The sequence below is a fragment of the Lissotriton helveticus genome, chromosome 4_1 (assembly GCF_964261635.1).
Source record: "Lissotriton helveticus chromosome 4_1, aLisHel1.1, whole genome shotgun sequence".
Lineage (NCBI taxonomy): Eukaryota > Metazoa > Chordata > Amphibia > Caudata > Salamandridae > Lissotriton > Lissotriton helveticus.
In genome coordinates this window covers 668,087,837-668,159,925 of record NC_136063.1, presented here as the reverse complement: position 1 = coordinate 668,159,925, position 72,089 = coordinate 668,087,837, and positions in this window count along the sequence as shown.

The window sequence follows — 72,089 nt, the reverse complement described above, 5'->3', positions numbered from 1 at the left end:
CGGTATTTAAGAGTCTGTAAATGGGAATTACCTACATCTAGCCCCAGATGTACATTATTGTTTAGTGTATGTGGCCATGTGATGGTCATGTGGGTATAGTGCGTTTAGCATGTGGAGATTAAACAACAACATTGATATATGCCTCGCATTCTTGCGCCAAGGAAAGTTAGCAGTTATTACACATAGATATTTCGGACAAATGTGTGTGTTGTGTTGACTTACATTTATTGGGAATTGCAGAGTTTTTCTCCTCGTTCACGCTCATCAAAGTCATGATGGCGAGTACAAGTAAGGAAAATACACCTCCCAGCGAGATTTTTCCTTGCTCTCGCTCGTAAACGTCTAGTTGCCGAGCGCGAGCAAGGAAAATCAACCACCCAGCTGAGTTTTTTGCCACTTTGCAGAGCTCCGCGTAGCGCAACCCATCCAGGCTTAATTTATTGTTGGAAATGGGTGTCAAGTATTCATTACTGTATGCTCAGGGAACAATCTGTGGCTTCGTTAGATCAATTCTTGTTTACACTAAGCAATTGTTTTACCTGACAGAACACATTGTAGCTTATACTGTATAGCATGGGCTCTAATGGACATAGGGTAACTTCATTATCTTTAATGGCATCCACATGTTCCAGGTTGATCAGTGTGTATTACCCAATGTCAAAGATGTACAGAGGGCTCTCCCAGTAGACATGCAGATCTGTAGATGTGTCACAGGAACATGTGTTGGCATCAATGCACCTAGTGAGACTAGATGGGTATAGTGTTGATAAGAGCACAACACCAGAGACTTCTGTTGATGGGACCATTTTGTTAGTGTTTGCCATTGTCTTAGCCCAGGCCCTTTACTACCACATGCCAAGTGCGTGTGACCATAGCATGATTGTACCATTATACGGGAACACTGTTCATTACAAATATATTAACGTCTGATAGTTTAGCAAATCTGTAGTGCTGATCCAAAGTGCATCACCAGCTGTATCAGAATGTGCAAATGTTCAGTATGTAAAATGCTATGTAGATCTTGTGCCATACAAACACTGCCATATATGGCATATGGTGTCTTCTGTGATCCCAGGACTCAGGGCACATGCAAATGTAGTCTGAGGGTCACATCAGAGAACTACATGTCCATTGATCCACAGACATGAATTCATCATTTACATGCATGGCAGCCCTTTTGTGTTTTTGGGAGCAAATAATTAGCATCTACTAAGAGCAATGGTTACAGTCATGTTTTAAGCTAGTAGGATTCTATGCATTGCTGCTGATTGTACAAGAGTCTGTCAATGGCGGAAATACAAGTTTAGCCTTCTGAAGGGCACATTAGTGTAGGGGTTCATGTTGTAACACCTTTCACAGCACATCTGGTGAGGGCCATGGGTATGTGATGTCAGGGATGTTGTGTAGTGGATACAGACATGATCAGGATGGAGGGTAGTACTCATGAAATTCTAAAGTGAGCAGTAATGTCATATCTTTAGGTCAGCAGGTGCACTTCAAACATGTCATGTATGCAATGTAGGGACATGTCTATTCTAGCAGTGTAGGAGCTCAGTGTCACCCTAGTTGTTGACTTATATCATAGCATGCCCACTCTTTCTCTTCATCTATTGCATCCATATAGGCCAAGGTCCATCCTAAAACGGCAATGTGGAAAGCCATCACCCAGAGGGTGCCGACCCTAGGGGTTGTTCATCAGTGCGGTGCTCACTGCAAGAAAAGGTGGGAGGACCCCCCTAATGGCCCGCAGACTGGCGGTGGCATACCCTGACCTTGATGGACGTTGGAGAGCCCAACAGCAATTAGGAAGTGGTGAGTATTCCCGCCAGTGTAACATCATACATGTTTAATCTCACAAATAGAAGAGGGATAATAACACTGTGAAAAAGTGGATGAGTGTGTGGAAATGCACCAGATTTATAAAACTGCCCTCCAATACAGCAAGCTGTGTCATGCTTCATCATAGGGCTGCTAACACACCTCCGCATCAGCCCAACGCTGGAGGTGGAGCAATAGGGGGGGAAGACAATACAACACAAAGTGTACAGTGTGCGATCACAGGTGAGAAAATAGTGCAGAAAAAGTTATATAAAACTGGTATCAGGGAGTCCTTATCGTAATTTTAAAATTAGGTACCCTGTCCAAATTTAAAACAAAAAATGTGGATGCTGGCTTGGGGAGCCTATAATGAGACGCCAACCCCTCCACTATGCATAAGTGTCGAAATGTTTCAGCCAGCAAAAATAATACCCCGGCTTTTCCCAGGACTCTCACTACTGTGATCCCTGGCTGCTCACCCTCCCTTATATATACTTACTACTATTTTGGTAATCACAGAAGGCACTTACTCATTTTGGTATTCACAGAAGGCACTTACTCATTTTGGTATTCACAGGAGGCACTTATGAGTAAGTTACTCATCAATGAGTAAGTGCCTTCTGTGAGTACCATAATTAGTAAGTGCACTTACTCATCAATGAGTAAGTTCCTCATCAATGAGTAAGTGCCATCTGTGAATACCAAAATGAGTAAGTGCATTTACTCATCAATGAGTAAGTTACTCACCAATGAGTAAGTGCCCTCTGTGAATACCAAAATGGTAGTAAGTTTAGGATTTTGTCATAAGTTAGTTCTGTGAATCGGGCCATGAGCACTAAATCCCCTTGGCAAGAGGGCAATCTTGAGTAACATGAGTTAGCAAACATCACTGATGACCTATATTGTACTGCCTACGTGCTTGCATGTGTACATTTATGTGTTCTGCTGCCATATGTACAACTGCTCCACACATGATGAAGAGGGTCTACAATATGTTCTGTCAATATCCCACATTATAATAAATGTTGTTGAATGTGTACACGACAATGTGAGTAAATGAAGGGTATGCAGAGTATGTGTTACCATGTACTGTACAATGTACTGTAGTGTATAGACATAGGTTCGTGAGTCACACTTAACCATTGACTGACATCATTACACAGGTCAAATATGGAGGCAACAACACACTTGCTTGTAAAGGCTTCAAAGACTTTCGGGAAATGTTCAATTCCATGACATTGTGAAGTGTTTTTGCAGCCAGGAGGTATGCATATGTGTATCAGTGTATGTACATTCTGTGGCTGATGATGCACCTCAGGGAGTGGTATGCTGACATGGGCTCATATGTGTGCCTCATCACTCAGTGCTACATTGATAAGTGTGTTAGAAAATCAAGACATATAGAGTAAATCCACTTCCCTATTGGACACGAGTAATACCTCTTGGTGGACACATAATTACCAAAACATCATGTACTACAAATGTTCTGATGTCATTGAGATGTTTACATTCTTTGTAAAGATTGTGGGCTCGCAGCAGACAATCTAGACAAGGTATGTTCCTATGCAGACGCATGTATAATTGACATTTGCCCTGCCAACTGAAACCAAATGGAACTACTATATCTACATGTGACTCTTCTGTAGTACCTGTGACACCTACCTAGGCTACCCCGAGGAATCTGTCAACTCTGTCACCTGGTTGTGGGGAGAAGTATAAGTGGCACATGTGAAGTGTGAACATTGTGGATTGTGTAACTTCTCTGTATCAGGGGCCCAACTGTCCTACATGTAGTGTTTCTGGGAAACATATGCTATAGCAGATTGAAGGGCCTTGTGTCAATGCGTAGAATTGAATTCAATTTCTACATCCAATGTGATGATATCTGTTACCTTTGGTATGAACTAAGGTCCTAGATAGACAGGGTGATGAAATCATTGTATACACACATGTGGGTGGATTAGGGATATGGTCACACATGCAATTGGAGCAGACTGTGGTGATGTCGTGCTCGGTTTCAATTGTCGCAGGAGTGCCACGGAGCTCGATGCCAAGCCCCCAACTTCGCCCCTTATCACCTCCCTGTGCCAGGTATAATCACTAACACATAAGCGGTGACGCGGGGGAAAACGGGGGTACACAACAAGGAAAGGAGGGGAAGACACTGCAACCAGCAATCGTCTAACGGGACAGGTGTAGGCTTCACCAGGTTTGTATCTACAAGATAAAGCAGATGATTATTACAGTTCTGTTCCGGCTTTCCTGAAGGTGTGTTCTATTAGCCCAGAATATATATATATATATACCTATGGAATGTTGTGTGCTTAGCTTTTTCCCCCGTATAAAGTCTTGATTCTTATGTATGTATATGTTATCCTATAAACAAGAAAACATGAGATTAGGCTCTGACTCAAGGTTTCTAGACTTCTATACTGTTTCTCTGTACAGGCACTTTACCTCTTGACATCAGAGGATACACCTATAAGTGCTCCAAGCATCCAATCCCCTTGTTAACCGGCACAAGGTACAATAAAACAAAGTCCCAACAAAACTAGGGACTCGACTTGCAACACAACACAGTGACAACACTTAGTAATCTGACTACCCTCGAGTCAGAACAATAATAATGACCCGCTGTTCCCACAGCGGAGTGAATTCCTTGAAAGCCAGCCGGCTCTAAACCAAAGGTAATAATAAGCAACAAACAATAAATCAAGGAGAGACGCTATCTCAGGAATCTTCCTGAACTCACGAATACCGCCGTAAACGCCGATGGTGGAGAGACGCCAACCGCTGACTCCTCGGACGGCTTCCCCCAGTGACCCGGAACGAACCAATGACACTAGCTAGACGCGAAGCGCTTCCGGAATGGAAAGGAGGTCCTAAATGCACCAGGAACTACCATGCGCATGCACAATGCGCACGCAATCTTATGGTGAGCATTTGCCAACCACTTCTTCTTTGCCAATCACGTCTCCAGTTACAAGCGCTGCGCCCGCTCCCTGCAAGCAGGCATGACAGGTGATGACACCATTATTTGGGTCTGTGCACAGCTCATTTACCATTCATGCATGTTCTCATGACACTGTGGGGGGCCAATTCAATTTTCCATCCCAAATTGATTTCCCTACTATTGTGTAATGTGTTGTATTATTATATGTTTGTGTAGTGTGTTCAGTCTATTGCAACTTACATTTTTTTCTTCTTGTTTCAGCATCTACCCAGGGCAGACAAGTAGACATGGTTGAGACAGGTGGGGATGCAGCTGGCCACAGTGGTTCCATTCAACCGACATTACAGCCGGAAAATATACCTGGGACTAAACATGCCAATACAGATGACCTTTCTAGGTTTTTCCACTTAGACGATGAAGACTCTATAGGGAAAGGTTTGTTTTATCCTATTTCGTTTGGGGTTCATGTAGGAAAGTGTTTCTTTTGACATGGCTAGCACCCACTTTTTGCTTGGTGCCTGATGTGATTTTGAACTGTAAGTGCACTGGGTCCCTGCTATCCAGGTTCCCCGTGCCAGGCCTCTTCCCAAAACTGGACCACAATTGGCAGAACTTCAGAAGCCCCCATAATTACCTAGTAAATGGTACCTGTAGGAAAGTGCCCCTTTTTGCATGGTTCCCCCCACTTTTTGCCAAACTGTTGATGTACTTTGACTAAGTGTGCCCTGGGTTCCTTCCAACCACGTACCCAGGGCCTATGTTCTTTCCCTAAACTGTACTGTTCAAAACCAATTGGCAACTCTCTGGCCACATGTGAGTTCCTTGTAAAAGGTACCATAGGTACCAAGGGCACCAGGCTAGCTGGGTGCACTATACCAGTGGTGAGGGTACAGATGCATGAGCCATGAACTCCTACAGTGTCTAAGCTAATTCTTAGATATTGTAAGTACAGTAATGCCATAAAGAGTATATGGTGCTTGGAGTTTATAATTACGAACTTCACAGCACCAAAATGGCTTTACTTAAAAGTGGAAAGTTGGGTATCAAACATCTCAGACTGTTAAACCCAAACTGATGCCAGTGTGGGATTTAATGGAAAATTCACTCAGAGGGCATCTTGGAGATGCCCCCTGAAAAATGACTTAAGTCTAGTGTCCTGGCTGAGTGGCTGCTTGCCAGCTGCCATCACCAGACATGCTTCTGGAAGCCTGGGTTGAGAGCCTGACGCTCTTGGGCCCTGAAACAAAGCACATCCTAGGACGAGGAGCCAAGCCTCCTCCCCCACGATGGGCAGGTCTATGTAGGTAAGCTTCAAAGGTTTGCCGCCTTTGTGAGAAACCCCAGCCATTTGCTTATTCCAGCAACTGACCCCACCAGTTCTGACCCCCACTTAGGGTGGGAGACTCTGCATGAAAACCAAGTTAGGAGGAGAGGTGTGCCAACCTTTGCCAACCCCAGCTCTCAGGTCAGGAACGCAAGATGAAGCCCGACTCTCAATACCCGCCATCCTGCATATGGTGGGACCCAGCCAACCAGAGTGAGGCTTATGCCCCCTCCCACTGGAGGGTGGCATAACAGGGGGTGTACCCACCCCAAGGAAGGGACCTATTGGTCCTGACCTGTACCTACCTGTAACACCCCTACATTTATTATTAGGGGCAACCCGGAACCTTGCCTCCTCAGACAAGAAGAGAGAAGAAGAAGGACAGAAGAAGCTGTGCTGAAAGATGAAGAGGAGAACACGAACTAACTTGGCCCCAGTCCTATTGGTCTAGTCCAACCTCAAACCTGTCCAGTGAAATCTCAGTGTGTCCTGCAGCCAGCAGCCCCCAAGAACCCGGAGGACCTACCCTGCCTTAACAAACCAGACTTTTTCTCCAGTGAGCACCAAATTTGCTCACCAACAGACTCTGGCTCATGCCAGATCAGTGAGTATGCACCACTCTGCATCCAATGCCCACGGCCCCAGTTTGAGTGGCCCAACACCACAAAGAGGTCTCCTGCGTGATCCTGATCTGGGATCTGGTTATCCTTGACCTGCCTCAAGTCTCCACCCGACACCTGCCACCTCTTTTTGGAGAATCCTCCCAACCACGTCCGGGGCCGGTAAGAAAAACCCAAAGGCTAAAGACACCTTTGTACCCGATGTCCCACAGCCTTGGGTGGCCCATCCGACAGTGTCCCGGCATCACCAAGCATCCCAACTTACCTCTCTAACTGTTATTTGCCTCCAGAAGATCCTCGTCCCTGAGCCTGCAGTGTTTGTCGCAACCGGAGAATCCCCATTGATATCAACTGGGCACCCAACACCAAACCAGCACACTGCACCTGGCTGCCCCAGTGCCGGTGTGGGTGCACTTTGTGTGCTAAATCAGGTTCCCCGTTGCTCTGAGCCTAACACCAGGAGCATTGCTCCCACAACCTTGTGGCCTGCTCGTAAGCAGCCACCAACCAGAGGCCCTCTATCATTGGATAACATTGGGCCTCACCAGGCTGTCCTAGTACTGCTGAGGGTGCTTTGAGAGTGCATACTTGACCCTGGGGGAACCATCGTTCGAACCCCAAAAACCCAACTCCAACAACCAAGTACTGACCTGTAAACCAATAACTTAAATTCCTCCCATAGGACTGCATTGGATGCTTTTCTTTGAAAATTCTTCTAAGTGTGGAGTTGGTTTGTATGATACCTTGAAAAACTGCAAATGTACAAAAACTAAAATACTTACTTTTTCTCTGGGAAATGTCTCAGTGTGATATCTAGGCATCCAGGCCTTGTTTGGTTCTAGAAATGAAACAACTAAATCATATTTTTATACAAACACATTTTTCTGAGTTCAGTCTTTGAGTGTGTGACATCATTTCTTGCCTTAGGTGTACAATAAGTGCTTAATGCTACCCTCTGATAAAAGGATGTATGACATTACAACGCATGCTTTTACATCGCATGCCTTTACAACGCGGTTTTTACATCGCAAACCTTTACAACGCATAGCGCTTTGGATTGCTGGATAGTGAAAAGTTTAATTTACTATTCCAACTCCAGTCCCCGTGGACACTAGGGAAGGTGTTGGATAGTAAATTAAACTTATTCCCTATCCTAGAGCACCCCCCAGCGCAATGCGTTGTAATGGTGTGCGTTGTAAAAGTTGCGTCGTAAAGGCACTGAGTGGTAAAAGTTGCGTTGTAAAGGATGTTTCCTTTACAAAGGATGTAAAGGATGCTTTATCAGCCTTACTGGTCATCCATGCTACCACAAATAGAGAGTAATGTGTTATCTACTTTTACCTCTGACTACCTTTGGTGTTCCACTTGACTCTGTTGTACACTATACCTTACTTTTTTTTTGACCATCTTCAAACAGTACCCCTGGTACATAAGACATGAGTACTGAAGAAGGTCCACTGGGCAGCAGCATAGACCAACTGGGAGACGCTCACACCCACTGACTAACCCACTCAAACACTTACTCACTATCTCTCAGACCTACTCAGAGACTCACACTCACTCACAGACCTATTCAGAGACTAATGTACCCACTCATAGATCCACTGTGGCATTTGTGCACCCATTTACAGACCCACTCAGAGATTTACACACCCACTTACAGACCTACTCATATACCACAGCACCTACTGACAGACTTGCACAGACACTCATACACCCACTCACAGACCCATTCAGAGACTCATGCACCTACCCTGGACATACACAGATACTTACGTATCCTCTCACAGACCCATTCATAGACTCATGCACCCATTAAAAAAAAAACAGAGACCCACTAAGAGACTCATGTACTCACTCACAAAACTCCTCGGACACTCCCCCTCTCCGACCCACTCAGAGTCTTGTGCACACACTCCCAGACCCACTCACACACCCAATCACAAACCCACTCAGACTCTCTTATACCCACTCACAGGCCCATTCAGATACTAACACACCCAGTCAGATGTACAGAGTCACTTATATGGTTGTGAATTTTAAATGTGCTGGTTTCTAATAAATATCTGATTTTGTTTTGTGTATTCACAAAGTACTCACAAAATTGAGCAAAAAAAGAGGTATTTAAAAAGAAAAAGAATCAGTGCTTGGGAAATAGTGTGCCTCTGAGAAGAGCCCTCTTGTTTATTTTGTGTAGATGATAACTACACGCTACACATTAAGCAGTGCAGTGTTTCAGGTTGTTGAGGAACACTCTACTGCCTTTCTCTGTGAAGTGAAATCAATCACTTCTATATGTGCAGTAGCATTTTTTATTGACATGCTTCTTGACTTTGTTATCTGCTGACAGAACTTATTTGACCTCTTCAATTTCTGCCATTGGCATATGTAGGACTATACCAAGGCAGTTTGAGGGAAAAGTACCATTAATTAAGCAAAGGCATATTTCATTGCAATTTCCAGTACCTCAGTAAATGTGCCTAGGTCATTGCCCCCACCAGTTTACAATTATGAGGTTAGGATGTTGGCAATCCACAATGCTTTTAAACCAAAGGTAACAATTGATACCAATTTAACTCTCTCTGGCCAATCCAAGTAACGTCCACACTATCTGAAACCCAAGTCCCTGTCAATGTCACTCTTTCTAGCACACTCTCTTGCCCAAAACACAAGGCTAAGACCCACAATCCTCACACTAACCATTTTGAAGGCAAGGAAGATTAGGACACAGGAGAAGCCAAGAGCTGAATGAGGCAGTTTGCAACATAAAAGGCAGTTAAAATGTAGGATAGGACCTGGTTTAAAAAAACTGACTTGATTGGCTAGTGTAAATATGCAGGTTGATGATATCAGGTAGTGCCTTTAAAGGATAAGTAAGTAGATCTGTGAATGGCTATGGCAAAAATAAAAACAAATGTAAAGAAAACTTGGATATGCTTTTAATTCTGATTAGTCAACCACAACTGCTGCTGTGGATTTTGAACCTAGTATGTTGCTTCTATAATGTATTGGGAACTTGTCGCTTACTGATTCAAGAGAGTGTTCCAAAGGTGGTTGCTATGGAACCTCAGCTAAGTGACTGTGAGGGGAGGGTATTAAACAGACTTTAGTATATTAGTTAAAGTTAGAGAGGTTTAGAACCATTATTTATGAATGAGGGTTTATGTTCCTAATCAGGAGTTTCTTATGAAGTGTAGTTTAGTTGTATTAAGAGCACAAAGCTAAACAGGGTTTTTGGATTCTCGTACTTATTAGAGAATTTGTTGCAAAGTTACACGGGACAACAGTGAGAGTCACAACAGATTTGTGAATATGCCTCAAAACATTAGCAGATTGTTCTTTCTTTAATGAAGTTCAAGAGAGGATTAAGAAATGCTAACCATTGAGAAGTACAAGAAGAAAAGATGCGACTAACCGGAGGAGAATCTGCGCCATCCCCCCCCCTCCCCCACACACCACACACCTTACGCTGCAAAGGAAGGAACGCACGAGCAATTGTCCCGGGACTCACACAGACACAACACCTGGCCCACAAACCCGAAAGATTGGATCAAGTAAAGCAGAGCTTTTTTTTTTTATTTTTTTTAGTTTATAGTTTAGTTTATTCCCTTTTCATACTGTGAATTCCCCCCTCATGTTCAACAGTTGAGTTTAGGCAACTGACCTTTCCCTAGTGGATAGGGCATCAGCCCAGAGACACATGAGCAGTCCCTCTAAGACACACCAGAAAAGGAGGCACATCGCCCCACACCGACGAAGCGGGGCGTTGAAAAGTGCACACCACTAGGTCGCAGGAGCATCGAAACACACCAGAGGGCTGACCTAGCCAACGGGAATTTGACAACATGCGCGCTCAGCTACACTGCGGAGCTCGGATAGAACATATAACTTGGGAGGAGGCCATTCGCTAGGCGCCCTGAGACTGAATGAGATCGGGGACTCTAGAGAGATGGGTAGCGACCCCAGCCAAGGTACACTGCAAGGAAATATTAAACAGTGTATATTACCAAGTACCCTGGGGAATCTAACAATGCAGTTAATTGTTGGCTGAAATGTATAATACAATTGGACTGATTATTTCTTGTCACAAGCTGAATGTGGGACAGATTTATGCTTCCTCGCAGTGAAATGTTCGAAATTGTGGACCTCTATGTTATATGACAAATGACGATACAAGTATTCAAACAAAAAAAAAAAGTTATGGTTTAGCAAAACAATAGATAAAAAATTGTTCTACCAAAGTGATCTGGTATATATCAAATTGCGCGAGTGTGATATAAATGCTATAGACATTCTAAACTTGCCACCTGGCCTCCGGGATGCCGGTAGAAAGGCTGTGTTACCATCCTTTTCTCTCTATTTCTTTTAACTTGCGAGTACCCAATGCAACTGATGGACGTGCTACCGGCCCCAGGGTTGTAGGTGTAAGGCTGTGTCACTTGTGTATACTTAAATAAAGACGGTTGAACTACAAAAAAAAAAAAAAGAATTGAGAAGTACAAGAACTTTAAAATAACTAGTTGATTTGATAACTTCAACTGTATCTCTGAGAACAAAGTTGAAAACGTTGCCATTAATGGTTGCTTTGCATCAGAGTGGTGTACCATTCTTCTGCTTAGCTTTCATCTTTTCTCTGAGAGTGCAGTCTAACTGACAATGTAAATAAAAAAATTCTGACCAGCCAATTAACAGGTATGTGAATTAGAGTGTAGTTAAAAAAATTGATTGACAAGGTTGATGAACATGTGTATGATACATATAAAATAATTGTGAGTGCATGAGGGATGTGTGAGTGGGTGTGTGAGTGTTTATGTGGGTTTAAGAATGTGTGTGTCTGTGGGTGTATGAGTATGTGACTGTCTGTGTGGTCTTAAAGTAGGAGTAAAAGTAGTCCATTAATCATGTGATGCCCTGGAAGTGTACAGTGTAATTTTACTGCATGGTCCAGTTGGCATTAAAAACTCCTTGCTAAGCTTTAAAGCTTTGAAGTTTTGTTTTTATATGTACTAGTTACCCCTTAGGTAGGGTGTAGGTAAGTCATAGGGAAGGGTGCTATATGTTTAGTAAGTAAGACATGCACTTTAAAGTCTCAGTCATTCATATATGTACTTTAAAGTTAAATATCCAGTCTCTCATCCATACTATATCGTCTATACATATTTAGAAAAGCAGAGTCGCTCGGCTACTCACAGAGAGACAGAGTCATGTAGATTTTCAGTGACATGTCCATGTAGTACTTATGTATCTAGCAGTTATAGAGCCAGTTGCACACACAGTTATAAAACCTAACACTCAATCACAGAAGCAGTAAGTAATATATACAGCTACTTATATACATATATAGAGCTCCATAGAGATAAAAAGACAGCTAGTCATGAAGCAACTTAGTTACGTACACATTTAATGAAACACCCCGACAGGTACTGATACACTTATTTAGATGTTTACACGAGTAGTGATACTTCTAGTCACTCATCCAGACAAGTAGTCCTTTAAACATGTGGACTGCCTGCTACTATAGGAGCTATGTGTGCAATTTCACTGTCATTTTGCGGTCAGATCGACTTGGCTTTTCAAACCCCATTACTAAGCCTTAATTTGCCCTTATACTAGGTATAGGTCACATACATACATAATAGGACAGGGTGGTATGTGCTTAAAAGGTAAGACATGTACTTTGAAGTTTCACTGAGTTACTTGCTCACATATAGACACATACACCCAGTTATACATTCAGTCTCCCACCCATACTGCAACTCATATACCTATTTACAAAAACATAAAACCACTTGCATACTCAGCCAGAGAGCGACATAGGCACTTTGACATTCACTCACTCAACCCCACAGGCACTTATATATCAAGCAGTAACAGAGCCAGTTCCGAACCCACTTACATAACTCAACACTCACTAACATAGCCAGTAACGTTTCTATACACCCACTTGTTTACAGATTTATACACCCATTGTGTTAGTAAGAGAGCCACTCATATACCGATATAGGTACTTACATACACAGTCACACACACAAAGAAGGGCTGAAACACTCTCTCAGATATGTGGTCAAGTACTGACACCTACATTCCCCAATCAAGACAAGTAGTCCTTTAAACATGTGTTGGGCCGGCTACTACAGAGTATGTGTATGCAGTTTTACTGCCAGGTTGACTTGGCATTTAAAACCCCTTGCCAAGCCTTAAATTTTCCATCTACCACACATAAGTCACACCCTAAGGTAGGCTGTAGGTAGGCCATGGGACAGGGTGGTAAGTACTTAGAGGAAAGATATGTGCTTTGTCAGGGAGTAGAGCTGTTATGTTTTATAGCTCTAGAATGGTATGAAACAATAATATAATAAATTATGTAGGAATTCTGGGCCAGATGTAGGTAATCCAATTTTACCGATTCTAAAATACCGAATTTTACCGATTCGGTATTTTAGAATCGGTAAATGGTATGTAGATAAAAAATCGGTAAAAAATACCGATTCGGTCAAATTCGGAATCGGACAATCGGACATTACCGAATCGGTATATACCAATTCTGTATTTACCGATTCGGTATTCCCCATTCATTCCTATGGGCCTTTTGGCCCATAGGAATGAATAGGAAATACCGATTCGGTAAATACTGAATCGGTAAATACCGAATCGGAAAGCAAACAAAAGTGAAACTTAAGTAGGCAGCCAATCAGGTGCTACCACCCTCCCCCTCCCTACCAGGATGTGGCTACACAGGCAGCTGCAACTAATTAGAAGCTTCTGGAAAGGCAGTTGGAGGTGAGCTGAGTCCCTGAGCAGCAGAAAGGGTTTTGAGCACTTTTAAAACTGCAAAATGTCAAGCAGCAAGGAAAAAGAGCAGCCAGAGAGGAGGAGGAAACTTAAATTCAGCAGCCTGGAGCTGCAGGTCCTTGTTGAGGAGGTGGTGAAGGTGCACTAAAAACTGTTTGGCAGGCAGTCCCTCACTGTGGCAGAATCTGCCAAAAGGAAACTCTGGCTGGACATACTAGACAAAGTTAATGCAGTTGGGGTGACTACCAGAGACACAGAGAAACTGAAAAAGCGATTCTACGACCTCAGGAGCCAAACCAAAAAGAAATTGGCTGAACACCACAAGCAGGCAACAAAAACTGGCGGAGGAAAGAACCCAGCATCCCCCCTTACTGACCTGAAGGAGGTGGTGGCCTCAACCATTGAACCAGACAGCGTCTGCAGAATGGGAGAAGTAGACAGCTCAGCCAGAGCTGCAAGCAAAAAAGGTAAGACAAATGCACAGCATTCCCCCCCATACCATCATCCTTACCTGTACCCTTTGTGGGCAAGTGAACCCCAGTCTAGTACTGCTAGCACTATACAGGAGCAATGCATCATGGTATATGTAGTCAGGAAATGTAAGAACATGTCATACAGCACACCAACCACCAAGTTAGGGAAATGATTGCATAGAGAATAAAGCTAATGTGAGAAATATTTAATTCAATTGACTGTGAGACAGTAGCGCTTAGCTAATGTACGCTCATATGTCCACAGGTGAAACGTCTCGCAGGCATTCGCAGGAGACTGAAGGCACCCCACCAGAGAGGGAGGAGAGTCAGGAGCCAGGTCCAACTAACCAGAATGTACCACAGGACACAGGTGCACCAAGTAGCCATCCTCCTGCACAAGACTCAGAAATGGCTCCGAAGTTGCAGGCGTCCCCTCGCAGATCTAAATCCCCTCTGTTGCTGTCATCCCCAGAAATGCCAGCATCACAGCATGACACAACACCTGCATCAGATCCAAGCAGGAGGCATGTTGTGGCCCCACTTCTTGAAATGGAGTCATCAGCAGCTGACATGGAGGGGGACGAAACACACAACTTGCCTGTGGATGTTAGCTCTGGCACAACGCACTCCAGTGCAGGGGTGGGCCATACTGGTGCAAGACGCCGCAGAGTCCTAGAAAGGCCAGCAGATGCACCTGTGGAGGGTCCAAGTGTGTTACTTGGCCTGGAGGGGAGCATGGTGAGAATCCAGAGGATGCAGGGAAGAGCCATCCAGTCATGCCAACGCCAAATGAGGTCCCTGAACAATAACACAGGAGACATAGGAAAGGGCCTCAGGGAGCTTGTAGAAGTGAACAAAGAGATGGCAGCAGGGATGCGCGAAATGAGCCAATCGGTGCAGCTGCTATGCACCAATCTAGACACTGATTTTGAGTCAATGCGCAAGGAAAGGCAGTGTGCTCATGGCCAAAATAAAGCGATCAACCGCCTGGCCACTGCCACATCCCTGCTATGCAGGAGAAGCAGTAACATGGAGGAGGCTATGACCCAAAACAGCAATGAGGTCACTAGGGTCATGGGCAGGATGACCAGTGCTCTTGAGGCGCTGTTAAATGCCCAAACTGCACAAACAGCTGCTCTGGATGTGCCTGTGAGTGAGTAGAGCACAAGCAGGAGCAGCATTGCAAGCTCCCTTGTCCCAGAGGCGAGGAGGAGCAGCAGGCGCCACGCTGAGGCCACAGGCCAGCAAGACAGTGAGCACAGTGAGCAACATACAAGTGCCACCTGGGAAGCGAGGACGGAAATGACTATTACAGTTCATGGTGAAGTGAACCAGGACTGACATCATTGAAATAAAATGCTGTTTGTTGCACATTTGTGCTTTAGAAACCTACGTCATTACACAATTAAACTACATTGGGTGCATACTCCACCTGTCTGTGTCTCTTTACTTACTCAAAAGAAGTAGCGTGTCATCTCTTCCCATCTGTGTCTGCCATCAGTTGGTGCTGCAACTCCAGATGTGTATGGTTCAGGCACTGCTTCCTCGTCATTATGGTCCTCATAATCAGAGATATCCACTTCGGTGCCCTTCTTGACCGCAGGTTGCGCAGCATTGCACAGGCTGCAATCATCTTGCAGCAGGTGATTGGTGTGTACTGGCGGGCCCCTCCACTCTTATGGAGGCAGCGAAACTTGCTCTTCCACATACCAAAGGTGCGCTCCACAATGTTTCGGGTTGTTTTGTGTGCCCTGTTGTATCTCCTCTGGCTTGGTGTTGTAGGTTTGAGGTAGGTTGTGAGGATGAAGGACCGGAGGGCATATGCACTGTCCCCTAATTGTAAGAAGAAAAAACATTACTCACATGCACACACACACATCCACCTGCAATACGTATCAAGGGAGTTTCACACAGTGTGTTACCTAGCAAGTATCCTTTGCCGAATTCCCCCGCTGTCAGGCGTGCTTAGATCCCACTGTTTTGGAAGATGTAGGAGTCGTGGGTACTCCCGGGGAATTTGGCTACTATGTCAGTGATCATGTACTTGGAATCACAGATCACCTGTACATTTATGGTGTGTGTGGACTTCCGGTTCCGATAAATGTACTCTGTGGCAGCAGGTGGGCATATTGGTATGTGGGTACCATCAATACAGCCAATGATGTTTGGGAAATGCGCCATCTGATAAAAGTCCGTCTTTGTCCTGAGCAGTTCTGCATGCGTTGCAGGGAAGCTGATGTAGTGATGCATTCTCTGCAACATGGCATCAAGGAATTTTTTAAAGAAACGGGACAGACAGCTCTGGGACACCCCACCTACCGCAGCAACCACACTCTGGTAACTCCCAGATGCAAGCAGGTGTAGGCTGCACAGCACCTGCACATGGGGTGGGATGGCATGTGCCCTTGTGGTTGGATGGTCCAACAGTGGGTGGAGGTCCCTGATAAGGTCCAGGATAGTTTGGGGAGCCAGCCTGTACCTTTGTAGGATCTCTGGCTCAGTTAGCTGGAATAGAGTGATCCTCTGCCTGTAGACCTGCTCCTCCCTCCTCCAGACCCTCTCTCTTTCTGCCTGTAGCCCTAGCCGCCTCACAATGACATAGAATGCCGCCATTCTGGTGAAACTGTTGCATTCTGGGGTCTTTTTTATAGCCTGCACCTGGTTACCACCTGATTTCAATCCATGGTAAATACTGACTCCTAAATACCGAATTTCATGCACATTCGGTATTTAAGAGGTTACCTACATCTCAAAATTCATTTTTACCATTTCTTATTTTCCGAATCGGTAAATTTACCGAATTGGTAAAGTTTCCGATTCGGCAAATTTACCGATTCGGTATATTTTCCGAATCGGTAAAGTTTCCGAATCGGAAACTTTAACGAATCGGTAAATTTACAGATTCGGTATATTTTCCGATTCGGTAAGGTTTCCGATTCGGTAACTTTACCGATTCGGATGTTTTTGGGTCCCCTACATCCCAAATGCCCAATACCGGTCGGTAACGGCTGAAAATCGGTAAATTCGGCCGTTACCGACCGGTATTGGGCTACCTACATCTGGCCCATAGCTGCTTGAAGGATAGAAAGTAAAATGTATGCATTATTTTGTTTTCGGATATCTACGTGTGTTCAAAGAGAATAATTTAAGATGACAAAAACCGATCAGAGGAGAAAAGCACAAAAGAAACAGTACTACATGCAAAAAACTGAGAACAAAAAAGGCGACAATGGACAGTACATAGTGGGGTAAAAAAATCTTCTGGTAGGACTCCAAGAAGTTTCTTATAACAGTATCAAGAAAAATGAAAAATGTGCTTCACTATGTAAAAAGTATGGCCTTGTGTTTAGGAGAAATTAATAGTGTTCTACTACATGGTACAGCAGCAGAGGTAGAAAAAGTTTGTGAAAATGTTCAGTTTTGTTTCTTTGGTACTAGAAAGCACTCTAGGGAAAATGAAAAGTTAGTTACCGAGGGTGCAGGACACAGACATTAGTATTGATCACTTTACAGAAGGGTTTGCAAGGTTTAACCCAGTTTCTTCTAAGAAACCAAATTGTGGTTGCATGTGTTGTTGACTCACTCACTACAAATGCCAAACTTGCAATGTTGTTCTCTAGTTAAAAACTGAAAGTGAGAACAGAGATAAGTGGCAAGAATTTGCTGTATATTTATTTATAAAGGAATGCTTTGATTTTTTCATACAGCAAATTATATGTCGGCATTGCTATGATAAGTTGTAAGATAATAAAATGCCAGCCAGCCATAGCCATAAATACCAAGTTAGAATATATTTTAATTCCAGAAGGACTATGAGAATTACAAATTTATGAATCAATTCTCATAAAATATATCCATTACAGGCAATAGTTCGTATGGAAACAAAGACAAGGAATCTGACACCAACTGAGTTACAGAAAGTCCTTAAAGGAAGAGCTGTCTACTTACCTTTAGATTTTAAATGGAATATTGAAACTGTGGGGGTAGAGAGAGATATTGATGAACCACTAATCATTCTAGTAAATGGTGTGCTACCATGAACAAAAAAAATATCAAGAGTTAACGGATATTAGTAAAGTAAAAAGTGACATTATATCTTGTACAATATATTATTGGTTACAAACATGTTGATGTTCAGGATGTAACTTGTGTGGATGATGAAACATTACCATCAAGTGGACATATTGAAAATGTGGATCGATCCAAATTAGAAGAAACTTATGAACACTACAGCATCAATACACTGCATTACAAAGAAGTTATTGGTGATGCTATTGATCTCTTTCAAATGAAACAAGCAAAAGGAGCTCCCAGTAGTCTGTGGGAGAAAAGTTTAGAGGCTCCCTGTTTTCCACAACTGGAGCAATTGGCCACTATTAAGATTGGGCCTTACTGTTACCTGCAGCTGAATGCCGGTCAGCCAGATTATATTCAGAGGATCCTAGATTTTACCGCTGTATTCCATATACATTCTATCTTCTGCTTGAGAGTGAATTGTCTGGAATTTCATATGCTGTAAACCACATACTGAACGCAGAATTTCATCTTCAAAATCTCTCTGCAAGGGAATTTGTTGTCAAAGTTCACAGGACAGATGAAAAGTTAGAATACAACTTGATTACTTTGATGGCATGCCAACATGGCACCAATAAGTATTGATATTATTGTCATGGAGAACTGAAATATATGTTGAGAAACCTAAGTGCATCTAATTTGTTCCTGACACTCAGTTGTGTTGAGTATGCGTAGGAGGCACTGCTTGAATTTCCAAGAGATTCTAACTCAAGCATTGAGGGCAGCAATGTCAAGACAGCAGGAGACAGTTGCTCTTTGGATCCTGCTAATGTTTGTAGATAATATAACCACATATTCCAAGCCATGCTGTCTTTCCTCTGCAATAAAACAAACCCTCCTTTGGGTAAAGCAACTGATTTCTTTTGGCGTAAAGAGTACCAAGCAAGAGGTACTCCTCATGTTCACATACTGATATGGATATAAGATACACTGAAATTGAGAACAGACAGTGATGAGTCTGTACTCTCTTTCGTAGAAGAGTGTATGACGTGCCATTCAGAAAGAGAGTGCTGAAAAAGGTCTGAGACAACAAATTTTGCTTTTCAAACACATACATGTGGGAAGTACTGTCATCGAAAAATACAGATGCAAAGCAAAACTTTATACAAGATGTCAGTTTGGATTTCCACAACTTGTCATTTTCCCAGGAAGAGTGAACAGCTTCTTATCTGCAGTCAGACATACTCTGACACCAAATGTAAGTGAACAATACATACAACCTTAGAAGAACAAAGGCCTCCAAGAATATTAATGATTGTAATCCTTTGATTCTGAAAATGTGGAATGTAAATATGGATATACAGTTTGTTGCAGACAATGTCATCACTGTTGCTCAATTCGCCACTTCATACATTGCAAAACTAGAGAAGACAGAGATGAAAGAGATGTGGTAGGAGATTTCAGGACCAAAGACTCCAACCAAAAAATTGTACAACTTCAGCTTGAAAATGCTTTCCCATAGACAGATAAGCTCATATGAGTGCTGTGTTCAATTGAGCATGGCTGATTTCTCAAAGTTAAGGGGAACTAATTAGGTATGTCTAGGCCTAGCAAATACACAAAATAGAGTGTAGAAGTCTTTCCCGAAAATGTTCAACCAGGAAAGTACAGACATTGTGAAATCAAATATGTTGGACACATACAATCCAAGAAGGAGTCCACATCTAGAAAACGTACCTTTATGAAGTACTTCAACACTTCACTTCAAATATAGAAGCAATTTAACATAAAACATAGAAGAAGGGAAATATGCAGTGGTTGGATGTGACGGTTGTTTGGTCAGTTACGCAAAAAGAAATCTAATTAACCACAAAAAGCTTAGTTGCCAAACTCCAGACAAAAGAGAGTTTTCCTTTTTGGCACTTCTACAACTCTTCAAGCCTTGGTGTGCTGAATCGGAATTACTCGGAGACTATAAATACTACGAAGGTTTGTCATCATTGTGAAAGACAATATTCAGTTTTCAGCCTTTCAAAACTATTTGCAAATGTTAAATGATGACATTGAACAGAAAGAAACAATTGCTGGTGAGATAGCTATGGAAAGTTCACAAAGCAGCCAAAGTGCTGGACCACTGAGTCAATATCCTCTTGAACAACCAATTATTGAAGCAACAATAGCCATGAATGAGGTAAAAAGTGTACTTGAACAAGTAAGATAGGAATGTGTTGATTTGCAACAGTGAGTTGGACAAATGAATGACGAACACAAAGAAATATGGAGGTAAAAGAGAAAATAGAGCATGGATTCCTCCAAGGGAAGAAAGAATGTAAATAATACTCATCATTTAAACCAATAATATTATACATCAGTGGTCAAGCTAGCCCTGGGAAAAGCTTTTTAATTAAAATTTTCACTGCTTACCAAAAGAGGACTACAGAATCAAATGTATTGTGTGTAGTAATAGCACCAACTGGGTTAGCTACAAACAACATTAAAGGAATTACTTTGCATTGACAACTTATGCTGCCTTTTGAACATGACAATAAACTGGAATACCAGAAGTTATCTATTGAAGATTATCATGAAGTCTTCATAGTACTGAAGAAAATGAAGCTTTTAATCATTGATGAGTTGAGCATGGTCTCAAACTTAATGCTTGCCTTCACACATTGAGAACGCAACAGATTTGAAAAACAGATTATGATGTGCTGTTTGGAGTAAAGCATTTAATTGTCTTCAGTGACCTGCTTCAACTTACCCCCATCAAAGGACTGCCTGCTTTCAAGACACTTTTGCATGATGAAACTCTAAATTTTTTGGTATAGATAATGTAAACATTTGGCTGAACATCCAATACAAAGACCTACTTAAAAATATGCATTAAGTATCTAATGTGGAATACAGAAATATTCTGAAAGACGTTCAAGTAGGAGTTCTGACAAAGGGAGGGAAAGTCCCTTAGAAAGTCGTCTGATCAAGAAAATATTTTCCTCTAACAACGCAGCAGCATAGCTAATGTTCAATTTGATTGAAGAAGAGAAATGCATAGACTGTTGAATGACTAAACTTCGGGAGTGCTCCACGGTTAACCAAGAATTACTAGAACTTGAGAAAGATCCAATTTTGGGACATTTTAGCGAACAACAAAATGGAACACCAGGGAGTGACAATACTACTTACTGGAAAACTACAGGCAAAATTGGATTCTGTGGAGAAATCTGTATCAAGGACTGCATGATTGGAGAAGTGTTTATGCATATGCAAAGAGTGCAGAGTAATTTTGTTACTTAATTTAAATGCCAAGGAAGGATTAGTAAATGCTGAAAAGGGTAAAGTAATGGATTTCATTAATTTTCCAAATAGGGATAAGGTTGAATACCTAGCCATAAAATATATTCACATTGATGGCATATAGCATATTGGCTGATGTGTTGTACATTTTTTGTGAAGGAATTATGCATCCGGGAGCAGCTGTTCCCATTCTATTTAGCGTATGCCTCAACTATCCATAAATCACAAGGTTTAAGTGTAGACACAGCATTTCTGCTATGAATAGTACTGTATTTGAAGAAGGTATGTAGTGTTTTATATAGTTAGAAAATTATCCACTTTATTTTTGGTGGAATTTGATGGCAGGAAAGTTAGTGCCAATTCAAGTTGTGTCAGAGAGTACAATCGGTTAAGAAGTATATACACTCCTCATTTAGGACAGTATCCCATTTAGGAAAAATCTATAATCTTGCCAAAGCAGAAGCTTACAAAAGAATCAAGGGAAGTTGCTGAAAGAAGGAAAAGGTGGAGAACAAAGAAGGTGTTTGGAAGACAAAACGGAATATTGAGGGAAATAGTGTGGGCTGTCAAACACTTCTAGAGTCAACTTCTATGCAACTGTAGTTCTCAAAGCACTGCTTCATTTACCATATCTTATAAATGCAATTGAACAAAAAGCACATAATAGATTATGTTTTGCACTGTGTGGTTTGCTGCAATGTTTACTTAGTTATAGGACTTGTGCTTCAGCATTCAAGATCTAGTAGATATATTGATCAGTACTATGTACTCAGAAAACTCACCTACAAGATGCACAGGAATTTAGAATGGTCATCCTTGGTGTTTTAGAAGAAGACAAAATAAATGTAGATGACTTATTTGGACTATCATCTTTCATAAAAGACTTAATGTAACAGATGGACAGTTTAAACAGTGAAAGAGGATGGACGCAATACCATGATACCAACCTTAAATTCAAACAAAAACTGTCTTTTAAACTACAAAATTCTTACCTCTTGTTCCTTCAACCAAAGTTCTAAGAAGGATTTCTGTTTTCAAACATGCTGTACAGTATTTCTTTTATGTGGATTATCATTGTTTAAGACATCATTCGGCCTACCAGTGGTGATTTTTTTCAAAAGGATCTCCATTTAGTAGTATTGTACCAGTTATAATAATAAAATCGTTATTTTTAAGACATGTTTATTTAGATGAACTGTAGGTAAAACAAATTATTAAATAATTGTAGTGAGTGTAATGCATAGTCTCACTTACTTGTAGTGATATACTGGGCAGTTTTGGAATTATTTTCTACAATCTATTTGATTGTTTTTTTCCCACTGTTCGAGAATGAATCTTTATACCGCCTATCATTGATGGTGTACAGGTATGAAAGCATGAGAATTGTAAAAAGTGGGATTTTTTTGCTATCATGTAATATACTATTTCAGCATCAGCAATGTGTACTGCTTTGTTTCTGAACTTTATGTTCTTTTTCTTTTTCAACAGTGGTTCAAGTTATAAGCCTTTAGATGTGTCAACATACTTGCAGTGCCAAACAAGTATTTATTTTACATTCCCCTGGAGTGGGTTTTGATGCACGAAGAGCACTTGACATGCTTTGAAACAACTTTCTTTTGCCTGGAGGAGATGTTGAAAAGCTCCCATTAAATTTTTTGTTACTTTGGTAGGGGTTTCTCATCCAAAGAATTGTGCTCAACAGGGTGTGTCAATCGACCCTCACTACCACCAGATGCCATTTTATTTGGAAACGATGTAAAAAGCACCCAAACCGAATTTCCAAAAAGAAAAGATCAGGTGCTAAATTGAGAACAAGGGTTTATTTTTACAATCATTATGATTGTTGTTTCCTCACTGTTCACGAATTAATCTTTATACAGAACATTGATTGTGGTACACAAGTCCAAAAGGCTGGCAACAGCAAAAAAGGTAAATGGTTTTCTATAGTGTGAAATACTACTACAGGATAACAAAGTTGACTTTTTGTTTATACAATGAAGCTATGCATTGCAGAAACTAAAAGATTATTGCAGAATTTCGTAAGCAGTAATACCAGCTTATATCTATAATATTTTTGTTTTGAAACAGATAAATCACAACATCTATTGGAGTGAAACTGTACAACAAGACAGACTGTCATACAGCTACTCGTACACCCAGTCACTCATCCATACTGGTACTCACACACCCACTCACTCACCCACACAATCAGTAGCATACTGACTCACTTACCAATACAGGTTCTACAACATGTACTCACTTACCCATACTCACACACTCACTAACTCGCTCATACAGCTACCAACACACACATTCGCTCACCCATATATCCACTCATACACCCAATCGGTCATCCATACAATCACTAACACCCAGTCACTCTCCTATGTAGCCATTGACACACCCAATCACTCAACCATACAATTATAAACATATCCACTCACTCACCCAAACACTCACTAATACATCAAGATAGTCACCAATACAGTTAATAACACAGCCAGTTAGTCACCCATACCGCTAGTGTCACAGGCACTAAGTCACTCATCCAGTCACCAACACAGGTACTCGCATACCCACTGACTCACCCATGCAGACACTCATGCACCCATTCACTCACTCATACAGTCACTCATACATCCAGTCTGACACCCATACAATTAATAACAACCTAGTCACTCTACCATGTAACCACTGACACACCCAATCACTCACCCATACAGTTACAAACAAATCTACACACTTACTCAAATAGTCACTTGTATACCCACTCACTCGCCTATACAGCTACTAACACAGTTAGTCAGTAACCTATACAGCTACTAATACATATACTCAGTCTCTCATCTAGTCACAGACACAGTCAGTCACACAACCACTGACTCACCTATACCGACACTCACACACCTACTTACACACCCATACAGTCATTCATACACCCACTCAGTAATCCATACAATCACTAACATACCCAGTCACTCTCCCTTGTAATCATTGACACACCTAATTGCTCACCCACACAACTAAAATAACACTCACTCACTTATTCATACTCACACTCAGTCACCCATACAATCACTAACATACACAGTCATTATTTAATGTAAACACTGAAACACCCACTCACTCGCCAACTCAATCACCCATACAGTCATTGCATAGCTATTCACTCCCCTATATACCTACTAACACAGCCACTAATTCACACATACACCCACTAACATTCCTACCAACATACCCACACAGCCACTCACACAGTCACTCACTCATTCATACAACCACTCACATAGTCAGGCACTCACCCATACAGATACTTACACACTGAGACACCCACTCATACAGCCACTCAAACACCTAGTCACCCTTACAGCAACTTACATACCCAGTCACTTACCCATACAACCACTCACGCACTCATTCACAAACCCATAAAGTCACTCAGACAACCATCCAGATACCCATACACCCTCTCACACACTCACTCATTCACCAATACAGCCACTCAGGCACCCATTCACTTACCCATACAAACACTCACACACTCATTTGGAAACCCATACAGCCACTGACACATCCACTGACTCACACTTGCACTCACTCACTCAACCACTTAAACATCTAATTACTCAATCATGCATCCACTCATCCTCTAATACAGAAACTCATTCACTTATATCTTTCTTATACATACACATACATACAGTTTATCGTTTTTAAAAACAGGAAAGGTGCTTCTAACGAGAACATTTGTTATTTTTTCAGATTTTTTTTCTGTTTTGTAACATTTTGTATGTTTTTAGAAATACAATGGCAACTGGAAAAATAATTATCTTGAAAAAACTCAAAACTGGGATACAATTGTCATTGAACATTAAACAAAATAACACTTGTGGTGTTTTGTTGCCTCTAGAACTGCATCAACTGATTGTTCCCCCACAGTGAGGACCTTTTAACAGTCTAAACAAAATGTCTCATTTCTTAGGTGCTCCAGGGACTACATAGGAAGACGTTGCTCAACCTCAGTAGGTACAGTGTCCCCTGGCACAGATGATGTTGCACCTGATGTTGATGCGTCTGCTACACTGCCCTCCATTTGGGCTCTGGTCAAGTGGTTGTTGTGGTAGGTCTTCAGGTGGGACAGCATACTTGTTGTACCACAGGGGTATTTCTTGGATGTACCCATGGAGAATGTATTCTCACACAAAGAGCACTTCACAGGCTCTGCCCACCTTTCTTCCCCAGAAGGGATTGTAAAAAAATTCCCATGCGATGGACTAGCCCTTTGCCTGGGTTCCTTTTCAGAAGAATTTTCCTAATCAGGATATGGATCTTGTTCTTCCCTGCCACCAGTTGCCATTTTATTTCTAAATCAGAAATCTAAAAAACTGCTAAATTAATTTCTAGTATTGAAAAAGAGAGGTACTGCAATAAGAACCTTCGATCTGAGCACTGGAAGTGTGAAGAAAAGAAAACTGGCTTGGGACTGCCTTTCTAGAATAATAAATAATGACTTGTCCAGTGAAATCGCTTTTTTCCATATTGAGAAAAGCCCAAGATATTCATAAACGTCAACATATTTGCGATTATGAGAAAGAGCATAACACATTGTTGAACCATACAATTAGTTATGAAAATCTCACTTTATATATTAAATTAGTAAACTACTAATCACAAACATTAATTAAAATATGTGTATATATGGTTTTAGACTTTAAAAAAAATGCAGATTTTGTGGATATCCACAGTAGCAAAATATATGTATTGCAACTATTTGCGCCAAATTCTCAAAAATAAGAAAATTAAAAAGAAAACTCTTCAGGGGGCATCTGTTTTTTGATGCAGAAGGAAATGATGTCTTCTTCTTGATGACCAAGAAAATGAGGACATCTCCACCAAACAAAGAAGCCCTTGCTTCATATAGATAAGAGAAAGTACTCATGTTTGCTAGAGATTTACCTCTTATTAATGTCATTGTCTTCTTTATAGGAGGGTTCATGTTATCACAGATTTCTGGATGAAGGCACATGAAGAACAATCACATTATGAAAATGCACAGAAGAATGCTGAAGACATTTTCTTGTTATCCAGTATGCAGTTATATGGTACAACATATATCTGGCATTTACTAAATGAGTTATCACTTACTAATTAACCAGTACAAACTACTCCAGCTGCGTAGACGTTTTGTGCAGAAATGTGAACTCTTGTTGGATAAATGGGCTGGTGATATTACTTTCTGGCCCTGATGCTCATTTCCCAATATTTCGACCTCAATGGGAAGTACCTACTAATCTAAACTTATCAGATGCCCCAGTTGAAATCCCTATTTTGTAAAGGACAAAATATCTTATCTTCCTGGCCTTCGCGAAGGCGAAGTACGTGTTTTCTCCGCAATGCCATGTAGAAAGATTATCTGAAATCCTTGGTAAAGGTGAATGCATCATTGATCTATTAGAGCACAATCCGTAATGACTGTGACAAATGGGTTCTTTCTAGGACACTCCTGGTGAGAGAAGAACCCATTGTTCTCCCTTTCAATGACTACAAATATGCAACACTTATGAATGACCTATCCCTGTGGTTCCACCCCATCTACTTTAGTAGTATGCTACTAACATACCCATACAGCCACTCAAATACACAGTCACAGACACATACACTTACTCACACACCAACTAACATACCCATAGAGCCACTCACACCCACAAAACCACTCTCACTCACACACCCAAATATAACCACTCACACACCCACTTTATGACTTATACAGCCACTCACACACACTGTCAAAGTTTACAGGGTACAGTTAGGAAATAAAATTAGAAAAACCTTCAGTATTCACTGTAAAAAACAAGGGTTACGGGGACATTATAGTTAGGAAATAGCATTAAAAAATGTAGAAATTCACTAACAAATAAAGGTTACAGGTATACTAAAGTTTGGAAATAGAACTTAAAAAACAAGAACAATTCACTGAAAAAATTAAAGGTTACAGGGTCCGAATAGTTAGGCTCAGATATCATTCATACAAAACCAATGAAGTTCAGCAGTTACAGTTACTTCAGCTAACCATAACTTACTCCCCGGCAATGCACTGCTTATAACCTCACATATTACCTCAATAGTGACATGAGTACATCACTAATGACATCACTGATGACAATCCAACTGATGACAGCTGTGACGCACAACAACTTAAACTGCACAAACACTAGAAATTCTAACATTATAGTTATCTCTTTCATTTATCATGTATGCATTATCTTCAAATTAATATATCTCGCGCACCTCCATACATAGTCTTATCACCTCACTCGCTATTCTAAATGAGCTATAACTCCTGCTTGTACCATGCACTGCATTCTGGCAAATCATGTAATTTCAGAAGTCTTAAGTGTTGTTTTTAATGCAATGATTTCACATACTTCAACTTATGTGATATGAAAGGGGATAGCTAGTGCATGGGGAAGAAGTGAGTTAAAGTTAATCCTGCATGGTGAGTAAGGTAACACAACTGTGTATGGAGGTACATGAGTTATATTAATTCAAAGGCGGTGCTCAAGTATAAATATGAGTAATTAGTATAAACTATCTTAATTTGGAAGTGGTGCATAAATAATAAATGTGATAGATAACTATGACTTTTGAATTTCTATTATTTGTGTAGTTTAAGCTGGGTTTGCCACAAATAATAAATAAGTGAGTGCTTAAGTGGTGCATAACTCATTAATTTAAGAGATAACTATAAGTGTAGAATTTTAAATGTTTCTGTAGTTTAAGTTAGATTTGGAGCCCAAAAATACGTGGTGTTTTCCTGACTATAACTTAGCTTTAACCTTTGTTTTTTACTTGGAATTCAATGTTTTTTATAATTTAATTTCAATTTTTTAACAATCCGACAGATTACTGTTGTCAGGTGGAGTGTCATCAAATGGAGTGTCATACAATATAGTTGAGGACAATGTTCTAAAGTGTATTGTGGTACATGATGAGTAGAGTAAAATGAGGTTGACTAGACTGGCGTACACTGAAATGGCATTCAGTGGAGTGGCATAGAGTGGAGTGGCATATAGTGGACTGGTGTAGAGTCAAGTTGAATAAAGAAGATTGGCAAACAGTGGAGTGGCATACAGCGGAGTAATGTAAAAAGGAAGAGCTTATACAAGATGGACACAGAGTGGAGTGGTGTACAGTGCAGTGGTATACACTGGCGTGTTGTACAGTGTAGGGGCCTATATGGACTATTGTATACTGAAGTAGCATGGAGTGCAGTGGGATACAGTGCAGTGCGGTAAAGTGGTGTGGCATGAAGTGATATAGCATAGACAGGAGTGGGGTAAAGTAGAGTGACATACAGTGGAGCCACATACAGTTGAGTGGTGTACAGTGGACCTGCGAAGAGTAGAGTGTAGTACAGTGTAGTGCCAGAAAGTCAAATAGCGTAGAGCGGAGTGGCATATATTGGAGTGGCATACACTAGGGTGGCACAGGGCAGAATAGCAGATATTGTAGTGAGGTAGAGTATGATGGGGTTTAGTACAGTGGCATATAGTGGAGTACCATAGAGCAGAGTGCCATACAGTGGGTTAAGGTATAGCAGAGTAGTCTTGAATTAAATAACATTAACTGTAGTGGTGTTAAGTCTTGAGACATAGAGTTGAGTGACATATTGTGGAGTAGTAAAGAGTACAGTGTCATATAGTAGAATATGGTTAACTATAGAAATGTAGAGTGTTGTCACATACAGTGGAGTGGCATCTATTGGAGTGGGATAGAATGTAGTATTATGAATTATATTAGCCTACCATGGATTTTGGTACAGTGCAGTAGCATATACTGGTGTTCAGTACAATGGAGGGGCGTTGAGTGGAGTGGTGTAGAGTGGAATAGCAAAGAGTGGATTGTCAATGAGTGTACTGGCGTACAGTTGAGTGCTTTAGACTGGGGTGTTAATCAGTGCAGTTGTATCCATAGGGATTTTAGACACGATTACAGCCCAATCGGCTTAACGGTATTACAACAAATTTGGCAGAAAGCTAGATTTTGGTGTAAATATATTTAGTAGTTTTGGAGTTATGAAAAAAAAGATTTATGTATCTCTAGAGATGCCAATCCACCATAGATCCACTATGGTGGATCCACACGCTAACAACAATGCCGAGATTGGCTGCCGGTAATCTGAGATGAAAGTTTTAGCTGCTATTTTGTAAATCAGGACACAGTTCCAGGGAGTGGGAATAAAGTAGAAATTGGATATAGGGGGTCAGGATAGAGGTATCCTGATCCCAGGAGATGCATGGAGGGAACAGTGAGGGAATCTTCATGGGTAAGAAATTGTGGAATATTCTTTTGCACGCTCGAGGATCGCAGATCCACTGCGGTGCTCAGCATGGCCCCTGTGTGAATCTGCAGTGAATATGTGGCACTGACCCCATTTAAAAAAACACATACACAGACCCACTCACACATCCATACACCCACTAATTCACTCATACAGTCACTTATATACCTTCTCACATACCCGTACATTCACAGATACATCCACTCAGAGACCCAGAGACCCACTCACACACCCACTCATAGACCCACACAGACACTAACACAGCCACTCACACCACCACATACACTTCCATGTAGCCAATTACACACCCACTCACAGACCCATAGAGCCAATTGCACACTCACTCACACACCCATACAGCAAAATCACTCACACATCTATTCACATACCACTTAGAGACCTACACTCCACTTACACACCAACTCATATTCTCCCCATCACACACTCACATGCCCACTCACACACCCACTCAGAGACCCAGAAATCTACCCACACTCCATACAGATACTCACACACGTGTGAATCCACAGTTGATCTGTGGATCTGGACCACAATTAAAAAGCACATTTACATAGTCTCTCACAAACCTACACAGCCATTCACATGCCCCTAACACATTCATACACCCACTGACACACCCACTCAAAACCCATACAGTCACTTCCACATCCTCTAAGAAACCGAGAGACCCACTCACACACTCACTCACAAACCCACTCACACACTTACGCAGCCACCTACACATCCAGTCACAAACCTTTACAGCCATTTACACACCCACTCATACACCCATACAGCAAAACAACTGACACCCATTCACACACCCATGCAGCCACACACACACCACTCAGAGACACACACAGCCACTTACACATCCACACATACACGGATCTCCAAACACCCCATACACACCCACATAACTACTCACATTCTCACTCACATATCAATATAGCCACTCATGCATCACAACAGTCAGACACACACCCACTCACAGACTCACAGTACCACTTACACACCCACACAAACACTCACGCACATACTCACACACCCATACAGTCACACACCCATTCACAGATCCAGAAAATCACACCCACCACCACAGGCACTGGACAGTTACTCACACACCCACACAGTCACTCTCACACCCAGTTACACACCCACTCAGTCACTAACATGCCCACTGTGATACCAAAGGAGATGATGGACGGAGCGCTTGAGCAAATCAAACACTCACCCCCAGTCAACTGATCTGGGTTTAATCCATCATCATTCTTTAGCTCACTCCACAACCCCAGTTCAGACATGGCAATATGCAAATCAGTCTGACCCTGTGCCTCATGGGAACAGTCCAGCCCGAACTGCCAAGCCATGTCTTCCCTGGACTGGAAAAAAGCATCTTGGGACCGGTTTCGGGTTCATAACCCTCATCAGCCAGGCTATATTGAATCCTGTGGCAAAGTGAGCAAGGGACTCACGTTTGGGCATACCCTATCAACTTAGGGCAAACAAAGCGATACCAAAGGGAATGATGGACGGAGAGTTTGAGCAAATCAAACACTCACCCCCAGTCAACTGATCTGGGTTTTATCCATCATCATTCTTTAGCTCACTCCACCACCCCAGTTCAGGCATGGCCATATGCAAATCAGTCGGACCCTGTGCCTCATGGGAACAGTCCAGCCCGAATTGCCAAGTCATGTCTTCCCTGGACTGGAAACAAGCATCTTGGGACCGGTTTCGGGTTCATAATCCTCATCAGCCAGGCTAGCTTGAATCCAGTGGCAAAGTGAGCAAGGGACCCACGTTTGGGCATACACTGCCAACTTAGGGCGAACAAAGTGATACCAAAGGGGATGATGGAGAGAACGCTTGAGCAAATCAAACACTCGCCCCAAGTCAACTGATCTGGGTTTAATCCATCATCATTCTTTAGCTCATTCCACCACCCCAGTGCAGACATGGCCATATGCAAATCAGTCTGCCCCTGTGCCTCATGGGAAGAGTCCAGCCCGAACTGCCAAGCCATGTCTTCCCTGGACTGGAAACAAGCATCCTGGGACTGGTTTCGGATTCATAACCCTCATCAGGCAGGCTATCTTGAATCCAGTGGCAAAGTGAGCAAGGGACCCACGTCTGGGCATGCCATGCCAACTTAGGGTGAAAAAGCGATACCAAAGGGGATGATGGACGGAGCGCTTGAGCAAATCAAACACTCACCCCCAGTCAACTGATCTGGGTTTAATCCATCATCATTCTTTAGCTCACTCCACCACCCCAGTTCAGACATGGCCATATACAAATCAGTATGACCCTGTGCCTCATGGGAACAGTCTAGCCCGAACTGCCAAGCCTTGTCTTCCCTGGACCGGAAACAAGCATCATGGGACTGGTTTCCAGTTCATAACCCTTATCAGGCAGGCTATCTTGAATCCAGTGGCAAAGTGAGCAAGGGACCCACGTCTGGGCATGCCATGCCAACTTAGGGTGAAAAAGCGATACCAAAGGGGATGATGGACGGAGCGCTTGAGCAAATCAAACACTCACCCCCAGTCAACTGATCTGGGTTTAATCCATCATCATTCTTTAGCTCACTCCACCACCCCAGTTGGCCATATGCAAATCAGTATGACCCTGTGCCTCATGGGAACAGTCCAGCCCGAACTGCCAAGCCATGTCTTCCCTGGAATGGAAACAAGCATCCTGGGACCGGTTTAGGGTTTATAACCCTCATCAGCCAGGCTATCTTGAATCTAGTGGCAAAGTGAGCAAGGGACCCACGTCTGGGCATACCCTGCCAACATAGGGCGAACAAAGTGATACCAACTGGCACACCCATATACCTCCTTGCCACCCCAGTACACAATCATGAGGTCTTGATGATGGCAATCTGCAATGCTTTCAACCAAAGGCAGCAACTGATGCCACTTTAACCCTCTCTGGCCAACCCAAGTAATGTCTACTTTAGGTAAACCTAGGTCCCTGTCAATTCCACTCTTTCTAGCACTCTCTTGGGCCCAAAACACAAACCTATGGCCTCCATTCAGACTCTGACCATTTTGGAGACAAGCAGGAGTAGCACAGTGGAAAAGGCTGCAGCAGAATGAGGCAGCAGTTTTTAAGACAAAATGCAGTCACAATGGAGGACAACAAGTAAAATATAAAAGAACATTTGATTGGATCGTGAAGATGCACAGGGTACTAAAATGGGGTAGTGACTCTAGGAAAAAGTAAATTAAATAACTCTGTGATTGGCTTTGGAAAAATAAAAAAAGTTATTTGGTATGCTTGGAATTGCAAGCAGTCAACCTGCCACAGTTAATGCAAAGCTAGTATACTGTTGAGAGAAATACCTTAGAACATTTGAACTTATGGTAGGCAGGGACTATTGGAAACATGGTTACTATGAAAATTGAGCTAAAAGTGTGTGAGGGAGGGAACAAAAGAGACTACAGTGGGAAACTGAAAAGCAGACTAGTGCACACATTTTGCTCAGCAGGGAGTGTATGTCTTGAAATTGGCAATATTTCCAAAATAAAATATAAATGAAAAGCATTAACAGCAGCCTGTTTTATGCTTTTAAGGGCTTTCGTGTTGATCCAAGAATCCATTGAGGACCAAATGTGGAGGGTTATTGGCTGTATTTGAAGAAGTCATCTTAAATCAGATAGCCGGTGGCTGAGGTACCGCTGAAGCCATTGGTTTTGATTGGAAGCACTACGAATGGGAAAATTCTATTTCACACCCATGATAGCCCTTAAACCCACAGGTTCTTTTGGAAGCCTTCTCCTGTGAAGACTTCAATATGCGGGTGTCTCTTTTTTGGAGCTCCTAATCCTTCAGTGGGATAATGTTACAATGAGCTCCACAAGGCCATCTGTCCACTCACGGTGGGCCCACTGAAATTGAATTTCCGTTGCAGAGAAGCTATAAACGGGAGAAAACTCTTTCATCAGCTCAGCATAACTGTGCCTTGGGTGGATTGGCTGGAGTGGTTGGTCCCAGAAGTCATACATTTTCATAGTAGTTAGAAGTTAAGTTAAACAGCCAAGGGTACCAGGACTGCTGGAACAGTATTTGGGGGTCAAGAGAGACACACTCCAACACTGGCCACCAACAGGGTCCAGTTCGCATCCAGTTGCTAGTGGTGAGCTGGGCACTTCAAGTAAAAGGCCTCTTGCAGCTTCTATTGTCTCTATTGTCTCTGTAGCACCACCGTAGAACAGCTAAATGACACTTGGATTCCATGTATTCGCCCTGAGAACATGTGGGAGCAGGTCAAGCCCTTCAGATCTCAAACAAGAGACCCAGACCTTTTTATGTTTTTCCACTGCCCTTTCAAGAGATTGTTCTGGCAAAGGTGGCTTTGGGTTCCATATATATGGTTGACTTTAGCTAGTGGGTGGACGGGACTCCTATTACCTCTTGGACCAATGGGGTAAAGATTCTCAGGGGCATCCCTACCCACTTTTGCAGCAGTTCCTGTTCCTCCTACTGTGAACAATCCCACTGTGTTACTTACTCCCAAAATCCAAAATGGGGTAACCCTTCCTTTCTTGTGCAGAACCTCTGTGTCCATCAAAAGGTGTGGGCAGGGCAATAAGACCTCTCCAACTTTGTGGTCACTTAAAACCTATTCTGTAGTTAACTCCCCTCTCAAAGCTTTTGGTGCCAGACTCGCTAGGGGAACATAGGTCTGTCTTCTTCAGGTTTTCCTGACTTTTACTTATAAAAGGGCTGGCCTCCTTATAAATTAATAAAGTTCCTAGGTCAACTATAAGTGATCTTCCTGCAAGGGGAAAAACACCTCCTCCCACCGAGGCCTATGTTCCTGCTTTCCTCGGTAAGGTCAAACACTGGCTTGGAAGCTGCTGAAGGACTAATGCAAGTTTGTTGGATTTTTACTAAATATTTTTCTCCCAAAGTTCCTGGAGGATAATTTACAAGACAGAAACTCCCAGACTGTATTCAGCCTTATATAAGTGAAAACAAGGTGAAATATTTCTTGCAGGAGCAAACAATAGGCTGACCTGAGTGGGACTCTTCCGAACTCCACAGACTATTTAAAGTGGGGGTTGTAGGCACCCTGTGACATCCACTAGTAAACCCTACTTGACAGGAATGTTGTGCTATTTGTAGCACTCTGGGTGCGCTTGAAAGAGACAGAATAGTATGCCAAAACAATTCTTGTGTATCTTTTGTCTGGTTCCAACGTGCCCTGCTGTTGACCTACCGGATTTCTGTCTCTGGGTTAGTTATGGGTATAGTGCTTGCTTCCAATTAGGTTTTAGTGTTAGATGTGAGAGAACACTGGTGAATTCCATAGGAACACTCTCACACACACACCCACATACACACACAGACTTCAGAGCCAAAGTTTAGTGTGGCCAAAGACTTTTGCAATCTGGAAAATACCCTGACACATTGCCTTTTGGGCTTGCGTGTACTAAGGCAAACATGAACCACTATAAAAATGGGTAGGGTTGGCCCCAGAAACTTTCACCCCATTAGTTAGAGGGTACTCAAAAGTCACTTTAAACTACAAGCTGGTGGCAGGTAAAAATGTGGCACCTCCATGCCCCCACCTCGAGGCAGCCAAACACTTTCAATACTTACAGAAAATCAAAAGGGAACTTGACCCACTGTTTGAGCCCTGAGAGGAGCCGTAAATGACTGGACCTGCTCCATCCTGTACCTAGGAGAAAGACATGGACTCCAGCATTCAAGTGTCTAACTTTCAGTGTGGACAAATGGATATAACAAGCTGCAAGAGGCCTTTTCCTAAAATTACTAAGCTGATCAGTGGCATCTGGACTTGGGCGGGACCTTGCTGTTTACCAGTGTCTGATACCCAACTAGTTTCTAAGTGCCTCTCCTGAGGTGCTAGTGCTTTTGAAGTGTAATCATGTGGTTGCCCTGGTCACCAGAACATTGTTTGGAAACTTTCTAATACTTTTCTTCCAGATCAGTGGTACATCAAAATAATTTTGACATTTCTGACTTTTAGATTTTCGCCTGGTCCAATCCACGTTGTTTCTCTGGACCACGACCCATTGTGGTAAGCCTAAAATTGCACCTTCATCCCGGTCTACCATGACCATGGACTATCATTGGTCCTTCGCAGTTTTTTTGCACAATTTTTACTTATAGATTTAAAAATTCGTATCTTTAGTTCCCCTTATTGTATTTTTGTCATTTGTGTGCTATTGTTTTGTATTAAGTTTTAATTTATTTTTCTAATTTGATGTGGGATTTTTAGTGTTTGGCACTTTGACTTTATTACTGTTTCGGTACAGCATAAATACTTTACACATTGCCCTAAATTAGGCCTGTGTTCTCAGTGTTGCAGCTATCAGAGGGCTGATCTCAGTTTAATGTCATGTCTTTAAGGATTCATCCTGACAGGAGTTGTGATTGTTCTGTGAGGTGGGCAGTCACCCACCAAAAATAAGACTGCGATGTCTTACAATCACTTTCAAATAAATGGTTATTAAAGCTAGGCAAATGCTTGAAGATAGAATTACTTGTATTTAAAAAGAATAAGCAAATGATAACCGATAAAAACCTGGTTTGCTCAATTGCATGAACCTTGACAGCTTTGAACCCTGATATTACTTACAGGCGGCGGAATCTCTTGCAGAGCCTGCTACAAAGGAGGGAGTAAAGTTGCTCCCATTGGTAATGCATGGAGGCCTAGCCTGTTGTATTGTGGGCCCTGGGCCCACATGCTAAGGAAAGGATAACACAGACACAGTGTGTATATTACTGGAACTGGCCTCGAGCACATGCACTCGGGCTCTTTTATTGGCATGGTCACCAGACCTGTGATGCCTGTGTTGGATGGGTGTGGGGTGGGTGTATGTGTTCCAGCCCATGTGTGAAAGGCTGGTCAACACACTAGACTGTATCTAGCAGGCCATAACATTCCTCCCAAATTTTATTAAAAATAAAAAAAAACTGAAAAACAAAAGTCCAAACTGTGGGACAGAATGGAAAACAACTAAAGCAAATTAAATCTCACAGCTTTGAGCGGCAGTCCGCGGGACAGCGGTGGACAGGTGCAGCTGGGAGCATCCTGGCATCTCGACATGCATCGATGATTTAACCAGGTACCTCTGGACTTGAACATAGTTCTGATGAAGTCCAGATCCTTCAGCATCAGGTCAGTTTGTTGACAGTCCAGCTATATGATGTTGATCAGTCCAGTGTGATCTTGCTGTGAGGCAATTGGTGTTTTATAGTTCTAACTTTGGTGCATTGGTGGAGTCTATTGTGAACACTTGGTGATGGTGTCACTTGATCTCCTGAAGACAGTCTTGGCATGCTGTGACCTGTTGAGGTCTCCGTTACATGGCCTGGCTATCTCCTGGACTCCATTGGCGGGGGAAAGTCAAGTCCATCTCTCCCGCATGTGTTTGCATCTGGACAGCTGCAAGACCACCTCAGAGCCACATCCTTGCCACTTGTGCAATGTCATGGATGGATGAGTCCTGGTCAAAACATGCGCTCGCTTCTGGGACCACAGGAGGTCACCTGTTCTTCAAATAATCACTGGTGCTTCTTGTCACTTTGTATGGCAATGGTGCAGGACTCCAGTCATGTTACTTGAGACTCCATGTGTGGTGGTGATGCACATGGCAAAAGGATGCAGTGGTTGCCATTAGACAATTTGTACTACAGGTGGCGATGACTTGTATGGGGGAAGGTTGTTAGACTTGGCTTTTTCAGCTGGTTTACCCCAGACATTTAGCGTGTTGGCCTTGTGTTTTTGACCCTGCTTTTGTTGGTTTTAGGACTTTGCGCACTTTACTACTGCTATTCAGTGCTTAAGTTCATATGCTCTCCATGTAAATTGTTTTTAAGAATGTGTGCTCCCATAATTGGTTTATCTGATTTACCTTTAAGTCCTTAGTACAGTGCACAGGGTGCCCAGGGCCTCTAAATCAACAAAAATGCTGCTAGTGGGCCTGAAGCACTGATTGTGCCACCCACACAAGCAGCCCGGCAAAAGGTTCTCAGACCTGCTATTGCAGTGTCTGCATGCAGTTTTTACGGTACTGGTGTGTGTGACATGTACTGGTGTGTGTGACATATCCAGATACTTAAATACAGTGTATTTCATTTTTCACTATAGAAAGGCTTTCTGTCCCATAGGATAGAATGTACGTTTATTTAGAACATATTATAAGTATAACTTCCCATTGGGAAAGGTTGGAGAAATGCAGTTTAGTATGCCTGAACTCAGAATGTAAAAATGCATCTTTTAGTAAAGATGATTTCTTTGTTGTGTGTTTGACAATACTACTTTTAGAAAGTGGATATTTTCTTGCCTAGCCATCCTATGTGCCTCTATTGGTTTGGGTATTGACTGTCTGATTTAGGAGTGACAGGGGCTTGGATTCAGATCGCCACTGGGGGTTTCAGGTGTGTCCTGCCTTTCATGGGTGGCTCAGAGCTGGGTTGAATAGACCTGCATTTAGAGTAGTGGGAGGAGTTTCACTAGGACATGAAAAATCCTGGTCTGCATTTAGAGTGGTGGGAGTCGATTTCCCTTGCGCCTGAATAGGGCCTGTCTCCCTTGCGCAATGCTGTCTCCACCTCCTGCCGGGAAGCTGGGCCAGAGAGGACAGAACTGGTTTGGACTGAGCTGAGAAACGTTTGCCAGAAGAGAACAAAGGAAAATGTGGTATAAATATTGGGACCCAAAACCAAGCACTCTAGATGACTGCTAGACTAAACAACCTGCCAGAGAGAAGAGCTGGAAAAGCTGCCAGGACGAGTACTGCCCCTTTGCTGTGTGCTTTGCTTGGTTGCTTCTGTCTTGGACAGGGAAAGGACTGTGCTGTTCTTTCTGCATTTAAAGTATCTCCAAGGTCGTGCAAAATTTGACGGCGTGGTTGTGCGTATAGGGATTACCGTGCCTAAGGTTGCGTTTGCACTAAATTAAGGTTGGTTGCGAGTTTTATTAACGGTGCTTTAAGGTGTGGAGAACCACTTAACTCCACGTGGTAAGAGAAAAGACTCTTGAAATGCAATTTCTACTCCCAAGCACACGTTCTTAAATAAAACTAGGTTTCACTGTTTAGATGATCATATACAGTAAATTGATAAGCAATAAACAGTATTTCTTTTTTATGTTTGATTTTGTTTGTGATGTTTTATTCAGATCTTTTCAGCAACAGCCAACGCGTTTCGTCGCATTAGGGTGTGATCCCGCGACTTCCTCAAGGCTGTACGAAACAAATATACAAAATCCCGCTGTATTTATTTGATTCACACAATTTCAAGTCAACATGACTAATAGCGTTACATGTGAAGAACAATCCCATCAAAATTAGAGGGTAAATTACAATGATTATCCTGTTTGTGGCATAAAGAATACACAACATCTCATAGTGATTAACCACAAGATACCATGATAGAGTATACGATGGAGAGAACGGAAATCTAATAGAGCTACCAAAGGTTAGCGATAACAGAAACCTTATCGCCCGAGTGTAAAATGAAAATAAAGCTCCGAGTTTAACAATCAAAACAAGTCCACTTGTGCATGTGTGAGTGGTGAAGTTATTGTGTCACTACAAATCCTAACATATCATTCTGTGCAAAATTGAAGTGGCTGATACCATTAGAGCCCAAGGAATAGGTAATATACAGAAGTGTTCAAATACCTATGGTGTCCGAATATATAGCTCTGTAAAATGAATGAAAGCAAGGGTAAGTATCCCATACAGTAAGCCATTAACAACACCTCATATGTACTGCAATCAGTATATATTGAAGTCCACCTACTGTATATGTGGTGATACTTCCGACCAACACAGCGTTTCTAAAAATTCACGTTGTCGCTAAATATGCGCCAATCCTATAATATTCCAATCCAAATATACCACCAATTAATTCACTTCTCCGTAAAGCAATACAAGGTATCAGGTCCATGTTTTGGCATAAATTTTAAAATTCAGGAAGTTACCAGCTTTCACTAATATCATCACTTAAACATTTCAATTGGTTACGTTGTTACCAACGCTTGGTAGCCAATGCGAGACTTGGCATAAGTCCTTTTTACTCCCATGTTAACACCCAAATCAAGTGTTGACATAATAGTAGTCAATGCACACGTTAAAACAGTATCGCACTAGCGCCGTAAAGTCGATCCCGAATTAAGTCCTCGGCACAATGACCCCGTCTCATTCAAGTATAAAATATATAATAACGCCATAGTATGTCATTTATCGTATGCTTAAGGATATTAAAAGTTCCGTGACTCCAAGTACACCACCGTCCTCATGCGAGCAACTGCAGTATTATCTCAGATGCCGTATTAACGCTACTGAGTCTCCTATCGTCTCTCATACTTGGAGCCGTGAGTATCTTACCTTAGTTTCCCAAGCGAAGCGTAGCAACAAGTTCGGGTTATCCGCAAAACCATGTACGGCTTGTGTGCTCCGGGCATACTGGGCCAATGCTTATACATTATTCCAGCCAAAACCATTTCCTCGTTGCAACTGTTTCGGTTCCGAGGTAATGGACATAGAAAACGGACTATCAAGTAAATCTCAAGGTGGCTGACATATTGGTGGTGAAAAGAGTCCTTTGCAAGTTTTTAATGTCATTTTGACAGTGAGAACCACCAAGAATTCTATATTGGTCTTACTCCAATAAAGACCATATACCTATTACGTTATATTTACGACTGTATAATGATATGGACAGGCACCCAAGAAAAACTAACAGACTTTATTGAATACATGAACACCAATGACTGTAACATTCACTTTACCTCAGAATCTAGCAGAAATGCGATCACCTTCTTGGACATTGAACTTTTTTAAAAGAAGGAAAAATTGAGAGCAGAATGTTGAGAAAAGAGACAGCATGCAATGCCCTTTTGCATGCCTGAAGTGCGCATCCACCTCACCAAATAAACGCAATCCCTTATGGTGAATTATTGAGAGTAAGACGCAATTGCAGTATTGATACAGACTTTGAAGAACAGAAAACGGGAACTCTGAAGAGATACCAACACAGAGGCTATGATGGAATCTCACTAAGGAAGGCAGAATCTAGAATAGATAAGATAAAACGTGAAGACACGTTGAGGGACGACAAGAAAAACCACAAGGGAGATAACACCATCAGGTTAATTACTGGATATACCAATTGGTCTAAAATATTGAGTCGCAGTATGGGTAAACACTGGCACCTACTACGAGCAGACAGATGTCTAGAAAAATACGTGACCAAAAGACCTACAATCACATACAGAAGGGGACTCACACAAAGAAATATGTTAATGCCAAGCTACTCCACACTGCCCTGTAAAGACAATTGGCTAACAGAACATGGTAAGGGCTTTCATAGCTGTAACCATTGCACTGCATGCAAGTGGGCAACCCCTAAAAAGACGCATTTTCACAGTCCCAATGGCAAGAGATATGAGATAAGGACAAACATCAACTGCCTTTCCAAATTCGTTATATATGCGATTGAGTGCAAATGTAAAAAAATGTACATAGGCAGCACTATTAGATCACTGAGAGAGAGAATAGGTGAGCACATGAGGGCGGTGAAGCAAGGGGATATTAAATAATCCCTTGGCTGCGCACATTTCAATTTGCCCATTACAGATAACGAATAGACGCTTTGAATACTATGGAATAGACCAAACACCGAGACACCCCAGAGGTGGCAATAGGGAACTTATGCTGCACAGAAAAGAAGCACTATGGATACTCAAGATGTGTAGTACGGTCTCAACATTGACCAAGAGTTACATTACTTCCTGGGGGACGATAAGTGAACGATATCATGTATGAATGAACGTATGCCTGGAAATATTATTATGTACGGTCATGGACTGTAAAATTGTAACAAGAGATCTTACATATGCCCACATGATTTGTTGTTGGCATGATGAAATAATGAAAGTTTTGCATTTCTGCAATTTTCAACGTTTACCTTGCTAACGTTTTCACAATATGTAGACATGTATTGTCCTTATTATTTTAATTCAGAAGACTAATGTTTTAATAATTATTTTCTGGCACAGTTGGTGATGGAGAGCTCATGGTTATGTGTGATATTACACTGTAATCACGTGTTAATCACACCGACTATAATTCTATTACCAATAATATAGCAGCATTAATCACGTTTTACTCACATCACGGTGCACACTCACTACAATAGTATCATTGTTGCAGTTAAAGAATCCCTTATCACTGGATCACTCACCGGATTGCTGGATATCATCTAAACACTAAATATTTCACACACCCGATGCCTATATTTCTACTATCTACTACATATTTGTACTTTTTATACTGCGATACTGTTTTAACGTGTGCATTGACTACTATTATGTCAACACTTGATTTGGGCGTTAACATAGGAGTAAAAGGGACTTATGCCAAGTCTCACATTGGCTACCAAGCGTTGGTAACAACGTAACCAATTGAAACGTCTAAGTGATGATATTCAGGAAAGCTGATAACTTCCCGCATTTTAAAATGTATGCCAAAACATGGACCTGATACCTTATATTGCTTTACAGAGAAGTGAATTAGTTGGTGGTATATTTGGATTGGAATATTAAAAGATTGGCGCATATTTAGCGACAACGTGAATTTTCAGAAACCCTGTGTGGGTCGGAAGTATCACCACATATACAGTAGGTGGATGTCAATATATACTGATTGCAGTACAGATGAGGTGTTGTTAATGGCTTACCGTATGGGATACTTACCCTTGCTTTCATTCATTATACAGAGCTATATATTCGGACACCATAGGTATTTGAACACTTCTGTATATTACCTATTCCTTGGGCTAAATTGTTATCAGCCACTTCAATTTTGCACAGAATGATATGTTAGGATTTGTAGTGACACAATGACTTCACCACTCACACATGCACAGGTGGACTTGTTTTGATTGTTAAACTCAGCGCTTTATTTTCATTTTACACTCGGGCGATAAGGTTTCTGTTATCGCTAACCTTTGGTAGCTCTATTAGATTTCCGTTCTCTCCATCGTATACTCTATCATGGTATCTTGTGGTTAATGACTATGAGATGTTGTGTATTCTTTATGCAACACACAGGATAATCACTGTAATTTACCCTCTAATTTTGATGGGATTGTTCTTTACATGTAACGCTATTAGTCATGTTGACTTGAAATTGTGTGAAACAAATAAATACAGCGGGATTTTATATGTTTGTTTAGTACAGCCTTGAGGAAGTCGCGGGATCACACCCTAAGGCGACGAAATGCTGTTGCTGAAAAGATCTGAATAAAACATCACAAAGAAAATCAAACAAAAAAAGAAATACTGTTTATTGTTTATCAAATTACTGTATATGATCATGTAAACAGGGAAACCTTGTTTTATTTAAGAACGTGTGCTATGGAGTAGAAATTGTATCTCCAAGGTCTTGATGTAGAGTTTGCCTCTTGGTGGAAGTCTCAGGGAAACCAATTACTTCATTATCTTCTGGGTACCGTCTTCTGGAACTGAATGTTTCAACTGCCACAGTGGTAAAAGCTAACCCAATTCGATCAACAATGCGGATACCGACTCCGGGACCTTAAGGAACCACAGAGGGCACTGCTGCACTTCACACCACAAACCCGGTCTCACCAATGCCACCCAGCCGCTGCTTGCACTGCGACCTGTGAACACTGCACTTCACACTGCCTCTTTCCACAATAATGCTGAGACACCATCACCGACACTGCTGCCTGCACCATGACCTGTTGACACCACTCATGGAGAATACAGAGCACTGTCCCACTTTGCACCGTAGCCCTGGTCTCACCAACCACGCTGCCCACGGTGACATTGATGCTACTGCTTGCACTGTGAGTCGAGGGCACTGCTCGTAAGTTACACAATGCACAGTCCTCATCCAGCAACGCAGCCTTGGCCTGCCAGCATCATCGAATCTAGTTCATCAGCCCACGACAGTGCTTCAGCAAAGACGCCACTGCTGCTTGAACCTTGACCTACCAGCACAGCGACGAGCACGCATCACTTTGCAGCGTGACCTAATCTCACTGATGCCGCTGGATGACCGTCACAGAGCTTCTACCTGCACTGAGTTTTGAGGGCACCACACACATCACTGCTGCACTTCGCACAGCAGCACCTGACGACTGCCAAAGCCGGCGCTCCTGACTTTAACTATGAGGAGTTACGTACTGCAAGGCGTGTGACTTCAAGGGCCTGATGATGCAGGCACTGAAATCTGGAACTGATGCCTGCCAATGCTGGCTCATCTGAGTTCAACGAGAGGTCGTCGAGGGCCTGCATTTCTAAACGTAAAGTTTTGCGGTCTTCCCGACACCGTACCCGACTCACCATACCGCGATCAGCCAGAACAGTTTGGATTTGTTGTACACGATACCGTGATAGCCTGGGCAGAGTTATTTACTTCAAGGAACTGTATTCTAAGTCTATTTTTGCTTATTGATATATCTAAGAACTGTATGGTAGATTTATATCGTTTTTGGTCTTGTTTGTACAGATAAAATATTGGATATGTTTCTAAAACTTGTGCGGTGTCCTTTTGCAGTATTTCCACAGTATTACTGATGGTTATGTGTAAATGCTTTACATAGTGCCTCTGAGATAAGCCTGACTGCTCATGCCAAGCTACCAAGGGGTTTGAGCAGGAGTTATTTCAGAAGTGTAACTCCCTTATTCTAACTAGGAAGAAGGGTCACTACTTGGACAGGATAACAACCTGCCAACTAGAGACCCCGAATTCTTGATGGACTTTCTAATCATGTAGCTTATTATTGTACACTTGGTGCAGCTCTTCTTCTATGGCATTTGTGCTTGCAAGCAGGGATGCCATTTGCTCAAAGCAGCCTGTGAACGGTGGCTCGACGGTCACATTGTGAAGCATGGGGAAGATACACGGTTTGCGCATGCAGGCTGCTTACGTTTGGTACTTCCACAGAGCTGTCTCCTGTGATGTCATTGCACCCCAATAACTGGCTTGTGATGGTCTTTGAGCTCAGGTAATGGCTCAAGTCTTCGTTCTTGTCCCCTTGTTAATTTCTCCTGAGCACCTCTGGTCATCCATTCTTCTGTGTGACAAGATTACCACACTCCTTTTTCTCCACTCCTTTTCTTCTTCGGAATGTGGCAAGGTGCCACGCTCTCTTCTTCATAATTGCTTGCAATGTGATGTGGCGTCCAGCCAAATGACTTCTCTGCACATGCTGCAAAGTGACGACAGACGACACGTTGTCAACACTTCTCAGGGGGACCTCCTGCCAGCTCTGTCATGTTAGTTGGACTGCGCATCTTCTCCGGTCACGGACCACTCACAGGTTTGCTCCTGTCTGTAGGACTGGGCACCTTCTCAGGTGTGTCAGCAATTGTGTGGATGGCAGTGGAGGTAGGTGTGTTTTTATTGATCCGCTCCACAGCTTCTTCCATACCTTTATTTTCCTTGACTTTATTTTCCTCAACAAGTTATTCCAGGTGCAACTCAGGATCGCAGTCGGAGATGAGGGTCTCCTTTCTCGTGCAGTGGTGGCAGCTTGCCACTAGGGGACACGCTACTCTCCTCTTGCTTTAAGTGGGCCGATGTGCGACACAGTCTTAAGGCAGTATGGGGGTATTCCTTGTAGTCTCTGGCCCATTGTGGGGCAGTGCTACTGCAGTTAGGGTGTAAATGCTGTCCTTCCTGCATTCGGACCTTACGGGGCCACTCCTCTGGGATCTCCATGGATGGTGGCCAACTTTCCTTCCACCTCTGATTTGCTCAATGGCATTGTACTTGCGCCTCGAGATTTCGCTGTCGGGGCGCTGTGGTCTGCCTCCGTTTGCATGCTCCTGGTATGGTTGGTCACTCCTTCTGACATTCTCCTTGATGAGCCAATGGTGGCCATGCGGTGCTGGCCAGCTGTCTGACATACACTCCTTCTTGCAGCCATTAATTGTCTATGAGCCCAAGTGAGTAAACGCTCAGTCTGTCTCATACATTGTGCATGGTTGCCGCTCCTCTCTTGTGCTTCCTGCCACTGACGAACCAGAGGTGCTGTTTCGCCTCTGTGGATCACTAATATCCTCCCCTGCCTCTGGGGATTACTAGTGGTGCTCATGCATATTCTCTTCCACGGTGTCCTGTGCTGGCACTCTGTCTGCCTGTGTCATCACTCTTGCTGTGGCTTGCCACTAGGGGCCATGCAGCACTTTCCTTCTTTGCCGGGGCCGCATGCGGTGACAGATGGTCGCCACCAGGAGGTGGGGGTCATGCAATGCACTCTTTCCACTGCTGTTGACCTGCAGGTACTTGGGTCTGGCTGAGCGAATGGTGCAAGCTCCTCTTTGGGCTGGTCTCTGCATCAAGTAGCAGCTGCTATTTTGGCTGCCTGTGGCCATGTCACAGGACCCTGCAGGCATTTTGGTGATAGGGCAGCAGCAGGGAAGCCAATGTACAATTGCGGCTGTTTATTTTTTATGCACCAGTGAGAGTCTGGGTGCGTGGCGCTAGGTGGCACTGCTCCATCCCCACTGCAACTGTTTTCTTTCCTATGACTCTGAGCCGTGCTGGCCTGGTAATTTGGATGCAGAGGTCGTGAAGTAATGGTGATGTAGGGCAGTTGACAGCAGCCTTCTTTCCTTGCGGCAGTTACCTCATTCAGATCTGTCTGCTTTTCAATTCTAAGCAGGTGGTGGCCGATGTGGCAGTCATCCGCCGGCAACAGGCATGCATGGCACTTCAGGTGCAGAGGGGGTCACAGTATTGCGGCGGCAGGCCGGATCTATGCATTCAGGAGGCGGGCTGCTTTGCTGACAGTAACCAGTATGGCCCTAGCTCTGTGCAGTGCTGCAAATGTCTCTGTTAACAGGCCTCAGCAGTCTCCTCCAACTACAAGCTTTGACAATAACTGTGTGTGTAGGTGCAAGGCTTCTCTCACCGCTGGGGCAGGCTCTATCTCAACTCACAATGCTGGCCTCAGTTGATGGGCCACAAACAGGGCTCGAGTTGGGGTACCACGCCGGTGGACGGCACCCCCACTCATTTTACCAGGAACTCGATTACTGGAGCAAATGGTGCCACACATTCACTCTTTGACCTCTCTGGGGCGAGATCGGAGCTCATTCAGAATGCTGATCATGCACTGGCTTCTCTGATGCAATCACATCTAAGGGGTGAGCGAGGGCAGACAATGAGTCTGATGGTGCAAGCCACCTTTCGTGACATCTCTTCCTGTTGTGACGTCAGGGGTCCCCCCACTTCTTTTTTTAGTACTTGTGCCCTGGCCACACATAAAGTGCTTGGTGCCAATACTGCATTCAGGAGCCCTTCCACACAATTCCCACCTGTGGGCACTCTAGCAGCTTAACTATCGGTCACTGTCTCTTTGCCTCTCACAGGCGTTGCCGAAGGTGGGGCAATGCTCTTGGTTGCTAGCAACAGATGCAGGGGTACCCTAAACCTGTGCTACTTCTTCCTCCTTGAGCAACAGCTGAGCAACAGGCATACATGCGGGGTCAGACCCACTCGCCACCATTGTTGTGTTGTGAGCCCTGGGCCCACATGCTAAGGAAATGATAACACAGACACAGTGTTTATACAACTGAAACTGGCCTCAACCACGTGCACTCGGCTCCTTTATTGGCAGGTTGACCAGACCGGTGATACCTGTGTTGGAGGGGTGTGGGGTGGGTGTATGTGTCAGCCCTCATGAGACACGCTGGTGAAAACACTAGACTGTGTCCAGCTGGACACAACATAGCCAAGAATCAGGATTGATGGAAAGAGCCATACATTTATCTTGAGATTAGATTAAATGAAAAAGAAACTGGACAGGCCTAAACAATGGCTATTGGTAGCTGAGATTCACATATCTGATGCAGAGAATACACTGAGTACTGTAACAACAGAATTTAAACATATGGCAGAGGAACTGGAAAAGATGAAGAGAAAGAATGAGGACTTGGAAGTGAGATCCCGCAGATGCAACATACATAAAAACTGTGGATAACTGAGTTTAGACAAGATAACCTAACAGGCTTGTTTTGCGCCATGTTCACTACTTACTAATGTAAAAAGATAGATTAGGATGCTATACTTGCCCATAGAGCAGAAATCACCCACAAATGATACAGGTTATCATTCTACCCCGACCATATTCAAGTGGTGCTGGAGGCCCGATGGAAGTTTGCCTCTGTGAAAAAGAGACTGTAGGAGCTCGAAAACAAGTCAGTAATGCTATACCTGGAATGGTTGCAATTCCACTACAATAGCACACCTGACATTTTTGTGGACCACCAGGCTGCTGCCACCTTCCTCAAGCAGCAAGACAAGAAAAAGACACAAGAGCCGGTAATGATGTATAGGACACGCCCGGTGCATCACGGCGACATACATGGCTGTGCGGTCATGTGAAGATTGAAAAGAAATGATTGATGGACGGAATGCTGGACAATGCAAACATTCACCCCCAGTCACAAGGATCTAGGTTAAATCCATCATTATTTTGCTCAGCACACCACCCCAGTGTGGACCCAGCCATATGCAAATTAGTCTTGACCCTGTTCCTTGTGGGAACACTCCAGCTCGAACTGCCAAGCCAGGTCCTCCCCGGACCGGAAACAAGCATCCTGGGACAACGTGGAGGAGCTGTGGATGGAGTTGTCATCTGTCTGCACTACTCCTACACATACGGAACACATGGGCCCTCACACTAAGCAGAGACAATGATCTTCAGACGGAAGGAGGATCTGCCACATTATCCTTGGGAGTGTGGAGGCGTGGCCTGTCCGTTGTATGTTGTACCTGTCCCTCACTGGCTCTTGATCCAAGTTACCGTTTGCAACCCCATTGTGGTAAATAAATAATTAATTACCGGTACTATTTTTGAATACAGTGAATAAAACAGATAGCTCAATAAATAAGAGACAGGATTCGAGGTATCTGAGTCTAACAGGCTTTAATCAGGCATAAGGGAAGGGACAGGGACGGGATAGCCTGCACGGAAATAGAATGGATGGCAGCTGCAATGCCTCATCGACAGTGCAGCATATATATAGTATAATACATTACATTACATTGCATACAATAGGCGTAGCAGTAGGCGTAACTCGTAGCAGTCGCGAAAGATAAGGACAAAATGGGTGTGACAAGAAGGCGTGTACAGGGCGTATACATAGACATGTGGTATGAAACGTCACAGAAGTGTCATAAATGGGGCGGAAACATGGAGGGGGCTACCTGAGAGCAGCTGGGACCTTTAACCTAGTGGTGAGCGCAAACGGGCAATGACGTGTTACCAGGAAGAACTGGGGCTATGACTTCTGCGCTAGAAGAGGAGACTAAAATCTGTGGGGTCAGCACGACATGTACCTATAGCATATCTGGTATCTTGTGTTTGGAGTACATGTTGATAGAATCCAAAAGTTATCAGGGCAAAGGCTACTTGACACTAAGACTGGTGCATGCATAATTCTACATGTATTGCGTGTGCTAGGAATATTCTATGAATATTAATACAGTATTTCTCTTACATGGAGACAGAAAGACTAGACCATGGCTGGAACTGTTGATGCGGTTCAGTAGCTTAGGAATGCAAAGAAGGAGGGCTGGACTGATAACTAGAAGCATAACATACTCTTGGCAGACAGGCAGGCAGAGCCAGGCCGGGCCGGGCACCGTGCGGCAGGAAGTAAGTGAAGGGTCAGGGATGCAGGTGGGGGCTGCATCGCTCCTCGGAGAGGGTTCAGGAGACTGGAGCTTGAATCTGATGTCCGGGCCCTTTTGAGGCCTAGAAACGGGGACAATTCGATGGATTAACGTGCACACTGTAAAACGTGGCAACATAGGCCTAATACTCGTTGCTTTCACGAGGACTGGAAACTGGTATACTAACATTGGACACAACTATGATTGCGTCTTTAATCGATCATAAGGAGTTACATGCATATCGATCATGCACATATAACATAGGGTGGGGAACACGTAGGCACATATAACATGGCAAAATTTACTTTTCCACATTCCCTCCTTGTGCCCTACGTTTCCATCAGGAAACATCAATATTCATGATACCATCTATCTGTTCGTATAGCATCATTTGCTCGTCTCGAATTGTCTTGGAACGGGATTTGGGACTAGGAATACAAGAGGTAGCACACATGCCGCAAATCGCAGGGCCACATTGTAAACAGAGGCAGCAACTGAATACGATCATTACTGCTATACCTAGGAATGACAATACTTTCCATCCCCAGGCAGATATGATACTCCAGAGCCAACCGGACCATGTCCAGGTGCCTGGATTCTGGTGTAACTGATGGGCAATTTTATGAAGTCTGGTTATAGCTGAATATACAGACGGTGCGTTATTAGGAATGAAAATGCAGCAACTAGATCCGATGACTCTACAAGCTCCTCCTCTATCGGCCAGTATGACGTCAAGAACGAGACGATTTTGGAGCACAATAAAACGCATAGCAGATTGCTCTTCGGTTAAGTTACCTAGAGCGGAAGTAGTCTCATTCACTACTGCTTCAAGAGTTCTGGTTAACCTACGTATTAACTTACTATTCTGGACAGGGCCTATAAAGAAAAAGAAACCTTTATTGAAGTCTTGATATTGTTCTAGAGCAGTTTCAGTTTGATCGACAATTGGGGACTCAGTCTCCCTTCTAGGTCTAACGTGTACTAGATGTGTGTTTCTGTGATAATCGGATGGGGCTAGAAAAACTGGTGGCAGTAGGAAGGCAATGTAACATGTTCCATCCCAATCGAGGGGCAGACGAACATATGCGGTCTGACCACAAACAAAATAAGAATGACGTGAGGCTTTGAAAATAGATTTCCCACTGTCACTATACTCGACAATAGTAGTACAATCACTATGTCCTACATGTGCGGAACCATTCTTTCTGACACATAATTCGCCTTTGACTGGTAGTACTGAAATAGCAGGCAAATCTGGAGTAGTATCGGACTGAACATTCAGGACCATGAAATTCGAGGAATAATTACCTAAATCATATACTTCATTTTCTAGATCTAACCCTGTTCTATGGGAAAGACCCTGCTTGTCTGGGAAACATGTTCGATTCAGAAGGGACATATCAGTGGAGGACGATGTTAACGTGGACCATGCTCCACACGAACCATTATGTGAAAACGGATAGGGAAAGAGTGGCAGAACTCCCTTCGGTGTCTGGAAAGGGGGGAGTCGACCACACACCCAACAATTAGTGGCATTGCTGGTCTGGTGTGAATAGTGCAACATTCGGATGAATGTGTTGTTACGCATAGCAAGACGATAGGATAGCTTGTGAGGAGGCAGATCACTAAATGTGTGCTCTACTGTAACATTAGAAAACATATGTACATGTGAAATAGGAAAACATAAATATAAAGCATAACTTATGCATGTAACCATAAGACTCAAAAATAATAAAAAGAATAGAACGATAATACATCTTTTAGAGTTTTGACTAACTCTCTCACTGTGTGGGTCTGTCTCATACATGTCAGGAACCTGTCTAACCGTTTCACCCGAGAGGGACTTAGACAATTAAACTGGCTGACTTATTTTACTAGACCGGAGTTTGGCTTTATACTCCTGCTGCGGAGTTTTCTCTAACAGGGCAAGTTTAGAGTCTGTGTCTGGACAGTCCTTAAGAACGGGGCAGTCTTTGATAAATGTCTTTTGTCGCAATCCATGGAATTTCTTGATGTGACTGGTATGCACCCAGCCTTTGCGACCCTCGAGCTTGACGGCGTTCCTTGTTGTCAATAACACCAGCTGGGGCTCCTTCCAACGGGGCTCCAACGGACTTGAACGATCGAAATTGCGCACCAGGACGAATTCTCCCGGAACGACTTCATGCGGTTTCACCTCAGTGTTGTCTGGAAATGCAGCGGCAACCTGTGAACGACAAGAGTGTAGGGCAGACATCAAGGAAGCTAGGTAATCTGTCAGCATATTACTGGAAACGTCTGTAATCTTTCGGGGCATAGGTGTACCCCACATGTTTGGAGGTCGGCCGAATACGACCTCGTAAGGGGACAGACCTGATCTGGAGTGTGCAACCATTCTCATATAAAAAAGAGCAACTGGCAGGGCTACTAACCAATCTACACCTTTTTCTGTACATACTTTAGCAATGCGGATTTTCAAAGTCTGGTTATGTCTCTCTACGAGACCGGCTGCTTCAGGATGGCGTACACAATGGAACTTCCACTGGTACCCCAACAGAAGGGAAACTTGTTTCATGAGCTCGGATGAGAATGGCTGGCCGTTATCTGAATACACGACCCTAGGTAATCCATAGCGGGGGAAATACTCACGAACCAACTGCCTGGCAGTGGTCGCAGCTGTGTAATCTGGAACTGGATATGCTTCTGTCCACCTGGACAAAGCGCATACAACTACGAGGACATACTTGAAACCTCGACATCGCTCCATCTGAATATAATCCATCTGGAGGACTTCAAAAGGGTGGTCAGGAGGTTGGAATCCACCGTGTTCCACCGGGACACTTTTACCTGGATTGAACTGACAACATATCATACAGGTACGTACTTTCTGCTCGGCGGCTGCTCGTAAATGCTTGTTGAACCAAAGGTTCTGGATACTGTCTAACATAGCCTTTTCTCCTAAATGTGCTGGACTATGTGCGGTATTAATAATGACTTGAACCATAGAGTCGGGGAGAAACCATGTGGCTTTTCCCTTTGTCAACCATCCTTGATCTGTCTGGACCCCTCCTTGTTCGGACCATTTCTTGATTTCTTTGGAAGTAGCATGTAACTGTATATCTATTACATCTTGTGTAGGGTCCTTGACTGTCATACAAGTAGTCTGATCTGGAATGAGTGTCTGTGTCGTGTTAACTGGAATGTCTGGAGTCTGAGCTGTGAGCTTGGCTGTTCGATCTGCTAGATCGTTACCTTGGGAAATGATGTCAGTGACTTTCGTATGGGCTTTGCACTTCATGATAGCGATAGCTATCGGTAAATGTATTGCATCTAACAGAGCTTGAATGAGGAGACCATGTTGAATCTTGGTTCCATGAGAAGTCATAAAACCTCGTTCCTGCCAGAGCACTCCAAAGTCGTGTACGACTCCGAATGCATAACGTGAATCTGTGTATATGTTTACTTTCAGGTTCTTGGCACGTATGCAGGCTTGGGTCAGAGCGATTAGCTCTGCTGCTTGAGCAGACAGGGTGTCTATACGATGTGTTTCTATAACTTCGGTGTCAGTAGTCACTGCATACGCGGCTACTAGTTCTCCTGTACTTGTTCTCATACATGAACCATCCACATAAAGTGTCAGGTCGGGATCAGGTAATGCAATATCTGTCAAGTCTTGTCTTGGCTTTGTCATGGTGTTGACAACTTCCACACAGTCATGTGTGGCAGGATTTGAAGTAACTGACGGTAACAGTGTAGCTGGATTTAGAATGTTGCAGCGTCGGATTTCTATGTGTGGCTGAAACAGTGTCAGTTCATAACCTGTTAAACGTGCAATTGTCAAGTGCTGCGTCTGTGTTCGGTTTAAAAGAACTTCCACGGAGTGTGGAACTTGTACTGTCAGGGAGTGCCCTAACACTATGGAATCACTTTGTCTGATAGCTAGAGCTGTGGCTGCAACTGACTTGAGGCACGCAGGCAGAGCCTGGGCCACTGGATCTAATGTGCTCGGAAAATAAGCACAGGGCTTGTATTGTCCTGCTTGATCTTGTGTGAGAACAGATAATGCAGTACCATCACGTTCTGTGACAAAAAGTGTAAAAGGCTTACTGTAGTTCGGTGTTGCTAGAACAGGTGCTTGGCATAAGGCTTTCTTTAACTCATTAAAAACAAGTGTATGTTCCTGGGTCCAAGGGAGGACAGTCGATACGGCTGCCTCCTGTGTCGTTAACTGTATCAGTGGCTTGGCTAGAAATGCGTACTGAGGAATCCATTGTCTGCAGTAAGAAGTGAGGCCGATAAAAGCTCGTACCTCCTTCTGTGTCTTGGGCTGTGGAAGACGTGCTATTAACTGGATACGGTCAGGTGTCAACTGCCTACCCCTCTTGGACAGTAAGTGTCCCAAGTAGACCACTTGCTGGACACAGAATTGTAATTTGGAAGGGGACACCTTGTGCCCCATCTCGGCCAGAAAATACAGAACGGTAAGTGACGCACGCTCGCAGTCACATTCAGAACGGGCTGTGATCAATAGATCATCGACATACTGGAGCAGGGCAGTGTTAGTTGGCATGTGAATATTGTCTAGTTGTCTCTTAAGTGCTTGACTGTAAATACTAGGGCTTTCTGTGAAACCTTGAGGTGCTCGTGTGAATTTATAGCTTCTTCCATTTAAACAGAATCCGAAAAGGAACTGGCTGTCTGGATGAATGGGGACACTGAAAAATGCTTTCTTGAGATCGATAACTGTGAAGAACGTAGCTTCAGAATCAATGGCTGTCAAGAGTGAGGAAATATCTGGGACTACTGGATACTGGGGTATGATACATTTATTAAGTTCTCGAAGGTCAATCACTAATCGATATACTGGGGGTGCATTAGGATCAGTACGTTTCAGGACTGGAATGATAGGAGAATTACATACATTGGAGTCAGTTTCTACAACCACTCCTTGGGCAATAAGTTCGTCAATAATTTTGGATAAGGCTGCTACAGCCTCAGGTGGCAATTTGTACTGTCTGATTCGTGGTAAAACAACACCTTGCTTTAGAGTCACACGATGGGGTGTGATATGCATACAACCTACATCAGTTGGACCTTGCGCCCATAAATACTGTGGTACATTCAATAATCTTGGATCAAAATCACGTAATACATAATGACCTTTAAAATCTCGCAAGAACAGGCGGACCCCTTCTGGGGAGCAGCAAATGACTGCTCCTAATTCTTTCAATGTCTTAATGCCTAACAAATTTTCTGGACAAGATTTCGTGAGTAACAAATCAGTAGTTCGGGACAATGGACCGACTTCTAGAGTAACTGGTTTCGATATTTCATTAACAATAGGCTTTCCTGAAAATCCAAGGGAAACATTTCTAGAGCCTGAGAGTGGAGCCCCTGGAACCTCGTCATGACTGATAGTAGTCCTACTTGCCCCTGTGTCAATCAGAAACTTTCTGTCTTTCCCTAATACTTGACTATGTACATAGGGACCCTCTTGATCTACAGGTATCTCGATGAGAGGCAAGCCTACCTCCCTCTCTAGGCTGTTTCATGAATACGGCTGATAATCGGGATACTCTGTCTGGGCATACTGGTACATCTGCTGTGTAACATGCTGTGTTGCAGCAATAGGCTGCGGTGCTGTAACTGACTGTTGTGCGTTCTGCGGTGGCTGGGAAGTCTGTGAAACTTGTTCTTGTCTAGGCGGACGTGGTCTTTCTTTAGTTTTACCAGTAGCTATGTTGTGTTTCAGAACTGCACACTCGTTTATAAAATGACCTGGCTGTTTACAGTAATTGCAGGTCCCTTTAACGGGAGCTGCAGGATGACTGGCTTGATTCGGACCCCTCTTCTGACTGTCTTGTGGAACAGATTGTGCAACTAATACTTTCATTTTCGTGTCTTTCATACGTCTCCTTTCGTGTTCCTGCTCTTCCCTGATTCTGTTCTGGTGATACTGGAGCATTTGAAGCATCTGTGACGGAATATTAGCTTGCCAGGTGCTTTCGACTTTCAATACTCGATTTTTAACTTGTGGACTTGAATTCTCGACTAGTTTGGTAACAAAAAGATGTGGATACGATTCACTACTTGTTTTCAGACCACTATTAATAATGAAACATTTCTCGAATCTAGAATAAAAGTCACTAGTGTCTTCATCTTGTTTCTGTTTACAAGCTGAAATGGCATCCCAATCTTCCTTTTTCGTGGCTAGTAATCTTGGCAAAACTTGTATCAATAACTCGGGCAATTCTTTAGCTTTCCCCCCAAGACCGGTACCTGGTACTCGTGTATTATCTTCAGCTTCTAGAGCTGTCCAATCTATCTTTTTCTCCCCCACCTCCCATTCTTTTTCTTTGAGTTTTTCATATATGCCCGCAGGCAACAGGACCTTTAGCATTTTAATGATATCAGGATACGTGTATTCTCCCATACGGAGCATGTCTTTTAATTCACGGTGGAACCCTGCTGGATCTTTATCGTGACAGGGAATTAGCTTTTTCATCTCTAAGAGTTCCATTTTTGTGATGGGGGTGTAAACAAATACTCGTTCTAGATCACCACCCGCTGTCCTAACTGGATGTACTTATCGTAACGGATTCTGTCTGTCTATGTAGAATGGCTTACTTTCTGGGGGTGAGACATGAACAAAATGTGGATTCAGAAACGTTCGATATTTGTGGCGCTGTTCTAGAATGACACTAATTAAATCGGTACCTAGACCTCTCCATCTGTACTGGAGTAACTCGTTCAATATATCATGTAGCGGACCTGGATCAGAATGCTGTTCCTCATACAGGGTAATGAGGTGCTGGATCATATACATACCCACCAGTCGCTGCTCGGCTGGGGGCAGTTTCAGAAACATCTGTGCCACTATTTCGTCTGGAAAAGTGGTAGAATCAGTAGTCCACCGGACTGCTGATCGGGCTAGTTCTTGTTCATGCATTGTACTGAGTTCACTATAACCTATTCGTGATTTCAGAATGTGATCGGTAGCTTGGAATACTTGCTCAAGAGAGCACTGTTCTGGTACTGGAGGAGGAAAAACTTTCTTGTGCTCTGGGCGTGAATGTCGGTCGGAAAGTCTAGTTCTACCTACATACGCTATTCTGGAGGGATTCTCGTCGTCTACCTCTTCAGTAGAAGAGTCATTCTCTTTCTCGGTTGCTTGTTTTGCTTCTCGTTTCTCGTGTAACTTTATTATTTCCCTACGAATTTTCTTGTACATACTCTCTATACAGTTTTGTGTCTTGTGTTTTCCCTCGGCTATATTGTCACTCCACCTGGTCAGGACTTTCATTTCTTCTGGATCTTTTTCTGGACAATCTTGCTCTCTTATTAAACAGTTAATCAAAAACTTTAAAATCATGAGTTGAGTCTCGACTTTCCTTTGAACCATGGCTTCGTGAACACTTTCTGGATTTGCTCCTGTACGGATAAAACGATATATTCTGTCTAGGTGTTCTCTCATATCGGGCAGGGTGTCCAAATAGTCGGTCACCCGTCTTAAACGTAATGAATATATGACCATGTTACCATCGCCTGGAACTGGATCATAACGACATTCGGTAAGTGCTCGCTTGATATCTACGTATGTATTCACTTTTGGCGTACGCTGTAACGCTAGTTCATGTAGCGTCATACGTCTGTGTTGAGGCGGGGTACCAGGAGAATCTCCCCCCGCGGCTCCTAAACTAGAATCGTCGGTGTGTACTGTACGTGCTGGGCCGGGGGTGCTGTAACGGGTGCTGTGACATGAACTGAACCCACGGAACCAGCAACTGGAGGAGCAGGAATTACATTATTAACGGGAACAGGCGGAACAGGATTTGCATATTCTGGGACTGTATCGTCCAAATAGGACGAGAGAAAAATATCAGCTGCGGTCGGTTTATGACGTGGCTTAATCGGGACCAATGGCGGCGGAAAATTACTGGATGCTTCCGGGGTTGCCTTCGGCAAGCCCTCGGCAAGAAGAGGATACATACCCTTAATAAGGGCATTTCTCTGTCTGTCTGACTGTTCTGCTTTAACTCGTTCACCTACTTCGATTAATTCCCTTTCTTGGGCTTTTCCTGAGGATTCCCTACTTAATTCTGTTTTTCTGATTTCTTTTTCGGTTCTTTTATGAGATTCTTTGCACCATAACTCGATGGCATCTTTCTGAGACTGTCTGGCTTTCTTTTTCCATAATGCTTCTTCTACTCGCATGATGCACTCGGCATCCCATGTACCTGATATGGGCCATCTATATTTCTCTTCTAGTTCCTTGGTATAGTCCACCCATAAGTCTAGATATAATATGGCACCTAAGCCATGCTTATGATACATAAAATGTCCTGGACTGTCCCTAGGCGGGACAGGAACTGCTTCCTCGAGTAACCCTTTTCTGGTCTTTAACTGACGTAACTTGGAAAACAGAGGCATCCTAGACTTGAATCTGAACACAATACAATACACGATAAACACAGTAATGCATAGAAAAACAAATCACTCATACCACGACATTGAAAACACATTAAATAACATTAGAATAACAGTTCGGACGTAATATTACCTGACATACTGAAAACAGAACACATGAATTTCTCGAGAACAAAACTTACTAGAATTACTAGATGCACTGCTAAAACAGTACGAAACATACCGGTCCCATAAAGAGACACGTCAGGACCCGTATCCACCTAGGTGATCACTTCGGACTGGATCTGTGTACCCAAACCCACTGGACCAGAGACAAATTAATTGACCCTGTCTAGATACTACCCCAGCAACGGTACTCACCGGGCAGCAAGAACGGAAGGCCTCGGACTGAACTGGACTGCTACGACGTCGGACTACGAACTTCGGACTTCAGTTACAGGTGGGCCTCCGGATACCTCGGACCTTGTACTCTCGGCTTGGGCTCTGGTCGGGACTCGCCGCGTTCCTCACCGCCTCGTCTGGATGCTGGACTGCAACCTCCGTCTCCTCCGTGGGCCTGAGGGATACTTGAAGCAGAAATATCTGCACGTGCACGGTATGGTTCCGTCACGGCTGCAGAGGGTCAGGGGGCCTGCGTGGCTTCGCCGGCGCGTGGGGAAAGGGCAAGTCCCTATTCGGGCGCCATTATGTGGTAAATAAATAATTAATTACCGGTACTATTTTTGAATACAGTGAATAAAACAGATAGCTCAATAAATAAGAGACAGGATTCGAGGTATCTGAGTCTAACAGGCTTTAATCAGGCATAAGGGAAGGGACAGGGACGGGATAGCCTGCACGGAAATAGAATGGATGGCAGCTGCAATGCCTCATCGACAGTGCAGCATATATATAGTATAATACATTACATTACATTGCATACAATAGGCGTAGCAGTAGGCGTAACTCGTAGCAGTCGCGAAAGATAAGGACAAAATGGGTGTAACAAGAAGGCGTGTACAGGGCGTATACATAGACATGTGGTATGAAACGTCACAGAAGTGTCATAAATGGGGCGGAAACATGGAGGGGGCTACCTGAGAGCAGCTGGGACCTTTAACCTAGTGGTGCGCGCAAACGGGCAATGACGTGTTACCAGGAAGAACTGGGGCTATGACTTCTGCGCTAGAAGAGGAGACTAAAATCTGTGGGGTCAGCACGACATGTACCTATAGCATATCTGGTATCTTGTGTTTGGAGTACATGTTGATAGAATCCAAAAGTTATCAGGGCAAAGGCTACTTGACACTAAGACTGGTGCATGCATAATTCTACATGTATTGCGTGTGCTAGGAATATTCTATGAATATTAATACAGTATTTCTCTTACATGGAGACAGAAAGACTAGACCATGGCTGGAACTGTTGATGCGGTTCAGTAGCTTAGGAATGCAAAGAAGGAGGGCTGGACTGATAACTAGAAGCATAACATACTCTTGGCAGACAGGCAGGCAGAGCCAGGCCGGGCCGGGCACCGTGCGGCAGGAAGTAAGTGAAGGGTCAGGGATGCAGGTGGGGGCTGCATCGCTCCTCGGAGAGGGTTCAGGAGACTGGAGCTTGAATCTGATGTCCGGGCCCTTTTGAGGCCTAGAAACGGGGACAATTCGATGGATTAACGTGCACACTGTAAAACGTGGCAACATAGGCCTAATACTCGTTGCTTTCACGAGGACTGGAAACTGGTATACTAACATTGGACACAACTATGATTGCGTCTTTAATCGATCATAAGGAGATACATGCATATCGATCATGCACATATAACATAGGGTGGGGAACACGTAGGCACATATAACATGGCAAAATTTACTTTTCCACACCGTGGGACCAGCTCCATATAACATTGCTCTCGCACGATGGCAGCGCTGAACGTGACTGCTCTCCCATTCCCTTGTGCACCTACTGGACACAGCGGCTTGGCCATGGCAGGGGGTCGGGGTACAAAAACTGTGGTCCAGGCCAAGCTGAACAAGTTTGCATGGGACAAGGCCCCTGGAGCGAGTCCCAAAACCGGGATGGCCGCAACCGAGAAGCGACAACCTGGGGAGGAGAAAGAGAACCTACCTTGCAGGACATTCTCACGGTCATTACTACTGTCCGCACATCGCTGGAATCTCAAATTGGCTCGGTGTCTGCCGAAGAATCCCTTATCCAGTCAGATATGCACTCCATGAACACGTGGCTGAAGGAGGTTGAAATCAAGACAAGCTCCCTGGTTGAGAACACCTCCGAGTAGCAGGGTAGAATGGACGATCTTTAGGCTCACACAGTCAAGCTGGAAGCGCAGTTGGAAGGGCGTTCCAGGTGCAACAACGTCCGCATCCTGGGGGTTCCAGAATGGGCGGAGGCACTTGTTCATTTAGGAACTGGTTACCACCTACCTCAAACCCAGAGGGCTATCCACCTTTTTCTCCGTGGAAGAGCCATCGAGTACCAGGTGGAAGACCGAAACCGGGGGCTCCCCCTTGAGCCTTATTGGCCAGGATCTTTAATTTCAGAGATAGAGATACCATCCTGCAGGCTGCCCGATCTGCGCGCCCACTGGAATTTCAAAACAGCCGCATCACCTTTTTCCGGGACTTCACCCACAAGGTGCAGCGACAGCAGCGCAGTTTTCTCGACGTCAAAAAAGCACTTCAAGAGCGAGATCTCAAGTATGCTATGCTCTTCCCGGCCAAGCTCAGGGTTGAATCAGATGGAAAGGCCTGGTTCTTTGCCCCCCCTGAGGTGGCGTACCACAGGACTGAAGGGCAATCGAGTCCGGGGGACAAGTATGGAGAGGGGCACTGAAGAACTCACTGGAAGCTCCCCGGCTGGAGAACAAGAGGCAGCGGCAGGAGGATCCGAATAACTGGTCCGTATGGTACTCCTCTCATGGGCGGAGATTTGACTCTTTGCTGATTGAGTGGGTGGGGTCACTGCCCTCCTGGAAATTGAACTCACTATGGACCTGTGGTTCTGCGTCATCCAAATATTGGACACACTGTACACTGGACATTGGGGTGCTATAAGATTTTTCTTCCTTGATCTAATAATATGTTTACCAGTTGTCTTAGTCTTAGGGACAAGCGCCCGGTTGGTCACATGCACTCACAAGTTTCAGGGGTGGGCGAAAGGCACTCTGCAAGTTTGGGTGGGCGGGAGGTTTTTGACACCGCCTTGCAGGGAGGCAGGGAGTGGGTTCTGTTCTTTGGGTTTGGGGTGTTGGGTTTCTGTGCCATGAGTCGTTTCGCAGTACTGCAATGTCTGATCGCTGTTCTGTAATCGAGCATCGATAACTACTATGCAATTGTGTTGTGCAATTGAGCCCGGTGTGGGGGGGGTGTTTGGTGGTTCAGGTACAGACAGACAATACCCGGGGCTAAAGCACCCAGTGTCCTCGCTTTCAGACCCTAGACAATGGGTGACAGAGTAGCTCGGCCTGGGCTCAAATGGATATCATGGAATGTCAATGGGCTGGGGGATAAGTCAAGCGAGGTGTGGTTCTGCAATTTCTCAAGCATCATTCCATGGACATGGTCCTCTTGCAGGAAAAGAACCTACTAGGTAATGCATGCAAAGCCATTACCAGATGAGGTTTCAAGTTGGTGGCCCATTCTGCGTTTGGGTCCGGCTCCCGGGGAGTGGGTGTTATGGTGCGGAGGTCATTTCTCATGGTGATAGATGGTGTTTGCACTGACAGTCTCGGGAGGTTCTTGGGAAGGGGAAGCACTGAACCTCCTCTCTGTTTATATCCCCCCCAGGTTGCAAGCACAGACCATTCGGGACCTGGGAGAACTCCTCCTGTCGTTACCTGAGGGTAGAGTATGGATTAGGGGTGACTTCAACTTGATCGGTGGCCCCAGAGAGCTCTACCATCTACTCATACACAGATTCATTGATTCCTCAAAGCCATGGGCCTGGTCGACATGTGGCGGAGAATGCACCTCAGTGAACAACACTAAATGTATTATTCAGGTGCCCGCAGTAGCACATCTAGAATAGACTATATCCTAACACTGGAACACCAAGTTGCCAGTGTCAGAGAGATTCAACATTTGGCCAGAGGTATCTCTAACCACTCGCTGATACTTTGCCGCATCGAAGTTGGGGATTCCATTGTTGGCCGTGTGAAACCCCAAGGTCAGTGACAAACTACTGGGTAATTCCAAACTCTATTTCCAAGAAAATGAGGGTTTGGTTGAGTTGCCAGTGTTGCTGTGGGAGGCCTACAAAACTGTTATCAGGGGTGTGGCCCTGTCCCAAATAGCAGGCTTGCGTAAAGAGAAGTATGCCTCTCTGAGCCGACTGGAGGGGGGGGGAATCCTGCACCTGGAGGAGATACTCAAGGAGCGGGACGAGAGGGTTGTTGCATTAGCAACTCCACATCAAAACTAAGGAATACACTGAACTAGCGACAGATGCAGCCACACTACACCACAGAGCCACGCCCAGCCGAATATATGATGTCGATGACAAAGCGGGTAGGTTGCTGACCTGGTTAGATAGGCATGAACAGACACATCAGGTAGTGGTCGAGATCATGGATCACTCCGACGCCCGCTTGACCACCCCACGCGACATAGCAGAAGCATTTGGGCGGTATACCAGTCCATCTACACAGCCCGAACTCCACACTCAGAGGAGGAGGCTGCTTCCTTTCTGAGAGACACCTCATTGATGTCCCTTACGGAGGAAGAGTGCCTTGAGCTCGATCTGGAAATTACAGACAGCGAGGTGGGGAAGGCTATTCAGGACTTGTGGGGGGAGAAAGCGTTGTGCCCTAACGGTTTGCCGATTGAACTCTTTAAACTCACATCCATTAAAATTGCGCCGCACCTCACTAACATGTTCCTCGCCAGTAAAGAGCAGAGATCACTACCGGAAGACCAGCGGCTTGCTAACATGGTCGTTATCCATAAAGAGGGCAAACCTAAGCACAAATGCTCCTCTTATATACCAATCTCACTGCTGAATGGGGAAGCCAAGATCCTGGTGAAAATCCTGGCCTCCTGACTGTTGAAAGTCATTACACGTCTGGTCTATCCGGATTAGTCGGGTTTCATGCCCGCAAGAAATACCGCCAATAATCTGCCCCGACTCCACGGGGTGCTCCGCCGAGCAGCTACAATACAGGAAGACGCAGTGGTGGTCTCACTGGACTCTGCTGTAGCTTTCAACACCATTAAATGGCCTTTTCTGTTTGCCGTGCTTCGCAAATTGGGACTGGAGCCAGAATTTATTGGCTGGGTTCATCTCCTTTACCACAAACCTCAGGCTCGGGTAGTGGTCAACAACAGGATATCCTCCACCTTTGTGCTTAGCTGCGGGACCAAGCAGAGATGCCCTTTGTCTACGCTCCTCTTTGCCCTGCCCCTTGAATTGCTGGCCATGTGGAGCCGGAAAGACCTCGCTATCAGGGGCCTTAAATGGGCTCCAGGATGGGAGGAACGCATCTCCCTGTACGTCCACCAGTTTTTGTAAACTAAATCTCCTGCCGCCTCTGGCACGTCTTAAATCTGACTTTAAGCACTGGAGATTGCTACCTCTCTCCTTGCTATGTCGTGTGGCCCCCTTTAAAATAATATGCCTTCCCCACTTTCTGTATGCATTACAAAACACCCAAAACTATGTCAGTCCTTTCATTTTCAAATAAATCAACGTCTCCTGAGGGACCTGCTCTGGGAGCGCAGGCCTCCGCATATAGCTCTCCATAAGCTCACTTGGGGGTGGTTCGACATAAAGCACTATTACTGGGCGTCTCACCTTGCAGCTATCAATCAGTGTATGTATTGAGCCCAGGATGACCCGGCCTTTCAGATTGACCGGTGGCTGCTGCCGAGTGGAAGTTCCGAGGGAGCACTATATGCGCGGGCACAGAGCCCCAACTTGACAGGACCCACTGCGCATGCGGTGCGAGTATGGAAGACTGCCTTGCAGACTCTGGGTGAGATGGCAAGATCATGAAGGCCACGCCGCTCTGGCGATGCGACCAACTAGGACGCTTGATCCGATCAAAGGGTTTTGACCGGTGGGACCTCTTTGGGATTTCCAAGGTGGGTAACCTGTGGAGGTCGGGGTCGTTGTCCCGTTTGATCAGTTGCAACAAGATTAAGATATGGCTCACTCTGAACACTTCCGATACCTGCAGATATGACATGCCCTGCTCACAATACTCACTAGGGGAGAACCACTCCCTGAGTCCTCTCCACTGGAGGACAGAGCGTTGGATGGGGACCTGCCGGAAAAAGCTATATCGCTCATCTCTAAGAAGCTGATAAACAACTTGCCCGACCCACTCGACCAACTGAGAGCTAAGTGGGACCATGATGTGGCGGGGCTGGGCAATGACGACTTACTGGCAGCAGTGGCTTCTCCGCGAGAGGTGGACATCTCTTCTAGGCTGCGTTAGATCCTGCACAGATCTCCCTATCCAGGTCAGTCCTGGTCCAGATGGGATACAACCCTGACGTGGCTTGTACAGGAAGTTGTGGGCAGGCGGGTGCATTTATCCATACGCTTTGGGAATGTACGATTATTCAGAGATATTGGGCGGGAATAGTGGGGCTTATGGAGCGTGTACTGGGACAAAAGATTGATGCCAATATAAAATTGGTTCTCCTGAATGCCTGGGCACCGACTGACCTGGTCGCCAAAGAACGCTTGTGGTAACCTTGGGATTGATGGTGGCGAAGCGTGATATAGTACTACTATGGAAGGCCCAAGAGCCGCCCAGACTAGCGGACAGGAGTAAGGACATGGACTGGTGCATGGTCACAGATAAAACTATCTATGTGGCAAGAGGGTGCCCCAATAAATGGACCCGGGTCTGGAACTCCTATAGGGGTGGAATCTGTGAACCCCTGCTGACCCCTGCTGACCAATGTAATAAATGTGGCTAGAATTTTCTGTTGAAGGCGTACCCCACCGGCAAGTATTTATTGTAGTACTGCGCACAAATGTGGTTGAGATGATTGTAGTCTGCTTGTCATACTTGAATTCAATAAAAAAAAGAATTGCTAAAAGAAAAAATGCCACTCTTAGAAAGAAAATTAGTGATATGGAGAGGCACACCTTGATTTTTGATAAATTCACAATGTTACAAACAATGTAATAACATATTAAACCATGCGTGCAGTAGAGGAGGACGCACCGTCCATCTTATGCGTCTGAAATCTAAACATGAAAGAGAAAACAAGCGTAACCGCTTGCCCTCTACGCACTGTTGCGCATCCCAAACAAGGGATACAACGTTAATCCAACTTCAACAGATACTCAAATTTGTAGTAAATTAATGAAACCACACCATTATATAGTTTCCAAAAAGGATAATTGTATTGACAAAATCATTTTTTATATGATACATGCTTAAACTCATAAGCGAAAACACAACATTCATTAATGAACAAAAACATATGTTTTTTAGCAACACATCATTTTCATTATTCATGTATAGCAAGTTCATGCCCTGCCCAATGCATTTCGGGCCACTTGGCCCTTCTTCATTGGGAATTGTTGAGTAATGAAGGTGATTTCAAAGACTTGTTCACCAACAAACCTATTTTTGCATACAAAAGGTCGCGTAACATCAAAGAATTGTTGAAACCAAACCCCATAACGACTACAGTTAATTTCAAGGGCATGAGAAGTGCCAAAACTGTGTTCACTGCAACAATGTAATAGTGTCAGACACCGTGAAACATCCACACACTGGTGAAAATATTCCCACTAGAATCAATGCGGATTGCAACACTACAAATGTGATATATGCGATTAAGTGCCCTTGTGGCCTATTGTATGTGGGCAAGACAGAAAGAAAAATTAAAACACGGATATCAGAACACAAAAGTACAATTCGTAACAAGAACATTAACAGTAGTCTGGCGGTGCACTGGGACAAGAACAGACATACAATTGCCCAGTTAAAATTTCAGGTTCTGGAGGTGGTGGGCTCATCACCCGGTAAAAGTCTCACAAAAACTCTTCTACAAAGAGAAATTGTTTGGATTAAAAAATTACAGACACAAGATCCCAAAGGGATCAATGATCGAGTAGATTTAATATGTTTTCTCTGATAATTGCACAGACTATTACGCTGGAGGACTGTAATTGTATCAGAATATTTTCTGTATTGTTTGTATGATTTTTTGTTGGTGCTTAGTACAAATTTTTATAACACTTCCAATGTTTTTGCATATCCATACTACATAAACATGGCGCCCACACTTTAGTCTATTGAGCTCTTCGCGATATTCAGTCCGTTGTTTATGGCTATGGCGCCCTTCACGTCATTTATTAAGGCCGTCGCACTCAGTATGGCGTTCGTTTCCACCGACACCAGACGCACGGGTTCGCCGAGTATGGAGATTGAGTCACATTGTATCGGATATCAGGTATTTGAGCCGTACTCGCTTGTTATTTTGTTGCGCTTCGTTTGTTATTTGCTTTCTAAGCGGAGATGTTTGTCTCTGTAGGTCGAACTTTTTAAACGGACGTGAGAGTGGATAAGAGAATTAAGCACAGTGAGCAGCAACGTACAGTGCCATTTAGGTGTGTATTTGGGGTCGGCAAAGGGCGGAGTTGTTGTAGCAGACTGAGATTGAAATGAGGCAATGTCGTAATACCAGTTTTACATTTCTGAAGGTTCAAGGTTTTAAGCGGTGGGACTATTAACTTTCGTCATGGATTGCATCAGGCTGAACGTCGCTCTGCATAGATTCAGACCAATGTAGTTTCAGTAAGTTACAGAGCATTTCATCGTTTGTTCGGTATTTGTATATGTTCATTTTTAGTTAGGGAATTTACTTTGTCTTCACAGTATGGATTTTCTGAATACGTCCGTTCAAGTCAAGCTTTTTCTTCGAGCATATATTCCTTTTTTCGTATACAAGTGAGTGTTTATCAAAACTTGATTTTGCGTAGAGGGATATCAGTGCACATTACAGTTGTTTAAGTAAAGCGGTTACAAAATGTTGTGGCAACCTATGAACCTGAAGATTGTTTTGCCCTTCACACCCAAGTGATTGAGCTTTTTTGTTTGTTTTTTTATGTCATTTCAGGTAACGCCCCTGAAGAAGGGCCATGTGGCCCGAAATTCATTGGGCAGGGCATGAACTTGCTATACATGAATAATGAAAATGATGTGTTGCTAAAAAACATATGTTTTTGTTCATTAATGAATGTTGTGTTTTCGCTTATGAGTTTAAGCATGTATCATATAAAAAATGATTTTGTCAATACAATTATCCTTTTTGGAAACTATATAATGGTGTGGTTTCATTAATTTACTACAAATTTGAGTATCTGTTGAAGTTGGATTAACGTTGTATCCCTTGTTTGGGATGCGCAACAGTGCGTAGAGGGCAAGCGGTTACGCTTGTTTTCTCTTTCACTCTTAGAAAGAAGACATTTTCTTATTTAACCATTCTGTGTGCATCTGCTATTTTGTGTATTGACTGTCTGGTTTTGGAGTGACAGAGGCTGGGGATGTGCAATCATGGTAGACAGCCACAAAGGGAGTTGAGGAGTGCCCTGCCTTTCCTGGGTGACTCATAACTGAGCTGAATAGGACTTGTCTGCTTTTACAGTGGCAGGGGAGTTTCATTTGCACCTGAATAGGCAGTGGCTCCTCTTCACAATGCTGTCTCCACCTCCTGTAATGAGCTGCACCATAGAGAAAATTACTTGTTTGGACTGTGCTCAAATACCCCTGCCACAAAAACAACAAAGACAGAATGGGGTGTAAGTATTGGTCCTTAAACCTCAGAGAATTAGATCACTACTGGACTCGAGAATAACCTATGCCAAGGAGAAGAGCTAGAGTGCTGTAAGGAGGAGTACTGCCCCTTTGCTGTGTGTGCTTTGCCCGGCTTGGCCTGCAGTTGTTGCTTCTGCCAAGGAGAGGACAAAGACTGGAACTTTGCTGTGAACCTGCTTGTGAAGAATCTCCAAGGGCTTGTGTGTGCTGGCCTGCTGTTCTGAAGTCTCACTGACACAAAGATTTCACCTGCAACCCACTGACTAGCACTTGGACTCCTCTGTGGAATCACACATTCAAAAGGGCACCACGTCCAGTGCCTGGGCCCTGAGAATTGTGTAGTTAGTGCTGCAAAGCAAGGAAAACAACTCAGATGACATCAGTGCCGTCACCAGTGATGCCGCAACCTGCACCAAGGCTGGGGGCACCACACGTGAAGTGCACAATGCACCACCAACCCTGAACTGTAGATCTGATGCCCTTTGACGCCTGCCAACACCTGCAGTTTTCGCCTACCCAGTGCCAGCACTTACACTGACACCATCCCCACCAGCACAAGCATCTCATTATTGCAGAGCCGATAACCAATGAGGGTGACTTCACAAAGTCTTCAACTGCGCACCCCCTCACCGGAATCGACTCCTCACCACCTTCGCCGATGTCTTCGCCTGTCCCTGACTCAAACATCACCTCCTCACGGACATGACACCTTGCCTCTCCCTTGGCACTAATGCCTCAACTCCACGATGCCTTGCATCATCTAATCACTTCATTTTCAAAGGTACTGTCATTTGGAGGTCCATGTGACTCCGTGCCCAATGCTGCACCATATGCGGTCTGCATCATACTTTTTTGTTTCTACAAGTCCTATTTTCTAAATAACTGTGCTAAAGTCATAATTGGATATATGTATGTTAGATTTTTGTCATTTTGGTCTTGTTTGAGTTAGATAAAGATATTTTATTTTTCTAAACTGATGTGGTGTCCATTTGTGGTGTTTTCAGCAGAAGTTATCCAAAGTGTGTATCCCTTTACCCTGACTACAAGCAAGCGTCCCTACTTGGGCAAAGGTGCATACCTCTGCCAATTGGAGACCCCCCCATTTCTAGCAGGGCCACAATGGCAAAATGTAAATTACCAAAATTTGTGACCTTATCTCTGTCCAACAGGTGACAGGGCAAAGCTTGCCACTATTCTCAATCATTTTCACTTTAGTTATGAAGCCTTTGGTTCCCACACTGAAAGAAGTGCACAGTGATAAAGGGATTCAATTTGGGATGTAAAATATATTGGCATCTGTGTACACAGATGATATGTGGCTCGCTGTGAAGAACCTTTGGATTAATCTGGACACCGTGCTTAGGGAAATCAATACATTTGGTCGGTGGTCAGGACTGACCGTAAATTGGTCCAATTTGTTAATGGTGCCACTCAATGACACAACAACTCTACACCCATTGCTCTACCCTTTGCATTGATAAGAAAAAACCCAGTCAGCTATGTTGGCATACATGTCCATAGAGATCTGCAGGTGATTCTAACTGAGAATTATGGAAAACTCACAGACACAATAAAGACCCATACAAATAGATGGATTAAATTACCCATAACACTGGTGGTCGTATTGCCCTTATAAAGATGGTGATTCTCCAACAGTTACTCTACCTGTTCCAAGACATTCCATTTACATTGTCTCATGTATTGTTTTGACCAATTGAAGTTATCACGCATCAGGCTAACTTGGGTGGGACAACAGCCAAAGAATTAGCTGGACCCTGTTATAGAGATCATATGAACAGGGAGGTTTGGCTGCACCAAATGTTGAGATTTTTTTCCTTGATGCACAAGCAAGGTTCCCCATGCACTGGTTTCACAGTAGCACACAGGTATCCCACGAGACCTAGATCTGAGCTTGGCATCACCTTAAAGAATTGACATTGCTATTCTGAAATCACCAATGAGACCTCACTCTGACATACATATTGTAGACAGCATGATATGGGTGTGCGCACAAATAACCCACATATCTGATGTAGCTAATATTTATTCTCCTCATCTAAAACTGATACAGAATCCTATGCCACTCTTCACCAGTGCACCATTAAAAAACAGAATTGGAGCACTAGACAGCTTCTTACCATGGATGATTTATTGTGAAGGGAAAGTTTATTTCTGTGGAAGAATATTTACAAGGGGGCGTCTCTATGACCCTGGCCATGTTCCTGTACCTTAGACAAATGGTGCCACTGAGGGAGGTTTTTACATTGTATCCACAGGAATCAGCAGAATGGAAACTAATCAGTCTTGCTGAAGCTAGCTCATTGGTTTGCAGCACCATCACCACGATGTATACCACAGTTCTTGCGGATATGCAGAATGTGGGGGCCATCCAAGGATAATTGGTCTAAAGATTAGGAAGCGGTGGTAAACTCTGCTCTGTCGGCAGAGTTCATGGAGTTTGTTCACTCTGCACTCTGCTTGGAGCACGGAGTACAGCAAAAACTCTGGCATTGCTTTCTTTGTAGGTTTTACTCAAGCCCACTCCTAGCGTGTGACCCGGAGTCAGCTTAATGAACTAAAGAGAGGCTACTCAGAACAACCTGCCCCAGAGCATCACTAAGCATCTTCGACCACAGACCCAACCTCTGCGCTGGACTTTGAGTCATGTATTCCTGTTAGGAATTACAGCCCTTAACTAAGTATCACAGCAGCAAGCACCACAGCACCACAGCACCACAGCACCTACCACTGCAGCACAGATCACCACTGCTGGTACTTTGACAAAAGTTTGGAAACCAGTGGCATGGGACTCCCAAACCAGAGGGAAGCAGAGGGAGAGACCTAGTGCTTCCTACATGCACCTGCAGAGCCCCTGTGTCGACATGGCCAATGGCAGTGTTTTTTTGCCAGGCGCCTGGGACAGAGCCCGGGGAGGAACCCGGTCTCCAGACTGCTGAGTATCGAGGCCATCCTGGGTTTCAGCAAAAAATACAGCCTGCTGGACTTTGAAGGTCGAAGGGGAGCTGTAAGGCTTATAGGAGGGAGAGACCGGCAGCTGCAGGTACTGCTGCCACAAAAAGTCGATTGCAGAAGCAGTAGCATGCCCAGTCACTAGGGAGCGGGCCCTTGATGGAGGGCTTCAAGAGTGAGTGTGCTGTTACTACTATTGTTAATTTGAGGGCCATCGAGCCATTTCAGGGAGATTTTGATGCATATCTCACATATCCCAATGTGATTTGTATAACAGATAAGTAAAATAAAATGACAAGTATAATAAATTAGCAACATTATGAGTAACAACAATAAGGATAAACTCTTTTACATAGCGCTTCATACTGCACTTTGGTCTGACATATCTAGTGCTTTTCTATTACCCAACGTCTTGGTAGTGGAAAAAGTATATGGCATACTGGTGAGTATTGAAAACACACCTGTCTGTTGACACAGAGTTAATGAAATGTAAGATAAAAAAATATTTTGCTATTAATTACTGAAATTGGGTTTTTAAAAACTACAGAAGTACATTAGGAAAACCTCCTTCTGCACCAGAAACACTCCAGAAGAATAAATACCCTATAGTATCATGCTATTTCTTACCATTGCACTATCTTGGCTTAATTATGTTTTGGTGATATCATTTTTTTTACGAGTTTGAAAGTTATATGAATGTGTCACCCTAAGGGGGTTGTTTCGATGACTGTGGTCTATTTGGTGCCCTACCCCTCTGGTGTTAAAAGGGTACCTCTCTTCTTCTGAGATGTCAAGGATCTAGCAGACGAGAGCTGTTAAGGGCTGCAAGATATTTCAATCAAGGCTTGCTCTTGGGGATTTTGTTCGGCAGTAAGATGAGTAGGAGTTTGGGTATGGCAGCGTTATGTTTGAGATGGCTATCCGTGAGCCAGAGATGTGTGTTTTTTTGCGAGGTGAAATTGAGGGATATAATGTCCTCTGGGGAGGCGATTTTGAGATACATCTGAGTGTCATCAGCATATATATGATAATTGATGCTAACAGATTTTAGGTGGTTTGCGAGTGGTTCCAGGAATACGTTGAAAAGAATGGGAGAGAGAGCAGATCCCTGTGGAATGCTGGGAATGATTGTGTGGGACTTAGACAGAGATTGGTTCATTTTGACTCTCTGGGATTCCTTTTGGAGGAATGAGAAAAAACCATTGCAATATGACCCCTGATAGGCCCATCCCCATGTCCAGTAGTTTCAGTGAACTATCATGTTTGATGTTGTCAAAGGTGGTCGATATGTCAAGTAGTATCAGAAGGCATGATTCATTTTGATTCAGCATTTTTAGTATGTCATCCACAACATGGGTAAGTGCTGATTCCGTGCTGTGTCCTTGACGGAACCCTGACTGGTATTGATCAAGGAGTTGATAGTTGTCTATGTGATTGCAGAGTTGGATCTGGACACATATTTTTATGAGCTTTGAAAGAGTAGGGATGTTGGAGATGGGTCTGACGTTATTAGGATCAGAGCAGTCTGTGTTAGTTTTTTGTAAGTGGGGGTTACTTATCCTGCTTTAAAGCAATCAGGAGTGAGGCATTAACAATCTTAGTC